Genomic DNA, 72089 nt, shown 5'->3' with positions numbered 1-72089 from the left:
TGAACAAGGGGCCTCACCTTCTCACTGGCCTGAGAATGACTTGATTTGGTGATTGGATCACAAACCAATTATTTATTAGAGGATCAGAGGAGCAAGATGTAATCTTGGGGGTAAAAGCTTTTGACCCAACCGTTATTACAAACAACCAGTGAAGGGTTGACTTACTGATTATGGTTAAATCAAGTGGATAAAAATATATCTACAATGAGAAGAGTGCAGCTATTAGGCTTTAGTTGAGTGACCCGACAGTTAAGAATGTTGATTAATTCAATTTAAAGAATTTAGTTAGTTAATCTCATATCGTTGGAGTTCATGATCTGTAGGTCCATTAGATCACCCTACTAGCTCACAAACAGACTAAACTTTAGAATAGCGTGGTAAGAGAATTTGAAACGTTCAAATTCGAATTAAGTGAATCAATAATTATATACGATATAATTAAATATTTAATTATTGAATTAAACGGAATTGGATAATTGGATAATATTTAAACATGATTTAAATACTAATTACATGAACAAAAATCCATGCTTGTGGAATTGGTGGTTTAATAATTTAATATTGGATATTAAATTGTTTTAATTAATTAAATTATTTAATTAATTATTAGAATTAATTTATTTAAAATTAATTTAGAATATTAATTTTTTAATTAATATTTTATGTAATTATTTAAAAAAAATTGAAATTTGATTTCAAATTAAATTGATTTGAATTTTATGTTAAAATTCATTTAAAATTAAAAATTAGAATAAGTGGGTTTTCCCTCTTCTTCCACTTTACCTTATACCATACAAATCCACTTCTTGAAAGTGGTTTTAGTGTCATTTCCTCGTGAAAGAAGGTTGCTTGAGAAGGAGATCGAAACTAATTGAACTTCAGCTGTTGTGACGGACATGCAATTTTAGAAAATTGAGGGAGAAGGGTTCTCTCTAGATCTTGACACTCAATCTGAAAATTCCAAAATTCCCTTTAATTGTATCTCATTTTGACCCACAATCCAATCTAAGATCCTAAAGAATAGTAGGGAAGATCAAGTGGTGGTCTACAAGCATTTGCAGTGAAGATTCAAGCTGAAACCGAAGGATTGAAGAGTTCTTCAAAGGTAATATCTTGAAACCCTATCTCTTTGTTCTGAACATGCTTGCTTGATTGCTAAAATTGATGGAATTAGAGTGCTTAAGGTCCAAATTGCTTCCGCTTGTTGATTGTTAACACCAAGACTTATAAACCTTGTTCTCTTGACCATGGACTACGAAGCCTGAAGGTTGTTCCATGTAAATCTCTTCTTCAAGTTCACCATTCAGGGTTGTAGTCTTTACATCCATCTGATGAACTAAAAGGTTATTTAGGACAGCTAGAGAAAACAACACATGGATTGAGGTGATCCTAGTCACATGGGAGAAAGTGTCAAAGAAATCTATATTTTCTCTTAGTCTGAAAACCTTAGCTACAAGTTTGGTTTTAACTTGGTCAATTGTTCCATCAAGTTTGAGTTTCTTCCTCAGGATCTATTTGCAACCTATTGCTTTGCAAATAGGGGGTAGGTTTACCAAATGTCAAGTCCTATTTGACTAAAGAGAGTCCATTTTATCATTTATAGCTTCATGCTATAGGTTGGCATCTACAGAGAACAAGGCTTCTTTTAGGTCTTTAGGATCTTTTTCCTACGTTATAGGTCTGGAAGTCATTTCCAAAGTCCTTGACAGTTCTAGTTCTTTTACTTTTCCTAAGCTCTGCGTCAGTTTCTTCATTAAGGGTCAGGCTTCTAATAGATGGTAGGCTACTAGAACTCTAGCTCATACTATTCCTAGATTTAAAAGAAAATCTATCCTTAAAGAAATTGGCATCATTTGACTCAATGATCACTTAAGGTCATAGAACCTATAGGCCTTACTATTTATGACATAACCTATAAAGACAGACTCATATGCTCTACTAGCAAGCTTTCTTTTTTTAGGGTCTGGTATTCTTACAAAGGCTAGACACCCCCAAGTTCTAAAGTATGACAGGCTAGGTTTCTTATTCTTAAGGACTTCGTAGGGTAAAGTTGGTTTTTAGATTTTAGTATTCTATTTATGATATAACACAAAATAAGGATAATTTGACCCCACCAATAAGATGTAGCTTCTAAATTAAGCAAAATAGCAACTACTAGTTCAGATAGAGTTATATTTTTTTCTTTTGCTTTTTCGTTCATTTCAGAAGAATAGGTGCAGTCTTTTCATGTATTATTCCATGTGAGTTATAGAATTCGTTAAAACTATATGAGTCGTACTCAGTTCCCCAATCACTAAGAAGTCTCTGAACCTTTCGATTAAAATGGTTTTCTACTTCAGTCACAAAAATTTTAAAGGCATCAAAAGCATCACTTTTATTTTTCAGCAAATATATGAACGTGAAATCCGAACAGTTATAATAAAAGTGATAAAAGTATATTTTACTATTCCTAGTCAAGACACCATCAAATTCACATAAGTCAGAATGAAGTAAATCTAGAGGCTCAAATTCCCTACGTATAGATTTATGCGAAGTCTTAGTTATTTTAGCCTGACTACAATGTTCACATTTATCAAATTCGTTCATAGATAACTTAGTAATCATTTTTAACCTAATCATGTTACTAATTAATCTTTTATTATCACGACAAAATCTAACATGTCAAACATTAAATGAACACAACATATAAACAGAAGATTTCATTTTATTCAAGTCTAGATTTAATTTGAACATGCCATCAATTGCATAATCCTTCCCTATGAATACATTATTCTTAGTGAGGGTATATAAATTTGTCCCTATTGTCTGAGTGAAGCTGGTCATGTCCAGGAGATAACCCGAGACCAGATTCTTTCTTATCTCCAGAGTGTGCAAGACTTCCTTCAAAGTGAGAGTCTTCCTAGAGGTAAATTTTAGCTCCACCTCACCGATTCCAAGAAATTTCGTTGAGTGGTGATCCCTAAATAATATGTTTTTATCCTTAGTTTTAGTATAAGATTTAAAGAGACTAAGGCCATGACAGATATGGCGTCTAGTGCCAGTGTCTATCAGCCACCCTACAGAGCCACCGGTCACATTTATTTATGTGATCATGGCTACCAACGACTCTTCTGTCATGTTCTTCTACTCTGCAGGATGACGCCTATTCCTACACTTGGCCATATGTTCAAGTTTGTCGCAGCTATAGCATAGAAATTGTACCGTTTCTCCTTAGGGTGGTTTCTATTTCTTCTGATTGTTCTGATTTTTGGATCCACGGTTCTGACCTTTCATCTTGGTTTTTTTTTGCTTTTGGTTAGGTTTCACAACAGCTGAGGTGGGCTTTCTCGATACAATGTTTACCTCCTCCCTCTGGTCCTGCTTCTGGGCTTCCTCTTCAATCCTCAGGCAGGTGATCAAACTCTCCAAGGAGAACTCCTTGGTATTATGCCTTAAGATATTCAAAGTCCTTCCATAACACAGGTAATTTGTCAACAATGATAGCAACTTAAAATTTCTCATTCAGGGGCATACCTTCGCTTATAATTTCGTGGACTATCTTTTGTAATTCATGAGAATGGACCTCCATAGACTTGTCATCCATCATTTGGAACTTCAAGTAATGGTTGATGACATACCTTTTTGAACCGACCTCCTCAGTGTCGTATTTTTTCTGCAGGGCATCACATGTTTCTTTTGCTGTCTTCATTGTATTATAATAATCATACAAATTGTCAATCAAACCATTTAAAATAATTTTTTTTGCATAAAAAATCTTTTTCTTCCCAAGCAGCTACATCTCTGATTTGTTTTTGGTCGGATCTTCCATTGGGATAGTTGCCTTCTCCGTAGTGAAGACGTTAGCAATTTTCTTGATGGTGTGAAGACATAATATCGTTTTGAGAAAGGGCCATCACAAAAGCGATAGATGAACAGACATCTTAAAATTGTTGGAACGGCAACCTCCATTGGAGAAAAAACAAGTACGATCAAACGACGTTAGACATCGGAATAGAACTTGCAAAAATAGAAAACTGTTACTGGCTTAGTCGCGGAGCTCACTCTCTTTAAGATGTTTTGCGGCTCTGCCCCTTGTGCAAGCAGTTCAACAATGGCCACACCATCCTCATGATAAAATAGTCCAAAAACACTGTCTCAAACGGAACTACACTGAAACCGGTAGGAAAACTCACATTATTCAAGACTGATATGCTCAGAAAATTGAACACGTAAAAAAATAGAAAAATGGAAGAGAAAAGGAGACTGTGAATTGTTTCTTGGTGTGTAAAACTGATGAAAGTGGGTGCATTTTATAGGCCTTGAAAGCCAATGGTAACGAAAAACGAGAGGGAGAAGAATACATGCAATCGTGGAACATGTGCGAGGACCATGCGTAAAAAGTGCACACGAGAAGATTGAAGAAAAATTTCCATTCTTATTTATTTTTAAATAATAAAAAATAATAAAAAAAATTATTATACCCACATTTATCTATCTCTTCACCTCCTTTAAAACATGGGTACCCTTTGGAGCCTAAACCCATAACTCAAGGTGAGGGTTTATAAAGGAGGTTCTACTTGTTAAACTTAGCAATGTGGTATTCTCAAAAGGTCTTTTTTTTCTCATTTAAAATTAAAATTTCACTAACAAATAGGAACAACAATGCCAAGAAAATAACAAGTTTGGGACAAAAATAACACCTAGGTATGTTTTGGGTCCAGGAGAGAGGGTTGGCTCAGGTCAAGACCCAAATCAATGTGCAAAATAGCTAATGGGACATGTCTTGCACATGTCCTGACCCAAAACATCACCTTAAAACCAAAATTGGTATAGGGGGAAGGTGTTCGCCCTCGGCTCAAGGTTGACCCTAACAAAATGCGAAATAGGGCACACCTCTCAACCTAGAGAGATGAGATATATCTTAAAACAATTTCAAAGCTTAATAGGGACAACCTAGGTTAACTACTTCTATAAATACATAATTATAACCACAGGAAAAGTAAGTCGATTGTCCACTTTGAAACCAGGGGTGTTTAGGGAATTAACCGTTGGATCAACACCATCACGTAGTGGAAGAAATAAGGATCCACAAGCATTCTAATTCATTAATTTTGGTTGAAAAGAAACATGCTAAAAATAGAGTTTAATGGGTTCCAAGAACATACCTTGGCCGAACCAACGAAATCTCCATTTCTAACTGCAAAATCCTCCGAATCCTTATATAGACCACCACAAGATCTTTCCTACTATCCTTTTAGTACTCTAGATTGAGTTGTGGGACTCAAAATAAGCTGAAATCAAAGGGAATATGGAGAAAGCTCACTGAACCAACCCATTGAAGAACACCTTCTTCAATCGATTTTTTCAGCAAAAATTCAGTCGGTTCTCTTTCTATTCTTCACTCCAATCTCTTCAATATATTGCAGACTATCATGCAAAGAGATGTGTTGCATGGGATGCAGCTCATGTTTGGAGTAAACCAAAGGAGAAAGTGAGTTCCTTGTAAGCTACTTGAAGATGAACTTTGAAAAACCCATTTTCAAGTTTTGTGTAATTTTCAATTTCCAAAATCCATTTTGATTTTAAAATCATATTTTATTTCTAAAATCAAAATTTATTAATTTTACAAATTAATTTTCTAATAAAATTAATAAATAATTATTTAAACAATTTAAATAATTTTAATTAATTTAATACCTAATATTAAATTAGTTTTTACATAAATTCATCTTCATATATTTAAATATATTTTCTCCAATTTCCGTTTGATTCTAATTTGAACATTTCAAACTAACTTATCACACTACTCTAGAGCTAATCCATTTCCGAGCTAGTAGGGTGACTTCATGGACCTACAGATCATGGGCTCCAACGATCCGAGATTAATCGGCTAAACTCATTAGACCGATCTAACCCCCATTTGTTAACTAATTGGTACTCCACTAAAGCCCATAGTTGAACTTCCTTCACTGTAGATATATTATGTCCACTCGATATAACCATGATTAGTAAGTTAACCCTTCACAGGTTGTTCGCAATAACAACTAACTTAAATCTCTACCCACGAAATTACCTCTTGTTCCTTAAGTCTCCACTGATCCCCTAATAAACAATTGTTTTGTGATCCAATCACAAACCGAGTCCCTCTCATGCCAAATGAGAGGACGGGATCCCTTGTTCAACCAGAATCATCACTTAAGGGAAAAACCTCTCTACTATCCCTAAAGCGGGTAGGAGTGAATTCCCTCTTGCACTCTATGTCCCCAGCTATCTATCCGGTCTTACCCCTGAAATGACAGTCATATTGAGCCGGCGCTGTTGAGCCAACCCTCACCTATGCAAATATAAGGGTAATCCCAGATAAATAGGAGTTCATAGTTAGCTCAGGATTAAGGTTAAGTTACCTAGGTCATCGCTTTGAAATATTCAGTCTTAAACAGTAAACAGCATTATAAAGTAAGAATAACTCATTTCTTGGTCTGATCTTGTACAAACTCTTTTGCACAAGGACACTCTCACTCCTCATGTCCAACATGAACGAATTAGGATCACTTCGTTTGTAGCACTTTACAACTCCTTGTAACAACTACAGAGTAGGCCGTATCCAATAGTGTTACCAGAATAAGGTACCCAACCTTATCCATGTACTATAGATCATTTTGACAATTTACTCGAACCTGATCCACCTTTATGTCTCCACATAAAGTTCAAGTACTCATCCAATAGTCAAGGAACTTTTAGGTTTATTGGATTTCTATTCAAGTAATAAATCTATTCAATAACACCTTTATTGAATTTTCAGAATAAGCTCCATTATTTACATACCACGAGTTTTGGAACATAAAACCCAACATTAACTTCAATTGAGTTGAGTTGAGTTTTTACCTCAACTTAGGGTTTGGCTAACCAACTTCACAAATCAATGTTAAATAATTCAACTCAACCAAATTCAATAATGTTTATCATTGAAGTTTCCATATTAATCAAGAAACTAAACTCAAGTTCCCTTCTTTTCTCTCCCTCCCTTCAATGTTTTCAGTGACTCAGCCTGTCAGCCATCGCCTACAACCAACTCTCGCGAAATTCTTTGACGACCATCCCTTAGTGGCCAATGTGGGGACTATTATCATCTTACTTCAACAATAAGCTCTAACAACAACCTCCAATGGCCAAACTTCAATAACCACCTCCGACAATCATCTTCATTCACCACCATCGACCTCCAACTTTGTGCAACTATCACCTTCGGTGACCAATTTTGACAATCACCTCCAGTGACTAATTTCATCCACCATCTACAAAGACTAACTCTATTGAGTAACTCAGCCGATCATATACTTAAAAAAACAAAAACAAAGGCGGGGAAAATGTTTTTAAATATAAAATTCAAATATATGTGTTGGGGTTGATGCCTTAAAATCTCGTGTCTTGTTGTTTGTAAACAGTTTGTACGAACGCTTGTGATGTATAATATATGATATTTTACTTCACTTCTTGATTTTGTTCAGTTGAATGTTTTATTTGCTTTACCACAAACCAATAAACTAAAATCCCTGGTTATCTTTATGTAACTTAAGCATGTATGTAGTGACATACAAGTGGATGATGTCTTAAGTAATAACCAAAATGATCTGTATTATATGGATATAGGAGGGAAATCTTATCCTGGTAACGCTACGGATGCGACTCGCTTTGTGGAATAGTTACAAATGATGTAACTTGTCACAGATGGTCTAATCCTGATCATTTGTGTAGGGGACATGCGAGCGGGGGTGTCCTATACAAAGAGTTTGTATAAGACCTGACCACGAAGTGTTAACGTCTCATTATATAACATCGTTCATGACAGAGACTTCACTTCACTAGGATGACCATAGGTAACATGACCTCAATTCTGAGTGAGTTGGAAACTTATGCCATTGAGGGTGGTCCTTTGATTTGCATGGGTGTGAGTGGCCAGTTCGCCGACTCAAACCTAGCACTTTGGGGATTCGTTTGATTTGGGAGCTGGGAACTCAGCTACACAAGATGAAATTCACTCCTTCCCCAAAGCAGGGGCAAGTAGATAGATAACTCCCTTAAGGGCTTATTCCAGGGCTTGAACGATGTGGCGCCACACACCTTCTCTTGACCCAAGAGGTGTTCACACATAGTTGGAACATAGTTAGACTATGTTGTATTGTTCATTAGAGGGATCAGTGGTACTTGAGGAGTGAGATGTAACTACAGAGGCAAAACGGTAAATTGGCCCAGTTATACTTACGAGCATCTGTGAAGGGTTATCGTACTCATGATTGGTTATATCTAATGGAAAAAGAGATATATCTATGGTAAGAAGAGTTCAACTGTCAGTCTTTAGTGGAATGCCTGGAAGTTAACGGATGGTGGATCTCGTGGCTAAAGAGTTTAGTCAGCTATTTACGTACCGTTGGAGCTTCGAGCCATAGGTCCATAAGGTCCCCTTGGTAGCTTGGATAAAGTTGAGAATCAGTTTTTGGGTTAGTTTGAAATGTTCAAATTGACAAGAGGGAGTTCGATTATATATGATACAATTTAACTAGTTAATTATATATGATATAATTGACTAAATATATGAGATACATTATTTTGGAGGAAATTGAATATAAATATGATTTATATCAAGTGGAGGAGAAAATACTATATTTGATATATGATATCAAACTATAGGTTGAGAATATAATATGATTATATTCATTATTTAATTATTTAGGCGGTTATGAGATAATTGGCCGAGTATTTCTCCGGATTTGTGCGAAAGTGGGAAGTTCGATTCAGTTCTTGTAACTGAAGAATAAAATGAAAATTGTTTTCATTTTGAAAGACACGAAAGATACACTCAAGAAAAACCACTCACGGTGTGAACCTATACGATTGCATAACGTTGAGAACCTATACGATAGTGCACATCTTCCTAAACAATCGCATACCCGCGTACTAAACGATTGCCTGCGATTTCTAAACGATCACTTAAGTTTACTACACGATCTCTTAGCGCACCGAGCGGAACTAAACGATCGCTTACCTTTTGATAGACGATCGTTTAGTGTTTACTACACGATAGTGTACCCCAACCTAAACGACAAGCACCAGACTATACAATGGTCATCCTTTTCTCCCACTTGTTTGGTTGTTCTACACAATCGCTTTTCCACCTCCCCTCTACCAATTCCATCAAAGCCCACCCTTTGGATTCTTACTCCAAGAATACCGAGGGTTTCGAGTGGTGGTGTCGTCCCCAGTTGTTGTTTGTTCGTGCGCTACTGATCGTGTACATGACCGTGGTGCTGCTAAGCGATTCCTTGTTGGACGAACATGAGAAGTTCGCTTTCGTTGGATCGAGTTCGATTGAAGACAGTCTTCAACTGGTACGTTCTCTCGGTATTTTGTATTTTATTGATTAAAGCATGCCAGTAATTAATGTCACAATGCATATCTATTTCTTAGAATGTATGTGTGGTAATTCTGTCACAACGAAATCGGAAAGATCCACTTCCGCTCATGGGTACTTTTGTATAAGAGTTCCTTCAATATGTTCATAGTGCTTAGTATTTGTCTACTTAAGACATAAATTCTAATTAATTTACTTTTGGATTCATCCAAAAGGCTTCATACCAAGAGAGATAGTTGTCATCAAGGATATATACCCATGATCATCCTTTCATCTACCTATTGTGGAACTTTTAGTCGCATTTCCAACACCAATATACATGCATAATAAACTCTCACCTATAATTTGGCATAAGATGCCATAATAAGCCCCAAATCCCTTGATGGCCTACTTTTTTTTGGTGCATATTACTGAAATGCACCTAAAATATGTGTTATTTTTCGTAGATTAGACTAGTTTTTTTATAAGATTTTATTAGATTTGATTTTTTTGTTAGTAATTTTCAAGGTTTTTGTTCAAGATCGAGATTTAAAGTTAATAAGAGTTAACAAGACCCAGTTTTGCCTAAGGAAGACAAAATTGAGCCAAACGTTGAAAAGAGAGAGGAAAGGAGCAAAAAAATCAAGAAATAGGGTAGTATCGCGATGTTTCATGGTGCTGTACCTCAGCGCTAGCCATAGAGAAGAGGCAATGAAGCAATGTAACACTACGTTAGAGCGTCATGGCGCTATGGTGAAAAATTCCCATTTTCCTAAATAAATTAGGGTTCCTGTTTTCCTATAAAAGGAAGGGTTCTCATATTTTCTAAGCACGAAATTCCAGAGCTAGAAAGTGATCTTTAGCTCCAAAAAAGAGTAGAGAGTGTGAAAGAAGTCTTGGAGAGTTCGTTCAAGATTCCAAGGTGCAAATCAAGGCGAGATTGACGATCTTCAAGACGGGGAATGATTTTAACAGTAGCTTTTCTCTTTTCTTCTCATCTTCTTTGTTATTTATGTTTAACAATTCATATGAGATTATGTCTTTGATAACTATGAGTGTCTAGATTCTTTAGTTCTTGGGTTTTGACAAAGTTTCTTATGGATTTAAAATAATGTTATAGAGTTTTTATGAATTTGATAGGTGATCGGTTATTATATTTTTCAATGTTATTGTGTTTAATTCCTTATTGGTTGGCCATCAATAAATCTTAGTTTAAATATTCAGGCAGACCGAACTTTATCTCGTATATGAGACGGAGCCAAGTAGACCAAACTATTGGGGTTCATGCCCTAAATCTCATAGGGTCCTATAGTTTATAAACCTTGTATGAACAAACTTGTATGTGATTAATAATTTTTTATATTTTATTCACTTTGTCTATGAAATATGTGATGTTTAGTTTTTTAGGTTAATTATCCCGATCCATCAATTTTTTATGAATGTACATGTGATGTATGTTTAATTATATGTCATAAAGTATGTCATGTAGTTTTAAATCCCTCCATAGGTTTTTCATTTTTTTCATGCATCATCTTTATATTATAAGAGTTATAATATAGTAGCTTGCATGATTAAATTACCTTAAAGCATGCTCATGCATCATATAATATATGTGTTATAATATATGCATGAATTTAAGCATATTCATGCTTCATCTTTATGTTATAAATGTTATAGTATAAGGGTGTATGAAAGCATGTATGCTTAAGTTCATTACAAGTTATATAAGAGTTATGTATAGTAATGAATGAACATTGCATGAAACATGACACTTAGATTAATTTATAAGAGTTATAAATACCTAGTCTAGCTTTTTAGTTGTTTCATTTTTTATAAGTGTTATAATTAATGAAATTAGAACTAAAATTAATAAGAAAGACATGCATGCACACTTAGACTTTAATCATTTTTTAAAAGAGTTTTAAAATTTCATTGAGATAGACCTAAGATCACGGTTCTAATGAGATTAGAAATCTAAGTTTAATCTTTTATTTCAGTTTAATAGGATTAAATTGACTTATAAAAGATTAAATATGTACCAAATCTATCTATAAGGGACCTTTTGTCTAAGGCGGGTTCTGGCTAGGCTGGGGTATTTAAGCTAACGAAAACGGAACACCCCTACCTGGGAACCTACCTGGAAAGGTGAATTAGATAGATTTGTTGCATGCATGCAAATTTGATGATAGTCTGTTAAAGTGTTTAATAAGACTTGAATCAAACTTGTTTAATTATCAAAAACAAGAGTTGTTTTTTAGCAAATTAAACTCACACTTAGTTAAAATCCGTAGCGAATTTACTAAGTTAATGAATCCCTAGGTAGAACATTCAGTGGGAGGTACTTGGGGTATATGATACTTCACCTAAACCTCTACACGTTTCTCCCTAAAAGTTCACACCGTGAGACCTATCCTTGGCCTCGTGGCACCCTGAAAATACCCCCCTAAAGGATGGTGTTTGGGTAGGTCAATACCAAGGTGAATGGAGAGAATGTTCATAGTAAGTGGGAACGGGACATGTGATAACATATCCCACGGTCTCTCTCATTAAGTTGGATAACGTTTTTGTGCATCGCCTTTAGGCACCCTGGGAGTGTTCCCCTAAAGGATGGTTGTATTTGCACAACTCTTTATCTGATCTTCTGAAAAGGATAAGGATGCTTTAGTCTCTTGTCCTAATCTACTTTTTTCCTACGGTGGGCGCATTAAGGCAGGACTCAAGGGCCTAAAATGAGGGGTTACACTTACGCGAAATTATTAAGGTTGTTAACAAATTCTGGACCGAATAATGGTGACCATTAGAGTCAGTGCAAGGAGTTATTTCTGTCTAATGGTTGAGAATGTCTCATCCCAGTGAAGGGGCACTTGATCACCCCAACAATGACTTTTATCCTGCCTTGCTGTGGCATCATTGTAAAATAGATGTCACTTAGAGTACAATAGAACTATTTTGCTCAAACCTAAAATTGGTCTTAAAAGTGGTAATGCTAGTGGACTCATTAAGTTTGTTCTTGTTTTCAGCAACTTTTAATTAATTACAACCGCTACTTTAACTCTTTTAGCCACCGACATACTGATTGGCGAAAACTACACTAGTTGAAAGAACACGATAAACATAATACTGATCATCGATGAACTCTGGTTCGTCCTTTATGGAGGAGTGTCCTCCCATTCCACCTCAGAACGCCGCTCGAAATTTTCGAGAGGCCTATGAGAAATGGACACGGGTGAACGAGAAGGCCCAAGCATACATCTCTGCCAGTTAATCGTCTTCCTCCTCTAAACTCACAAATTCCCTCCTAACCAAAATAGCCAGAGCCCACCACTTCTAGGTTCTCACCCTGAGAATACCAAGGATACCAAGTGGTAGTATCCTTCCCTTTGGTTTAAGTTTGGTTGTTGTTCGAAGAGTTTGTGATTGTTCGAGGGATTAATGTGAAGAAGTGTTCTTCAAAGGTATAATCTCTTGACTCTATTTCTTATTCAGAAGCATGTTGTCATTTTTGTTAAGTTGCATAATATGTATGTTGTAAATGTTTGTTTTCAATCAAAATGAAATTTTGACGATCCACTTCCGCTCGTGGATCTTGTAGATCAAGATCCTTCAATTGGTATCAAAGACAGGTTGTGTTCTGATTCCAAATTCCATTTCTGTATGGAAATCGTTTACAGTTTGGTGGGTTTTGAGTTTTGCATTACGTTTAACTATTAAATATGTAAGAGTATATCATCATGTAGTGGAAGCAACAAGGATCAATAAGCATTCTAATTCATCAATTTTGGTTATAAATGAAGCATGCTTATACAATAATAAGAGGATTTCAAGTAATACCTTGTAGAACCTCTTTAATCTCGAATTCATCTGCAAATATTCTCCAATTCTTCTTGTGAACCACCTCAAGATCTTCCCTAATATTCTTTTAGGGCTTTAGATTGAGTTAAGACTCAAAATAAGCTTGAATGAAGTAAATTTGGAGAAGAACACATTGTTGCATCCACTTGAAGAACACCTTCTTCAACTTGAATTTTTCAGCAAAAAATCAACTTGAATCTTCTCTATTTATTGGAAGACTATCATGCAATGGAGAAGGGTGCATGAGGTGCAGCTCATGCTTGGAGAATTGAAGCAAAACTTAAGTGTGTTTAGTGTGAGCTAGTTGAAGGTGTTAATAGAAAAATCCATACTTCCATTTTGTGTTTTTCAAACTTTTCCAATTTTACAAAATGATTTCAAAATTGAAAACATTATTAATTTTACAAAATTAATTTCACAAATTAATTTTCTAATAAAATTAATAATTAATAATTAATTTTCTAATAAAATTAATAATTAATTAATTAATTCTAATTAATTTAATATCAAATATTAAATTAATTTTAAACAAATTCCACCTTCTTGAATTTAATATTTAAATCATATTTAAATATTAATTAAATTCTCCAATCCCGTTTAATTCCAAAATTAAACATGTAATTATATTTTAATTACTAATTCCCTTAATTCTAATTTGAATGTTTCAAATTAACTTATCATGCTACTCTAAAGATAATCCATTTACGAGCTAGTAGGGGGACCTTGTGGACCTATAGATCATAGACTCCAACGATCCCAGATTAATTGGCTAAACTATTCACACCAAATTAACTAATGGGTCACTTCATTAAAGCCTATAGTTGCACTCCCCTCATTGTAGATATATTATGTTCACTCGATATAACCATGATTAGTAAGTTAACCCTTCACAGGTTGTTTTACCCCCGAGACTACCTCTTATTCCTTAAGTTCCACTGATTCTTTAATGAACAATTGGTTTGTGATCCGATCAACAAACAGAGTCCCTCTCGGGCCAATGAGAGGATGGGGCCCCTTGTTCAAGATCCGGAGTCAGCACTTAAGGGAACAACATCTCTACTATCCCTGAAAGCGAGTAGGATTGAATTCCATCTTGCACCCTATGTCCCCAGCTATCTACCCGATCTTACCCCTAAAATTGAGGTTTATTGAGCCGACACTGTTAGGCCAATCCTCAAGATTAAGATTAAGAGTACATCTTGATCATAGTTAGCTCAAGATTAAGATCAAGTTACCTAGGTCATCGCTTTGAAATAGTTAGTCTTAAACAATAAACAACGTTATAAAGTAAGAGTGACTAATTTCATAGTACGATCTTGTACAAACTCATTGCACAGGACAGGACGCCCCCACTCCTCATGTCATAACATGTACAAATTAGGATCACATCGTCTATAGCACTTTACAACTCTTTGTAACAACTATAGAGTGGGTCGCATCCGATAGTGTTACCAGAATAAGTCACCCAACCTTATTCATATACTATAGATCATTTTGACCATTTACTCGAATCTGGTCCACTTTTATGCCTCCACATCAAGTTCAAGTACTCATGTAATAGTCATGGATCTTTTAGTTTATTGGATTTATTTCTAAAACAAAATAAGCAATAAATTCAATAACAACTTATTGAATTTTCAGAATAAGTTTTATTGTTTACAAACCACAAGTTTTAGGACATAAAAACCCAATAAAATGTATGTGGATTGTTGTTGATGGATAATTTTGGAGTAGTAATCTCTGTTTTGGCTTTCCTTTTAAAGTTACAAAAGTTAATTTGTAAGGGCCTCTGTATTTTTGGATATAATTCTTGCAACCGAGTATGTAATCATTATTGTTTTTTGAGTCGTTCGTGAAGCAGCAAACGTTAGAGCTACAGTTCGTTTCGTTGGAGAAGATGAAACATTGGTCGCATTGTGTAACTTCAGCTAAACGATCGTTGATTTGGCTATATGTTCGTGTAGAATTTTCTGCACGATCGTGTAGCATGTGCTAAACGATCTCATAGTTAATGCTACACGATCGTGTTGCATTGGTTACATGATCGTGTAGACGCTCAAGGGGTAAACGATCGCACGGTATTTGATACTCGACGCAAGGCATGCATGCTAAACGATCGTGTAGACTATAATTAGTAGTTACACAATTGCATAGTATATGATACTCGGCATATGCTACTCGATCGTGTAGACTATCATGCTCATCGCATAGTCGTTAGCTACACGATCGCATGGTATGCACTACTCGATGCACGCTGCACGATCGCATGGACTTTCATACTCATCACATAGTCCAAAGCTACGTGATCGTTGCTACACGATCATTTACACTCGATGCTCGTTGCTCGACGATCAAGGGATTTGCTACACGATCAATGCAAGGCTTCAAGGTGAGCAGTTCAAGACCCAGTTCACCTGTTCCGAACTGGTTGACTCAAACTTTAGTAATAGATTAACCATTTTTTTTGGTATTTGAAATTTACTATCCCGATCCATCAACTTTATTTAAATATGCATGTGATGTATATTTATTATATATGCCATAATGTATGTCATATAGTTTTAAAACCCATCATAGGTTATGCATTTTTTTCATGCATTATTTTATATTATAAGTGTTATAATATATGAGTTTGCATGATTTAAATTTCATAAAGGATGTTCATGCATCATATAATATAAGAGTTATAATTTATGCATGCATCATTTATTATTATAAATGTTATAATATAAGGTTGAATGTATGTATGGAATATACGCTATAGTCTAGTGATAACAGGCAGAAATGCATGTTATTACAATACTAAGTTATTAAACAATGCAGGTTTGCATTGATAAAATATATAGGATTGCGTCCAAAAAGTATTAATTCATAACATTGTGGTCGCATGCGTTCATCGCATGAAAACAATTAACTTTTGTATTTTTGTGCAGAATATGCATTGACGCAAGGCATAAAATGCGATCATAAGAAATCAATGGTCGAGCGCAGCATCACCGCAAGGCTTTGCGATGATTTGTGCTCACAAATATCTGCTCAAGAAGCATTGTTGCATAGAGCCGGTGCAACTTGGTGGGCGCATCTGGGTGAAAAGCATAATAAATCACGATGGGACAGAAAGCTGATGATAGTCAATTCCAAATTAAGTTGACAAGCCACTAACGAACTACTATAGCAAGTACACTCAACTTTTCGGTGACAAATATTTGGCGCATCAAACAGAGAATTAATGTCATCCCATCTGTGCAATCATAAGAGAGAAAAAGCCTTTCACCCTGAAGCTTTATAAATACCAAAGGCAACCTTCAGAGAAGGCGTTCCTTCGTCTAGTTCGGACAATTAGAGTATTTTCCCTTAGAGAGAAGTAGCCTTGTTCATAGTTTTCCTTTTTACTTAGAAGGCAGAGTGAGAAGAGAAGAGACGCCAGAAGATCGCTCTAGTCAACTAGAGAGAGAACCCAGAGGTGTGGAAAAGCAAAGAGAGCGCCGACTCTCGCGAGAGCGAGACTATCTTTTGAACAGAGTAGAGAAGAACAGTGTAAAAGCCTCGGGGAGCAAGAGGTTGCTACTAGGCTCTTTATTCTCATTTCGCATTTTTATTTTGTATTTCAACTCTATATCTATAAAATGGAACTTGCTTATCTACATCTGCTCACTCTCTTAAAAGCACGATGAGTAACTAAATTTATCAAATGGGTTGAGAAGAACTAAGCTAACATGACCTAGGACTTCATTGCATGCGATTATCTTGTCTTATGCTGCATCCAACATCCTTTTAGAGCTACTCGAGAGAGAGTCTAAAGAAAAAACCTAAGACTTGAGAGAGCTAGGTTAGAATCTAGACTCGAGAGAGCGAGATTAGATCTGCATAAGCGAGAGATAGGGACTTAGAGATAAGCTCTATTTGCCAACATGCATCGCATGCATCCTAGAGATAGGTTATGATATTATGTGGTTGCCTTATTTGTGTGTGTGTCTTTTGTCATCGCATAAATAAGAATAGAGGCTTATGAGTAGGTCCTATAGACTTTATCGCATATATCGCATGCGTTCTAGAACTAGAAGTCGTAGCATTTGCGTTGAGAGATGATTTGCTATTGTATGTATGTTGCATGATCGCATAACATGAACGCAATCTTAGGAAGTGTTAGCTGAAACCTTCTCAACCTGTTCCCCTGCATATTCATCGCATCTTTCGTATTATCAACTCTTTTCATAACTCCACCGCATACATTTATTTTATACCGCAGACAACCCAAAAACAACACTTTGATTTATTGATTACCGCAAGGTCTTCTTAAAAATTATCACCGCATACCACTTTCCTTAGTCCCTGAGTTTGACCTTGGACTTGCCAGGAAACTCAGTAGGGTTTATACTTGGATTCTGCTAAGAAAACTTGTTGCAAAACACATTCCCATCACCGCAATTCATTCCATTATTTCATCACATAAAATAACGCGTCATCTAGTTCATTACTTAAGTATATAAAAGTTATATATTAATAATGAATGAATATCGCATGAAGCATGACACTATCTTAGGTTAATTTATAATGGTTATAAATAACTCCTGTATGTCTAGCTTACAATATTGTTTGATTTTAATTGTTTTATTTCTTATAGAATCAATAATAAAGAGTTGCATGCAAACCTTAGGTTTTAATCATTTTTTAAAGTGTTTTAAAAATTGATTGAGATAGACCTAAAATCAAGTTTCTAATAAGATTAGAAATCTAAGTATAATCTTTTAAATCAGTTTAATAGGATTAAATTGATTCTTAATAAATGATTAAATATGTAACAAATATATCTATAAGGGACCTTTCGTCTAAGGCTGGTTCTAGCTAGGTTGGGGTATTTAAGTCGATGGAAACATGCACCCCTACCTAGGAACCTACCTGGAAAGGTGAATTAGATAGATTTATTACATTGATGCAATTTTGATGAAAGTCTGTTAAAGAGTTTAATAAGACTTGAATCAAAGTTGTTTAATCATCAAAAGCAAATGTTGTTTTTGAGCAAATTAAACAAGTCACTTAGATAAAATCAGTAGCCAAATTTTCTAAGTTAATGAACCCTAGATAGAACATTCAGTGGGAGATAAATGGGGTATATGATACTTCACTTTAACCTCTACACATTTCTCCCTAAAAATTCACACCATGAGATCTATCCTCGGCCTCGAGGCACCATGGGTGTCCCCTTTTAGGTGGCATTTGGGTAGCTCAGTACCAAAGTGAATAGAGAGAGTGTTCATAGTAAGTGGGAGCGGGCGTGTGACACATATCCCTCGATCTCTCTCATTAGTTTGGATAAAGTTTTTGTACATTGCCTCGTGGCATCGTGGGTGTCCCCCTAAAGGATGGCAGTTTTGCACAACTCTTTATTTGATCTCTAAAAATGGATAGGGTTGCTTTAGTCTTTTGTCCTAATCAGTTTTTCCCTAAGGTTAGCCCATTAGGGCAGGACTCTAGTGTTAGGTTTTATGTCCTAAGACTCGTAGTTTGTAAAATTAAACATATTCTATTATCAATAAAAGATGTTATTCAACATTTCTTCATTAAACGTATTGAATCTATTAATTGCATCTATAGAGTCTAAATCCAATAAACTAAGATTTATGGCTATTATATGAATACTTGAACTTTATGTAGAGACATAGAGATGGATCAAATTTGAGTAAATAGCCAAAACAGTCTATAGTATATGATTAAAGTTGGGTACCTTATTCCGGTAACACTATTGGATGCAGCCTACTTTGTACCTGTTACAAGTTGTTATAAAGATACTACAAACAAAGTGATCCAGATTCATTCATGTATTGACATTAAGAGTGGGGGTGTCCTATGCAAAAAGTCGCTCTTACTTTATAACGTTGTTTACTATTTAAGACTGACTATTTCGCTTAGATGATCTAGGTAACTCGATCTTAATCCTGAGCTAACTATGAACTCCTGTTTATTCGGGGTTATCCTTAGATTTTCATGGGTGAGGGTTGGCTCAACAACGCCGGCTCAATAAGCCTCCCATTTCAAGGGTAAGACCGAATAGATAGCTGGAGACATAGGATGCAAGACAGAATTCACGCCTACCCGATTTAGAGATAGAAGAAAGGTTGTTCTTTTAAGTATTGTATCCAGGTCTTGAACAAGGGGCCCATCCTCTTACTGGCTTGAGAGGGATCCGGTTTAGTGATTGGATCATAAACCAATTGTTCATTAGATGATCAGTTGGAACTTAAGGTTGTTCTTTTAAGTACTGTATTTTACGTAAAATAGCACATTGACCCAGTCGATATTACGAACATCCTGTGAAGGGTCAACTTACTAGTTATAGTTAGATCATGTGGACACAAATATATCTACAGTGAAAAGAGTGCAACTATCAAGCTATAGTGGTGTGACTCGATAGTTAATGAATTCTGATTAATTCGATCTAAAGAGATTAGCTAATTAATCTTAATCGTTGAAGTTCATGATCTGTAGGTCTATATGATCCCGCTACTAGCTCGTAAAACATGAACACCTTGAATTATTAAATTGAGTAAATTTGGAATGATATCAATTTGAATTGTTCAAATTGAATTTCAATTTGAAAATGTTCAAATTTTAATTAGGGTTTTGAGTTTGAATTAGTTCAAAATCAAATTAGGGTTTGCATAATTATATTTGATATAATTAAAGTTTAATTAGTTGAAATTAAATGAAATTAGAGGGTGTATAATAATTAAATTTTGATTTAAATACCAACTACATGAATAAGATTCATGTTTAAAATTTAGTGTGTAATTAATTTGATATTTGATATTAAATTAATTAATTAATTAATTAATTATGTTTATTTAATTAAAAATCAAATTAACTTCCAATTTTAGTTTTTCAATTTTAGAAATTGAATATTGAAATATTAGAATTGATTAATTATGAATTAATAAATTTGAATTAATTAATTAAAGATTAATTAAAATAAAATGGAAATTAAATTTGATTTTAAAAATTGGTTTTGAAAGTGGGTTTTTCCCATTCTTACTTCCAAGCATGAGCTGTTGCACATGCATTTTCACACCAAATTTTCACTCGAATTGAAGTAGCTACTGGCCAATTCCATTACTGAATGTTGCTTGCATGTTGCTGAATAATAAAAACACCTCTATTATGCTGAGATGAAGGTAATGCAAGAAGATTAAGGAGCTAGAAAGTCAGTTTCTGCTTGAGTTTCTTCTTCCTCTTCAAACCAACAAATACACTTACCAAATGCACTCAAATCTGAGTTACATCACGCAAATTTGAGGCTGAGAATAGTAGAGAAGACCTCTTGGTGGTTCACAGACTGATTTGGAATTGAATTGGAGTGAAGAGCAGCTTGGATTTGAAGATTTCATCACAAAAAGCATGTAACTTGAAACCCACTTGAAAATGCATGCTTTAGAACTCAAATGAAATGTAAGTAGAGTGCTTATTGATTTTGTTTGCTTCTATTGCCTGCTTCTATTGCATGCTTGTGTATTCCTTCATCTAGGACCTAAAAAGATGGGTTACATTTACACAGAATTGTTAAGGATGTTAACAAATTATGGACGGAACAATGGTGACTATTAGATTCAGTCACAAGGAGTTGTTTCTGTTTAATGGTTGAGAATGTCACTTGATCACTTTACGGTGACTTTTGTCCTACCTCACTGAAACATCATTGCAAAATAAATATCACTTTTATCGTATATCATGTATCTTGTATCTTGTAGCATGTTAGTTTAGTTGTACTTTTTAATGCAGTTGTACTTTTTAATGCACTTTTATTTTATCAACGCAATTTACATTCTTGTATAAACACCAATTCTTTATTAATTGTAAAAAACCGGTCGCATGTATCACAAAAGTAATGCATTAACGAAAACAATCCCTATGTTCGACCTCGGATTATTCTGAGAAACTTGCGTTGGAATTATACTTGGTTTCAGCACAAGGAAACTTGTGACACGCATTACTTCGTAGCATATTTCAAAAAAATCATTAATAACGCATATATTTAGAAGTAGTGTGCATAAGCGACAACTCAGCATCACATCCCATTTTTGTGTACCAAGTTTATGGCATCATGAGCTTGTTGCATATTATCTATCATCACATAGTTTTCGCATAACAATTTTAAGCGTTGTCAATGATCTTCGGTTCATCCTTACAGAGGAGTGTCCTCCTATTCAGCCTCCTACTATTGCTCGAAATGTTTGAGATGCGTATGAGCGATGGACACGGACAAACGAGAAAGCCCAAGCGTACATCTTGGCCAGCCTTAACGAAGTTTTGGCCAAGAAGCATGAGCCCATGGTCACTGCATGCGACATCTGAAAAAACTCTTATTGAAGAGTACCTACGAGCAGAAGTGGATCTTTCCAATTCATTGTGATCGAATTTTCACATATACATTCAAACATACTAATATGCACTCATAACGCTAAACTACTGGCATACTCAAAGGAACATTAAATAAGAGATCGAGAGATCATACAAGTTGAAGTCTTATTCTTCACAACAAATCTCGCTTTCGTTGAAACAGTACGCTATCGTTCAACATCCAAATTGTCTACCTCGAACAATCTCCACACGCACAGAAGGAAACGGGGACAACACCACCACTATGAGTCCTCAGTATTATTGGAGTAAGAATCTAAAGGATGGGCTTTTTTGATTTGGTAGAGGGGAGAAGGAAGGGAGATCGTATACAACGATCAAGCAAGTGGGAGAAAGGCTCGTCTATCGTATAGACAAAATGCTTGATCATTTAGGTAAAGTATACGATCGTGTAGGAAAAGGTAGGCGATCGTCTAAACGATCGTGTAGAAAAATCTAAGTGGTCGTCTATATGATCGTTTAGTAAATATCGGGCGCTAAAAGATCACTTAGAAAAAGGTAAACGATCGTTTAGTAAATAGCGGGTGTAAGCATTAAGCGATCGCGCATCACTATCGTATAGGTAAGCGATCATTCAAGCACTATCGTATAGGCACAGGTTTTATTAAGCAATGACACACTTCAACACTATGTCCGCGCATCCAATGCTTAACACACTGTGAGCTATTTAAGTATCTCAGAGCGATTCTTCAACTTACTCATCCGTTATGAAAACAGAAAAGATGCCGACATATTATCCCTTAACCGTCCAATTAATAGACAATGAATATAATCACATCATATTCATAATCTATGGATTAAATCATATTTGTATCCAATTTTCTCTAAATTAATGTATCTCATACATAAAGTTCATTATATCATATATAATTAACTAGTTCAATTACATCATATATAATCGAACTCCCTCTTGTCAATTTGAACATTTCAAACTGACCCAAAAACTGATTCTCAACTTGTATCCAAGCAACCAAGGGGACTTTATGAACCTATGGCTCGAAGCTCCAACGGTATGTGAATAACTGACTAAACTCTTTAGCCACAATATCTATTGGATCGATATGGCAACCCTAGAGGAGGTGAATAGGGTCTAATTAAACCTTTTTTTTTCTAAATTAACCCAATTAAACTAACTAATACATTTTTTTATAAATAATAAGAAAAATTCAATTTATGCAACAAATAAGATGACAAAAAGTGTGATAATTTAATTATATCAAATTTTAGCAAATAAATAAGAACAAACTAAAATATACAATAAATTGCTTAAATTAATTGAAAAAATATAAAGGAAAGAGTTAGAGAAGAAGACGCCGTAATTTTTATAGTGGTTCGGTCAAACTCGATCTACTCCATTCCCCAAGCGCCTCTTGGGAATTTGAATAAAATCTTTCCGACTCTTTCCACGGATTAGAGCCCACGCATTACACCACCGCTCCTTTTACGGGTTCAAGAGAAAATCAGATCCTTTCCACGATTTAGGATCAAACCGTTACAAATGTTGGAATTTCTGAAGAACACAATACAACTCTCACTAGAGTGGATTTACAAGTTTAAGCACTCAACAAATTTATCCTCATAATACAATAACACTCTCTCAAGAAGAAGATGAAATAAAAAAAAATTGGGAGCTTAGAGAGAGCAACAATGGGAACTTTTGAGTTTTGGAGGATGATGAAATGTAAAATTTGTTCGTACAAAATTTGGAGAGAAAAATGGTTTATAAAGAGATGGAAAGAGAAAAAATTGAATTTAAATTGGACCATTAGATTTGTGTTAAAAAATGAAGAATGGTGATTAAAAAAAAGTAAAAGGAAATTTAGAGTAAGGAAATAAAAAACTAACGGTAAAAAAATTGAAAAGGAAAATATATATGTATATAGATATTTTTAAAAAGGCTGGGATGTAAACAAAAAAAATGCCACCCATAACATCTATGTAATTTCGAGTAAAATAAAAAAAAAAAAAATAGGTAGGAACAACTTTCCTTTTTTATATATATATTTTTAAAAAAGTTGGAGCATTTAATGCTTTCCTTTTTTTTTAATTTCAAAGAAACCATTTGACACTTTTTTTTAATAAAATAATATTTTAAATAACCAAAAGCCCCACGTGTCACTCTCCCAAAGCTTCACGTGTCGTCGTCGGATTGGTCATTGATGCTGACTCAGTCGCCACATCATCGCCACTGGTATTTTTCGATAAAACTCCTTTCGGTCATAACTTCTTCGTTTTAGCTTCGATTTAAGTGATTCAAGAGGTGTTAGAATCGTTGTTCCGAGCTCTACGCTATGAATATATTAAAACACTAAAATTTTTAGTAATTAAAAATTGAGTTTGTTATCATCAAAACATTGATTAATTAATTAATTAAAATTAATTAATTTTAGATTAAGGGCCAAAAAGCCAACAATCTTCCTCTTTTTGATGATAACAAACCATTCAAGAAAAATAGCTTGAAATACATATAAACCATATGTAGCATATAATAAAATTCAACATATCACCATAAAGATCATTCTTGAAATTTACTCAAAAAAATAAATTCTCCCCCTAATTAATGCAATCAAAATCATAACAAATTTATAGCATATTTTTCTTAAACTTCTCCCCCTTTGGAATCATAAAAAATAATAATTAAGAAAAAAATTAGAACTACATGAATGTTTCCCTTAAAAACATGAACATAAATTTAGCACAACTCCCCCTAAGAATATTAACACATGCTTTCCATATCTCCCCCTATATACCTTCTAAAACATTTAACAAGTAAAGTTATAAAATCAAGAGGCATCACAATGAATAATACCGAGCTCAAGCCTATTTTTACAAAAGTTTTCTTCATTCAAAGGCTTGGTAAAAATATCTGCTAATTGATTATTAAAGCCTACAAATTCAAGAGTAATATTATCATTTTGCACATGCTCTCTAATAAAGTGATGCCTAATATCAATATGCTTAGTCCTAGAATGATGTATAAGATTTTTAGTCAAATTAATAGCACTAGTATTATCACAAAATATAGGCATATTATCAAACTTTAATCCAAAATCACAAAAAGTTTGTTTCATCCTAAGAATTTGAGCACAACAACTAGCAACTGCAATATATTCCGCTTCGGTAGTGGATAAGGCAATCGAATTTTGCTTTTTACTAAACCAAGAAACTAAGGAACTACCAAGAAATTGATAAGTCCCACTAGTACTCTTACGGTCAAGTAAACTACCCACAAAATCAACATCGGAATATCCTACCAAATTAAATTCAACATTTCTAGGATACCATAAGCCTAAATCAATAGTACCAAGCAAATATTTAAAAATTCTTTTAACGGCATGTAAATGTGATTCCTTAGGACAAGATTGAAATCTAGCACAAAAATATACACTAAACATAATATCGGTTCTACTAGCGGTTAAATAAAGTAAAGATCTAATCATACCTCTATAAGTTTTTATATCCACACACTTACCTTTTTCATCCTCGTCAAACTTAGTGGATGTGCTCATAGGAGTTTTTGCAATTTTACCTTCATTGAATTTGAACCTTTTGAGCAAATTCTTTGTGTATTTTTCTTTGACTTATGAAAATACCATCCTTGAGTTGTTTGATTTGGAGTCCAAGGAAGAAGCTAAGTTTTCCCATCATACTCATCTCAAATTCACTATGCATACACTTAGAAAATTCTTCACACAAAGATGGATTAGTAGAACCAAAAATAATATCATCCACATATATTTGTACTAAAAGCATATCATTTTCTTTAGTCTTAATAAAAAGAGTAGTATCAATTTTACCCATTTTAAATCCATTCTCAAGCAAGAAATTACTAAGTCTATCATACCAAGCTCTTGGAGCTTGTTTTAAACCATAAAGAGCCTTTTTCAACTTATAGACATGATTAGGAAAATCAAAACTTTCAAACCCCGGAGGTTGTTCTACATAAACTTCCTCCATGATATAACCATTTAAAAATGCACTTTTCACATCCATTTGATACAAAATGAAATTCTTATAAGAAGCAAAAGCAAGCAACATTTTAATAGCTTTTAATCTAGCAACGGGTGCAAAAGTTTCTTCATAATCTATTCCTTCCTCTTGACAATAACCTTGAGCTACAAGTCTAGCTTTATTTCTAATGATATTTCCATTTTCATCCATTTTATTTCTAAAGACCCATTTAGTTCTAATTATAGAAGCATGAGAGGGCCTAGGGACTAACTCCAAACTTTATTCCTTTCAAATTGATTTAATTCTTCTTGCATAGCTAAAATCCAAAATTCATCATTTTCGGCATCTTTAAAACTTTTTGGTTCAATTTGAGAAACAAAAGTACGATTATTAAACATATTAAGAGAGGAATGAGTTTTCACACCTTGTTCGGGATCACCTAAGAATTAATTCTTTGGGATGGGAAGGAGCATACCTCCACTCTTTAGGCATGGATGAAGAATCAACTTCGTTCTTTTCGATTAAGCTCACCTCTTGCTTACTTGAAACAATTTCTTTGCCTTTGTCACTAACAAGTAAATCTCCAAAATTTCCTTCTAAAACATCACTATAAATAGGCTCATTAGAAATAATATTGCAAGATTCATCAAATACTACATGCATAGATTCCTCAATTACTAAAGTTCTTTTATTGAAAACTCTATAAGCTTTACTAGTAGAGGAATAGCCAAGGAAAATACCAACATCCGTCTTAGAATCAAAATTTTCAAGTTTTTCTTTGTTATTCAAAATAAAACATTTGCAACCAAAAACTTTGAAATACCCAATATTTGGAATTTTGTTGTGCCAAAGTTTATAAGGAGTTTTATCCAAAGAAGGTCTAATTAAAACTCTATTTAAAACATAACAAGCGGTGTTAACGGCTTCCGCCCAAAAGTATGTAGGTAAACCATACTCATGCAACATTAATCTAGCAAATTCTTGCAAAGTACGATTTTTCCTTTCAACTACACCGTTTTGTTGAGGAGTTCTTGGAGCGGAGAAATTATGAGAAAAACCATTTTCTTCACAAAAAGTTTCAAAAGCATTGCTATCAAATTCTCCTCCATGATCACTCCTAATTTTAGAAATCAAAAAACCTTTTTCATTTTGAACTCTTTTTGCAAAACTAGAAAAACTTTTCAAAGCATCATCCTTATGTTTTAGCATCAAAACCCAAGTAAATCTTGAAAAATCATCAACTATCACTAAGGCATAATAGTTCCCTCCAAAACTAGCAATTCTAGAAGGGCCAAATAAGTCCATGTGTAATAGTTGAAGGGGTCTAGTTGTAAAGATTACATTTTTAGATTTGAAAGAGGACTTTGTTTGCTTACTCATTTGACAAGCTTCACAAACTTTGTCTTTTTCAAATTTAAATTTGGGAAGATCTCTAACCAAAGAATTCATGGAAATATTTGAAATTAAGTGCATGCTAGCATGTCCTAGTCTTCTATGCCATAACCAAGAATCATTATGCAAAGCCGATAAACATTTATCATTAATAGGACAATCATTCAAATCAATAATATAAACATTTTCATCTCTATTTCCAACAAATATAACTTTTCTATCACTAGCATTTTCAATGATGCAATTCTTTTTATCAAACACAACTTTAAAGCCTTTATCACACAATTGACTAATACTAAGTAAATCATGCTTCAAACCATCAACCAAAAGTATATTTTCAATTAAAATAGAAGATTCATTACCTATACTACTTTTACCAATTATTTTATCTTTCTTGTTGTCACTAAAAGTTACAAGACCTCCATCCTTTTTGGAGAGAGAGACAAACTTGGATGGGTCTCCCGTCATGTGCCTCGAGCAACCACTATCCAAGTACCACTTGTTTTTCTTAGAGGCTTTCAAACAAACCTACAAACACAAATGTTCAAGTTTGATTCTTTGGTACCCACACTTGTTTGGGTCCTAGATGGTTAGCATTGACAAACTTGGGAATCCATTTCATTTTTGCATAGACATTAAAGGCATTGGATTTAGACCAGTAACAAGAATAAGTTGTATGCCCAAACTTGCCACATGAGAAACAAACAATATTATGCAAAGATTTATCTCTTACAACAAATTTATGCACTCTACTTTTCTTGGAGAAATTATTCCTTGGAGCATTGTGAAACTTTGCCCTTTGAGAAAAATTTCTTCTTGGAGAAGTAGTATGAACATATTTCAATTTAAAACACTTAGGTCTAATATGGCCTTCAACACCACAATAATGACATATAGGCACAAAGTTAGATTTAACATGCTTAGACACAACCTTAGGCATATTAAGCTTAGGCATATTATGAGATGCTTTAAGAAAGATAGTTTTAGAACTTGAATGCGTAGAACATTCATCAATATAGCCTAAACCTCTTTTATCACCAAAAGGCTTGCCTACTTCAATTATCTTGTCTAATCTTTGAGCACCTATTGTCAACTTTTTAGTAGATTCTTTAGCCTTATCAAGTTCTTGAAAAGTACTAAATTCCTTTTCTTTGAGTAATTTAATCAAATTATTTTTTTCACAACTATCATGCTCAAAAAATTTAACTTTGTCAAGCAAGGCATTTTTCTCATCACAATCGAAAGCATGCTTGTCACAAGAGATATTCATTTCATCAATATGCATAGCATCATGCTCATTCTCTTTTAAGCAAGCAATTTCTTCAAGTAAAGACTTATTTTTACTAGATAAAACATTGTATTTCTTTTTAAGCACACCATACTTAGAACTAAGTTTTTCTAAATTATTTTGCATATTTTCAAAAGCTTCAAACAATTCATTATAAGAAAGTGGTTCTACAGTTACCTCATCATTTTGTTCATCCTCTTTGTCACTATGAGCCATGAAGCAAAAATTGGCCACTTCTTCATTATCACTCCCACTTTCGCTTTCATCGCTATCATCCCAAGTAGCTTTCATTGCTTTCTTCTTGGATTTCTTGGATGATTTGAGAAAAGGACAATCGGTTCTAATATGACCCGGCTTCTTGCATTCATAGCATATTACCTCATCCTTTTTGCTCTTTTCACCTTTTGACTCTTTTTGGTTGGAGAAATGCTTCTTGAATTGCTTCTTTCTCTTGATGAAGTTCTTATACTTACATGAAAGATAGGTAACATCATCTTCATCAAGATCATCTTCATCTTGGGAGTCAACTTCTAAAGAGATGGTCTTTAAAGCTATACTCTTTTCTTTCTTTTTCTTTTCATCCTCCATGTTTTTCTTGATCTTTATCTCATGCGTCAACAACAAGCCCATGAGTTCATCAATGGAAAGAGATTTGAGATCCTTTGCCTTTTGAATGGCGGTGACTTTAGGCTCCCATTGTTTAGGGAAAGACCACAATAGCTTCTTTATCTTCTCAAGATTTGAGTACTTTTTCCCAAGTCCTTCTAAAGCATTGACAATGTTAGTAAATCTAATAAATATATCGGAAATAACTTCATTTTCATCAATTTTAAACATTTCATATTGATGAACTAACATGTCAATCTTTGTTTCTTTTACTTGACTAGTTCTTTGTAATTTCTAATTTATTCCATATTTCTTTAGCGGTTTTGCAAATAGACACTCTATTATACTCAACTTCATTCAAAGCACAAAATAAGCAATTAATAGCTTTGGCATTTAAAGAGCATGCTTTCTTTTCATTTATTGACCATTCTTCCTTAGGTTTTATAGTGCTAACACCATCAACATCTTTTGTTGGAATTTTAAAACCTTCCTCAACAATATCCCATAAATCATAATCAATAGAAAGCAAGAAAAACCTCATTCTATTTTTCCAATAACTATAATTAGTATCATTAAATAAAGGAGGCTTTGTAATAGATTGACTATCGGTAAAAAGGATAAAATCTAAAATTGCCATAGCTCAAAAACAATTAAGTTTATCAAGAAATAAATATTTCAAGAAGAGCAACTGGCTCTGATACCAATTGTTGGATCGATATGGCAACCCTAGAGGGGGTGAATAGGGTTTAATTAAACTTTTTTTTCTAAATTAACCCAATTAAACTAATTAATACACTTTTTATAAATAATAAGAAAAATTCAATTTATGCAACAAATAAGATGACAAAAAGTGTGATAATTTAATTCTATCAAATTTTAGCAAATAAATAAGAACAAACTTAAAACATAAAATAAATTGCTTAAATTAATTGCAAAAATAAAAAGGAAAGAGTTAGAGAAGAAGACACCGTAATTTTTATAGTGGTTCGGTCAAACTCGACCTACTCCATTCCCCAAACGCCTCTTGGGAATTTGAATAAAATCTTTCCGACTCTTTCCACGGATTAGAGCCCAACCGTTACACCACCACTCCTTTTGCGGGTTCAAGGCAAACCCGATCCTTTCCACGGTTTAGGATTAAACTATTATAAATGTTAGAATTTTTGAAGAACACAATATAACTCTCACTAGAGTGGATTTACAAGTTTAAGCACTCAACAAAATCCTCACAATATAATAACACTCTCTCCAGAATAAGATGAAATTAAAAAAATGGAGCTTAGAGAGGGTAACAATGGGGACTTTTGAGTTTTGGAGGATTATGAAATGTAAAATTTGTTCGTACAAAATTTGGAGAGGAAAATGGTTTATAAAGAGATGGGAAGGGAAAAAAATTTGAATTTAAATTGGACCATTAGATTTGTGTTAAAAAAAATGAAGGGTGGAGATTAAAAGAAAGTAAAAGGAAATTTAGAATAAGGAAATAAAAAACTCAAACGGTAAAAAAATTGAAAAGGAAAGAATATATAATATATATATATATATATATATATATTTTAAAAAAAGGCTGGAGCATTTAATGCTTTCCTTTATATATATATATATTTTTTTTTAAAAAGCTGGAGCATTTAAAGCTTTCCTTTTTTTTTTAAATTTCAAAGAAACTGTTTGACACATTTTTTTTTAATAAAATAATATTTTAAATAACCAAAAGCCCCACGTGTTACTCTCCCAAAGCTCCACGTGTCGTCACCGGATTGGTCATTGATGCTGACTCAGTCGCCACGTCATCGCCACCGGTATTTTTCGATAAAAATCGCTTCGGTCATAACTTCTTCGTTTTAGCTCCAATTTGAGTGATTCAAGAGGTGTTCCGAGATCTACGCTATGGACATATTAAAACACTAAAATTTTCAATAATTAAAAATTGAGTTTGTTATCATCAAAATATTGATTAATTAATTAATTAAAATTAATTAATTTGAGATTAAGGACCAAAAAGCCAACAATATCCACCATCTATTAACTGTCAGACATTGCACTAAAGACTGATAGTTGAACTCTTCTTACCATAGATATATTTCTATGTCCATTAGATATAACCAATCATCAGTACGATGACCTTTCGCAGATGCTCGTAAGTACAGCTGGCCAGTTTACTGTTTTGCCCCAGTAGTTACATCTCACTCTTTAAGTACCACTGATCTCTCTAATGAACAATACAACATAGTCCTACTATGTGTAAACACCTCTCGGGCCATGAGAAGGTGTGTGGCGCCACATTGTTCAAGCCCCGGGATCAGCCCTTGCAATCTATCTACTTACCCTTGCTTTGCAGAAGAAGAGAACTCCATCTTGTGAAGTTAAGTTCCTAGCTCCAAAATCAAACGAATCCTCAAAGTGGTAGGTTTAAGTCGGCGCTCTGGCCACTCGCACCCATGCAAATCAAAAGACCGCCCTCAATGGCAGAAGTTCCCAACTCACTCAAGATTGAGGTCATGTTACCTATGGTCATCCTAGTGAAGTGAAGTCTCTGTCATGAACGGAGTTATATGACAAGACGTTAACACTTCAAGGTCAGGTCTTATACGAATTCTTTGTATAGGACACCCACGGTTGCATGTCCCCTAAACGAATGATCAGGAAAAGGTTTTCCTCCTATATCCATATACTATAGACCATTTGGGTTGTCACTTAAGACATGATCCACTTGTATGTCACTACATACATGCTTAAGTTACATAAAGACAACCAGGGATATTAAGTTTATTTGTTTGTGGTAAAATAAAATCATCTAAATGTGCAAAGTTAAGAAGTGAAGTAAATATTATATATATTATATATCACAAATGTTCGTACAAAATTGTTTACAAATTACAGGACACGAGACTTTAGGGCACAAACCCTAACAATCACCCACATGTCCTAAAGCGAAGTGGGGAGTACAAAAACAAGTACAAAACAATAAACTAGGGCATAAAAAACCAAGTACAATAAATTCTCCCACTTGGCCTAATCCATCCGCGGGCGGTCTCGTAGACCCATGCTCAGAAGATGACCCTCAAACATTGTAGCCACGAGAGCCTTCGTAAACGGATCAGTAACGTTTTTCTCCAAGGTGATCTTCGTGTCGATCACGTCTCCTCGATGCACTATCTCGCGGATCAGATGATACTTCCGCTCTATGTACTATCTCGTGCCTGTGACTTCTGGAACAACTTCCAGCTCTGTCAAGAATTTCCTGAGCCAAACGGCCTCTTTAGCAGCTTCACAAGCCACTACGTACTCGGCCTCCATCGTGGAGTCGGCGATGCACCCCTGCTTAGTGCTCCGTCACACTACAACTCCTCTGTTAAGAGTAAAAACTGACCCTGAAGTGGATTTTTTAGAGTCCTTATCAGCCTGAAAGTCAGAATCCGTGTATCCAGTAAGGATCAAATCCCTAGACCCATACACGAATATATAGTCCCTCGTTCTCCGAAGATACTTGAGGATATTCTTAACTGCAGTTCAGTGACCCTGGTCTGGGTTAGACTGATACCTACTAACTATTCCTACAGCATAGCAGATGTCTGGCCTAGTGCAGAGCATCTCATACATCAAACTGTCAATGACAGATGTATATGGGACCTATCTCATCTCCTCAACCTCTTGAAGCATCTTAGGACACATCTCCTTAGACAAAGTGACTCCATGTCTGAATGGTAGTAGACCCCTTTTGGAGTCCTGCATCGAGTACTTGAGCAAGATTTTATCAATATACGATGCCTGAGATAGCGCTAGCACTTTGTTCTTACGATCCTGAAAGATATGTATACCAAGAACAAACCGAGCCTCTCCTAAATCTTTCATTTGGAATTGGGTCGTTGGCCCGTTCTTAACTGCAGTCAGTAGACCTACATCATTCCCAATGAGTAGTATATTGTCTACATACAACATTAAGAAAGCTACTGAATTGTTGACTATCTTCTTATAAACACAAGGTTCATCAACGTTTTGGTCAAAGCCATACAATTTGATCGCAGCATCAAATCGAATATTCCAAGATCGAGACGCCTACTTTAGCCCATAAATGGACCGATTTAGTTTGCAAACTTTTTGCTCTTGACCTTGGGCAATGAATCCTTCGGGTTGCACCATGTAAATGGTCTCCTCAAGATTGCCATTCAGAAAAACTGTCTTGACGTCCATTTGCCAGATCTCATAATTATAATAAGCGGCAATGGACAAGAGGATGCAGATCGACTTTAACATGGCAACAGGTGAGAAAGTATCCTCATAGTCGACTCCCTCCACCTGGGTATAACCCTTTGCCACAAGTCGAGCCTTAAAGTTTTGCATCTTCCCATCAGCACCCCATTTGCGCTTGTAGATCCATTTACAATCTATAGGTCTTATCCCATCAGGTTAATCTACAAAATCCCATACCAAGTTGAAGTACATCGACTCCATCTCGAGATTCATGATTTTGACCCATTCATCCCTGTCAACATCCTCCATTGCCTTTTGATAAGTCAACGGATCCTTAACGTCACCATTTGCCACCATAGCTAGGATTTCCGTGAAACCCAGATAGCGATCAGGCAGGTTCGTAACTCTACCACTGTGTCGAGGTTCCCTCAACTCTTGAGGTGGAACCGACTTACCAGATGAACCACCATCAACAACTCTGGTTAATGAAGCAGATCTTTTAACAACTCTTTTTGAAGTTTCAGTAGTTTCTTTGGAAAGCTCACGTAACACGACTTTACTACATGGACTGTGCTCCTTGATATGATCCTCCTCCAGGAAAGTAGCGTTCATGGAAACAAACACATTGTTTTTAGACGGATCATAAAAGTAACCCCCTCATGTACCTTTAGGGTAGCCTACAAATAGGCACAACCTCGATCGTGATTCCAACTTCTTGGAATTTGCCTCAAGTACATGTGCTGGCAACCCCATATGCGGAAGTGACATAAACTAGTTTTACGCCCGTTCCACAACTCCAGAGGTGTTCTCACAACATTCTTAGAAGGAACACATTTGAGAATGTATACCGCAGTCTCCATTGCGAAACCTCAAAACGAGTCCGGTAAGGAAGCGTAACTCATCATCGAACAAACCATGTCCAACAAGGTTCTATTTATCCTCTCCGCTACACCATTCTGCTAAGGTGTACCCGGCGCTGAGAGTTAGGAAACGATTCCATGTTCTAATAAATAGCCCTGGAACTCATAATCCAAAAACTCTCCACCTCGATCTGATGAAAGTGTTTTAATTCGTCTAACCAAAGCATTCTCAATTTCAGCCTTAATAATTTGAACTTTTCAAAAGATTTAGACTTTCGTCGTATCAAATAAACATACCTATATCTCGAGTAATCATCAATAAAACTGATAAAGTACTCATAGCCTCCTCGAGCTCGCACATTCATAGGACCGAAAAGGTCAAAATGTACTAATTCTAGAGGCTCTTTGGCTCGATAACCTTTTCTAGTAAAAGGTCTTTTAGTCATCTTACTCTCAAGGCAAGATCCACACATTGGTAAAGAATTTTCTTCTAACTCGTTTAGAAGGCCATTCTTCACCAATCTCTCAATCCTATTGAGATTGATGTGCCCTAATCGAAGGTGCCAATGTTGGGCATTTTGTTTTGGAGAAACTCATTGGCATTTAGATTGAGTTACGATAGATTTAAACATCTCTATGTTATGGAGGGAACTTAAGGCTAACGATCTTAGCACATACAAGTTATTTTCCAGTTTAGCTGTACAACTTTCAACACCATCCTTATGAATAAACATTTTATTCAATTTAAAAGAAAAAGTGTAATTGCATTGTAACAGACACTTTACAGAAATAAGGTTCCTTTTTAGTTCAGGAACTACAAAGACATCTTTTAATACAAGAAACCTATTCTGTAAAGTTAATTGGATGCCTCCCACTACCACAGCTGAGACAACATGTCCGATGCCTACTCACAACATCATCTCTCCAGCCTCCAGCTGTCACCAGGATCTAATCCCCTGAAAAGAAGGACAAACATGATTAATGGCACCTGAATCAATTATCAAGGCAGAATCATCATTCTCCACTAAACAAGTTTCTAGCAAAAGTAAATCAGATTTACTTTTGTCTACCTTGACCTTAGCTTTGGCTGCCTTCCTTTCCTTCAGAGCCTCGTGCTTGAGTTGTCCAAACGGTTGTCCGAACATTTCCTGCAGGGACTCCATGATCTCACGTGCTGAGACCACGGGCTCATGGTTCTTGGCTAACACGTCACTAAGACTGGCCAAGATATAGGCTCGAGCCTTCTCATTTTCCCGTGTCCAACGCTGTTACGCCGCCCAAACATTTCGAGTAGTGTCTTGAGGTGGAATAGAAGGATAGTCCTCCATAAGAACAAACTTTAGATCCTTGATGAGGAGTATCGTCATGAGCATATGTTTCCAACTCGAATAGTTTTCGCCATTCAGTTTTTCGATGCTAAGTAAATTGATAGTGGTTGTAGCAATTTAAAACCGTTGTTGAAAAACAAATAAACTTCTATAAGACTTTGCAAAAACCACATTTTTAACCAATTAGTTTTAGCAAAATAGTTTCCAAGTACCCTAGGTGATAAGACTTCCTATTTTGCAATGATGCCCCAGCGAGGCAGGACAAACGTCACCGCTAGGGTGATCAAATGTCCCTTCATTAGGATGAGACATTTTCAACTATTAGGCAGAACCAACTCTTGGAACTGAACCTAACAGCCACCTTTTGTTCGGTCCATAATTGTTAACCCTTAACAATTTCACGTAAGTGTAACCCTCGTTTTCGGCCCCAGAGTCCCACCATAATGCCCTCACCGTAGGGAAAAAGAAGATTAGGACAAGAGACTAAGAAACCTTATCCTCTTACAGGAGATCAAATAAAGAAACGCGTAAAACAACCATCCTATAGGGGGACACTCCCAGGGTGCCTCGAGGCGATGCACAGAAACTTTGTTAAATCCAACGAGAGAGACTGTGGGAAATGTTGTCGCACTTCCCGCTCCCACTTACTATGAACATTCTCTTCATCCACCTTGATATTAACCTACCTAAACATCATCCTTTGGAGGAACACTCCCAGAGTGTCACGAGGCCGAGGATAGATCTCACAGTGTGGACTATGAGGGAGAAACGTGAGAGGTTTAAATGAAGCATTAAATGCTCAAGTACCTCCAACTGAATGTTCTACCTAGGGGTTTATTAACCTAGACAATCTGACTACTGATTATAATCTAAGTCATTTATTAAATTTGCACAAAAACAACTTTTATCTTTGAAATAAAACAAGTTCAAGTAGTCACATTAAACTCTTTAATGGACTGACTTAAACTTGCATGCATGCATCAAATCTATCTAATTCACCTTTCCATGTAGGTTCCCAGGTAGGGGTGTTCCGTTGCCGTCAACTTAAATACCCCAGCCTAGACAGAACCCGCCTTAGACAAAAGGTCCCTTATAGATAGATTTGCTACACTTTAAATTTTTATTAATTATTTTAGTTCTAATTTCATTTTATAACCATTATAAAATAAACAACTAAAACACACATGCCACATAACGAAGTATTTATAACGCTTATAAATATTATGCTAAACAAATAATGTATACATAAATATAACCTTTATATTATATGATGCATGAGCATGCACTGATGTAATTTAAATCATCCTTCACTAAATCATAATACTTATAATAAAAAGAATATGCATGACCAATGCATACTAAGGTGGGATTTATCTATATGTGCATACCAGATGACATAAAAGAAATATACATCGCATGTCTAAAAACATAGATTAATGGACTGGGATGAACCAACACAAAACTGGAATGAAAAAACTATCTATTACATTATTCCACCGAGCAAACCAGTTTACAAGAGAACCGGGTCTTGAACAGCCAAGCGAAGCTCCCATCGTTTAGTAAACGCCTCCAGGTAAACAATCGTGTAGCGCATACTAGACAATAGCACGAAAGCTAAACGATCGCATAGATAACAATGAGGCTGCGAAGCCTGATCGTCTAGACGATCGCTTAGCACGTGAAAGGTAAACAATTTACCATGCATTTACTCCGCGATCGTATAGTCAAAAACTAAGCGATGAGGCTTGATAAGCTATACGATCATCTAGTGCGTGCGCACATTAAATGACACCCGAGTATCCGATACTCGGCGATCGTCTACCTCATCGTCTACACGACACAACCAATGCTTGATCGTCTTTTTCCTCAAAGAACAGCAACCCTTGCTTCGAACTTCATCACGAACGACTTAAGACTCAAACTAACTTTGAAATTATAGACACAATAGTAATTAATTGTGCCCAAAAATGCAGGGGCCTTTACAATTAACTTGAGAATTCAACAAACTGAGATTACATCACAGAAAATGCCATTAATCCACACATCCACAAATGAATTAACAATTAAATGACATGTTGTACCCACCGAGAATGTAAATGCAATTATTTTGCAGCAATGAATTGGAATATCAGAAACCTGACTCTGATACTAATTGGAGGAACTCTTATTCATGAGTACCTATGAGTGGAAGTGGATCTTTCCAATTCATTGTGACAGAATTTCCACATATACATTCAAACATACTAATATGCATTCATAACGCTAAATTACTGGCATGCTCAAAGGAACAATAAATAACAGATCGAGGGATCATACTAGTTGAAGACTTATTCTTCACAGCAAATCTCGCTTTCGCTAAAACGGTAAGCTATCGTTCAACAAATCTCAATCGTCTACCTCGAACGGTCTCCACACGAACAGAAGAAAACAAGGACGACACTACCACTCAGAGCCCTCAGTATTCTCGGAGTGAGAATCTAAAGGGTAGAGGGGATGAGGAAGGGAGATCGTATACAAAGATCAAGGAAGTGGGAGAAAGGCTCGTCTATCGTATAGACAAAATGCTTGATCGTTTAGATGAAGCATACAATCGTGTAGAAAAAGGTAGACGATCGTATGAATGATCGTGTAGAAAAAACTAAGCGATCGTCTATACAATCGTTAGTAAATATCTGGTGCTAAACGTTCGCTTAGGAAAAGGTAAACGATCGTTTAGTAAATAGCATGCGTGGGTGTAAGCATTAAGTGATCGCTCGGCACTATCATATAGGTAAGCGATCATTCAAGCACTATCGTAAAGTCACAAGTTTTACTAAGCGATGACACACTTCAACACTATGTCCGCACATCCAATGCTTAACACACCGTGAGCTATTTCAGTGTCTCAAAGTGATTCTTCAACTTACTCATCCGTTATGCAAATAGAAGAGAAGTCGGCCTATTATCCCTTAACCGTCCAATTAATAGACAATGGATATAATCACATCATATTCATAAACTATGGATTAATATCATATATTAATCATAGTATTTTTCCTCCATTAGATATAAATCATATTTATATCCAATTTCCTCCAAAATAATGTATCTCATACATAAAGTTAATTATATCATATATAATTAACTAGTTCAATTATATCATATATAATTGAACTCCCTCTTGTCAATTTGAACATTTCAAACTAACCCAAAAACTGATTTTCAACTTGTATCCAAGCTACCAAGGGGACCTTATAGACCTATGGCTCGAAGCTCCAACGGTACGTGAATAATTAACTAAACTTTTTAGCCACGATATCCACCATCTGTTAACTACCAGGCATTCCACGATACCCAAAAACTATGGATTGGTGTCTTAATTATCCCGGAGTCTCGTTGTTTTGTAAAGATACACATTGTTCAATGAATAAAATAAGTGTTATTTAATTATGGAATTTACTCATATCCAATAAACCGAGCTCCTTGGTTATCTTATGTGAACTTAAGCATGTATATGTAATACACAAGTGGATCATGCCTTAAGTGATAACCTAAATCGGGTCTTTAGTATAAGGATTAAGGTGGGATACCTGATCTTGGTGACACTACAGATATGGCCTGCGTTGTAGAGGTTTGCAAGTGTTGTAAACTACTACAGATGGTAGATCCTGACCATTTGTGTAGAGACGTGGAGCGGGGGTGTCCTATACAAAGAGTTTGTATAAGACCTGGACCACGAGATGATTATACTCAGTATATAACGTCGTTGATAGAGAATTACATCTCACCTAAATGACCATAGGTGACATGGCCTCAATCCTGAGTGTTTTGGGAATTCCTGCCTTTGAAGGCAGTCCTTTGATTAGTATGGGTGAGAGTGGCTAGATTGCTAACTCAACATGTCTGTCTTTTTGGGGTCTTGTCTGATCTGGGAGCTGGGAACTCAATCCACAAATGAAATTCACTTCTTTCCCGAAGTAGGGATAAGTAGAGAGATTGCTCCATTAAGGGTTGATTCCGGAGCTTGAACATAGTGGCCACAGCTTCTCTTTGGAAGAGAAGACTCAGTCATAGTAGGACTATGACTTATGTTCATTAGAGAGATTAGTGGTACTTAAGGAGACAGATGTAACTATAGGGGCATAACGGTTATTGACCCAACTGTACTTACGAGCGATCTGTGAAGGGTTGTTGCATTGCTCATTGGTTAAGATGGACACATTAATATATCTGTAGTAAGGAGAGTTCAGTTGTCGGTCTTTAGTGGAGTGTCTGGTAGTTAACGGATGGTAGATCTCGTGACTAAAGAGTTTAGTCAGTTATTCACGTACCGTTGGAGCTTCGGAGCTACAGGTCCATGAGGTCCCCTTGGTAGCTTGGATTCTATTGAGGATCAGTTCTTGGTGTTGATTTGAAATGTTCAAATTGACAAGAGGTATTTTGATTATATATGATATAATCGATATGATGTATGAGATACATCTAGTGGAGGATTGATGTAAATGAGATTTACATTAAGTACCATGGAATAGAAAAAGAACTATGGTTTATATGTTTCATGAGATGAAATATTAAAACTATAGATTATAAATATAGTATGATAAGTTGGTTATCATTCATATTTATAATAATATTAATTATTGAATAATTAATACTTTTTCTTTTAAATAACCAAAGTAGTGGGTGGTTATTGGATCATGGTAACCGTGAGTTTAAAACAAAATTGGTTTCCTATTTTGAAAAGAGGTTTTTTACAAAAGTTTGAAAAGGATTTTTGAGTTTTCTTTCCGCACAAAGAAACTCACGAAAGTCGTCAAGTAAATACGGATTTACTAAACGACAGTTGGGTGAGCTAAACGATCGTGCAGGTGCAAGCTAAACGATCGCATAGCTTTGCTAGACGATCACTGGCCGAAGATAAACGATCGTGTAGAGTCTGTATGCGACAGACGGAGCTAAACGATAGACTAAACAATCGCATAGCTTTTGCTAGACAATTGCATAGCTTTATCTAAACGATTGGGCATCGACCTATACGATAGGTCTCAGCCATCTCCAACTTTCCCAGTCGTGTACGCGATCATTCTTTCCTCCTTCGTCTACCTCACACCAAGTCCGAACTGAGCCCAACCTATGGATTCTCACACCGAGAATTCCAAGGTCGCCTTGTTGGTGGTGTCAGACTCAACTCGACACCGTCGAGGTTTTCTAAGGGTTGTTCGTGGTGCTGTGGAGGTTGTTTTTGTTGTGGAGGAGTTTGTGACTGAGAAGATCGTTGAGGACGAGAGCCAAGTGTTCGTGCTGTGTTCATGCGGTGTTGCGGTCGTGTAGATCGGGCATTCGATGTTGCTAATTGTTCGAGCATTCGTGCACAATGGAGCATGGAGACGCTTCTGCCATTTTTTGTACAGTTTTCCCTTTGTGATTTTGAGACTTTCATACTGTTATTTCTGTATGATTTGCATAACTGTTTATGTTTGAAGTCGACTGTAAATGTTATGTTAATTCATGATTGTAATTTGGAATAGTCTTGTTCCGCTGCTCATGGAAATCCCGATTCCGATTTCCTTCAAACTCTTCTTGCCAAAGCTATATTTCTATGTCCATTGGATATAACCAATGACCCTTCACAAATGGTCGTAAGTACAGCTGGCCAATTTACCGTTTTGCCCCTATAGTTACATCTTACTCCTTAAGTACCACTGATCCCTCTAATGAACATAGAACATAGTCCTACTATGTGTGAACACCTCTCGGGCCATGAGAAGGTGTGTGGTGCCACATTGTTCAAGCCCCAGGATCAGCCCTTAAGAGAGCAATCTATCTACTTACCCCTGCTTCGAGGAAGGAGTGAACTCCATCTTGTGAAGCTGAGTTCCCAGCTCCCAAATCAGACGAATCCTCAAAATGGTAGGTTTGAGTCAGTGTTGTGGCCACTCGCACCCATGCAAATCAAAGGACCACCCTCAATGGCAGGAGTTTTCAACTCACTCAGGATTGAAGTCATGTTACCTATGGTCATCCTAGTGAAGTCTCTATCATGAATGCAGTTATATGACAAGACGTTAACACTTTGAGGTCAGGTGTTATACAAACTCTTTGTATAGGATGACCCCGCTCTCATGACCCCTACACAAATGATCAGGATCATACCATCTGTGACAAGTCACAACACTTGTAACTACTCTACAAAGCGGGTCGCGTACGTAGTGTTACCAGGATAAGGTTTCCCTCCTATATTTATATACTACAAACCATTTTAGTTGTCACTTAAGACATGATCCACTTGTATGTCACTACATACATACTTAGGTTACATAAAGACAACCAGGGATATTAAGTTTATTGGTTTGTGGTAAAATAAAAACATCTAAATGTGCAAAGTCAAGAAGTGAAGTAAATATCATATATATTATACATCATAACCATTCTTACAAAATTGTTTAAAAACTACAGAATACGAGACTTTAGGGCACAAACCCTAACAAGATCATGGAGTCCCTGCAGAGGATGTTCGGACAACCATCCGCGTAGCTCAGGCACGCTTTTAGGTACATCTTCAACTCATGGATGAAAGAAGGGACATCTGTTCGGGAACATGTTCTCAATATGATGATCCACTTCAACGTGGCTGAGATGAACGGGTCTAGCATCGATGAGGTCAGCCAGGTTAGCATTATTCTGGAATCCTTGCCATATAGCTTCCTTCATTTCGTTAGCAATGTTGTGCTAAACATGGTTGATTACAACCTTACAACTCTATTCAACGAGTTGCATACTTTTCAATCCTTGTTGAAAAGCAAGGAGAAGAATGGTGAAGCAAATGTTGCTTCATCATCTAAAAAGTTCCACAAAGGTTCAACCTCTGAAACTAAGTCTGCACCTTCTTCCTCCGACACCAAAAAGTGGAAGAAGGAGAAGGGTGGTAAGGGAAAGGCGCCTGTTAACCCACAACCTGCTGCTCTAAGGGGTAGGCAACCATTGAGGGTTGACAAGGGAAAGTGTTTCCATTGCAACGAGGACGGGCACTGTAAGAGGAACTATCCTAGATATTTGGCAGAGAAAAAGAAAGCCAAATAAGGTAAATGTGATTTGCTAGTTTTAGAAACTTGTTTAGAGGAGAATGTTGATTCTGCCTAAATTATTGACTTTGGGGCCACTAACCATGTTTGTTTTTCACTTCAGGGAATTAGTTCCTGGCGGCAGCTTGGTGCTAGTGAAATGATGATGCGAGTTGGAACGAGCATGTCGTCTCAGCAGTGGCAGTGGATGTCTCCAGTTAACTTTATAGAATAAATTTCTCATTTTGAATGATGTATTTGTAGTTCCTGATTTAAAAAGGAACTTAGTTTCTATAAAGTGTTTGCTTGAATGTAAAGATCAACTCTTTTTCTCTTATAATAAAATGTTTATTACTAAGAATGGTGTTGATATTTGTTCTGTTCAACTGGAAAGTAATTTGTATGTGCTAAGGCCGTTAGCAACAAATGATCTCCATAACATAGAGATATTTAAAACTGTCGTAACTCAAAATAAACGCCTTAAAATTTCTCCTAAGGAACATGCCCAACTTTGGCATTTAAGATTAGGACACATTAATCTCAATATGCTTGAGAGGTTGGTGAAGAATTGACTTTTAAGCGAGTTAGAAAAAAATTCTTTACATGTGTATGAGTCGTGCCTTGAAGGCAAAATGACTAAAAGGCTTTTACTTGAAAAGGTCATAGGGCCAAAGAACCCCTAGAGCTAGTGCAATCAGACCTTTGTGGTCCAATGAATGTATGAGCCAGGGGAGGTTATGAATATTTCATCACCTTTACTAATGATTATTCAAGGAATGGGTATGGTTATTTAATGCAACATAAGTATGAATCCTTTGAAAATTTCAAAGAGTTCAAGGATGAAGTTGAAAATTCATTAAATAGAACGATTAAAATACTTCAATCTAATCGAGATGGAGAGTTTTTTAATTCTGATTTCCAGAAATATATGATAGAACATGAAATCGTTTTCCAACTCTCAGCACCTGGTACACCTCAGCAGAATGGTGTATCAGAAAAGAGAAATCAAACCCTGTTAGACATGGTTCGGTCTATGATGAGTTGCGCTTCCTTACCTAACTCGTTTTGGGGTTATGTAGTGGAGACTGCAAGTTATATCCTAAACTGTGTTGCCAGAACACCTTTGGAGTTATAGAATGGTCGTAAAGCTAGTTTACGTCATTTCAGGATCTGGGGTTGCCCAGCAGATGTGCTTGAGGCTAATCCTAAGAAATTGGAACTACGTTCGAGGTTATGCCTATTTGTAGGCTACCCCAAGGGAACGAGAGGAGGTTATTTTTATGATCCTAAAGAAAACAAAGTGTTTGTATCGACAAATGCTACTTTTCTTGAGGAGGAACTTATAAGGGAGCACAGACCTAGAAGCAAAATCTTGTTGAATGAGCTTTCCAAAGAAACTATTGAATCTTCAACAAGAGTTGTTGAAGAGCCTATCACCTCAACAAGAGTTGTTGAAGTAGGTTCATCTAGTAAGTCAAATCCACCTCAAGTGTTGAGGGAACCTCAATGTAGTAGGAGGGTTGCAAACCCACCTATTCGCTATATGGGTTTAACTGAAATCCTAGCTATAGTAGCTAATGGCGAGGTTAAGGATCCATTGTCTTACAACAAGGCAATGGAGAATGTTGACAGAGATGAATGGATCAAAGCCATGGATCTCGAAATGGAGTCTATGTACTTTAATTTAGTTTGGGATCTTGTAGATCAACCTGATGGGGTTAAACCTATAGGTTGTAAATGGATCTACAAGAGGAAACGGAGTGCTGATGAGAAGCTACAAACCTTCAAGGCTAGACTGGTGACAAAGGGTTATACCTAGGTAGAGAGTCAACTATGAGGAGACTTTCTTGCCTATTGCCATGATGAAGTCTATCCGGATCCTTCTATTCATTGTCTCATATTATGACTATGAGATATAAGAAATGGATGTCAAGACTACTTTTCTGAATGGCAATCTTGAGGAGACCATTTATATGGTGCACCCTGAGGGATTCATAGTCCAAGGTCAAGAGCAAAAGGTTTGCAAGCTGAATTGGTGGATTGAAACAGGCATCTCAATCTTGGAACATAAGGTTTGATACTACGATCAAATCTTATGACTTTGATCAAAACGTTGGTATGAATTGTGTCTACAAGAAGATCATCAATAGCTCAGTAGTTTTCATAGTGTTGTATGTAGATGATATCTTACTCATTGGGAATGATGTAGGCTTACTGACTACAGTTAAGAACTGGCTAGGGACCAAATTCCAAATGAAAGATTTGGGAGAGGCTCCGTTTTTTATTGGTATCCAGATCTTTTGGGATCCAAAGTACAAAATGCTAGCACTATCACAGGCATCGTATATTGACAAGATGTTGATCAAATATTCGATACAGAACTCCAAGAGGGGCATATTGCCTTCCAAACACGGAGTTACTTTGTTTAAGAAAGAGTGTTCTAAGACACCTCAAGAGGTTGAGGAAATGAGACGGGTCCCCTATGCATCTGTTGTGGGCAGTTTAATATATGCGATGTTATGTACTAGACTTGACATCTGCTATGCAGTGGGGATAGTTAGTAGATATCAGTCTAATCCAGGACATGATCATTGGACAGTCGTCAAGAACATCCTCAAGTATCTATAGAGAACGAGGGACCACATGCTTATATATGGTTCTAAGGATTTGATCCTTAAAGGATACACGGACTCTGATTTTTAGACTGATAGGGATTCTCAGAAATCCACTTTAGGATCGGTGTTCATTCTTAATGGAGGAGCTGTAGTATGGTGAAGCACCAAGTAGGGGTACATCGTAGACTCGCCCCTAGAGGCTGAGTATGTAGCAGTTGTGAAGCTACTAAGGAGGCCATTTGGCTCAGGAAATTCCTGACTGATCTAGAAATTGTTCCAGACGTGTCAAAGCCCATCACACTTTATTATGATAATAGTGTGTTTTGGCTAATTCCCGTGAGTCTAGGAGTCATAAGCACAACAAGCACATAGAGTAGAAGTATCATCTCATCAGATAGATTGTGCATCGAGAGGACGTGATTGTCACGAAGATAGCTTCGGAGCACAACGTTGCTGATCTGTTTACGAAAGCCCTCACGGCTACAATGTTTGAGTGCCACCTGTATAGTATGGGTTTATTGGACAGACCACGGCTGGCCTAGGGCAAGGGGGAGATCTTGTACTAGGCGTGTTATGCCCTAGTTTATTGTTTTGTGTACTTGTATTTTCTTATCTTGTACACCCCACTAGCTTTAAGACAAGTGGGAGATTGTTGGGGTTGATGCCCTAAATCTCGTAGGGTCCTATAGTTTGTAAACCTTGTATGAACAAACTTGTATGTGATTAATAATATTTGATAATTTATTTAGTTTGTCTATTAAATATGTGATATTTTAGTTGTATTAACCACAAACCAATAAACTAACATCCAAGGTTAGCGTTGTAAATTAAACATGTATGTGGAGACATACAGGTGAATCATGTTTGAGTGATAACCTAAGTGGCCTGTAGTATATGGATAAGGCTGGATACCTTATCCTGGTGATACTACGAGTATAGCTCGCTTTGTAGGTGTTACAAATATTGTAAAGTGCTACAAATGATCTGATCCTGATCATTCATGTATCAAACATGCGAGCGGAGATATTCTATACAAAAGAGTTTGAATAAGACTGGACCACGAAATGCTTAGTCTCATTATATAACATCGTTCATAATAGAGACTTTCATTTCACTGGGATGATCATAGGTAACATGACCTTAATCCTTAGTGAGTTGTGAACTTCTGCCTATGAGGGTGGTCCTTTGATTTATATGGGTGATAGTGGCTAGATCGCCGATTCAATAAGTCTACCATTTTGGGAATTCGTCTTATTGGGGAGTTGGGAACTCAGCTACACAAGATGGAATTCACTCCTTCCCTGAAGCTGGGGTAAGTAGATAAATTACTCCCTTAAGGGTTGATTCGGGGTCTTGAATAATGTGGCGCCACACCCTCTCCTGGCCCGAGAGGGGTTTAGTCATAGTGGGATGATAACTGGTAGAAATACAAGTTATTATAGCTCAAATTAGTAAAACAATGAGAGAAAACGATGGTAAAATAGGACACATCATGTCTGAAAGTGCCAAACTAAAAGGAATTGCGATCGCTAATGCTCATCGCATAAAAACAGTTAATTTGCCTATTTTGTGCAGGTACAATGCGATGGCACATATGAAATTGCGATCCAAGGGTACAATGCAACAGTGCGCTTGAAGTTGCAATCGCAAGTCATGCGATAGTGAGAAGTTTCTTAAAAAGTGATCACATAAAGACCTCGCATCAAGGCGACAACATAATAAATCATGATGGGACGTAAAGCTGATAACGATCGATTTCGAATTCAGTTGACAAGCCGTTAAAAACCATGTTGTTGCAAGTACATTGAACTTTCTGTGACTTTTAAATGGCGCAACATAGTAGGGAAATTAATGTTGCCCATCATTGCAATCATTAGTAAGAAAAGCTGCTTCGCCTTGAAATCTATAAATACTGAATGCTACCAGAGAGAGAGATATATACGCAATACATATACACAGAGATGGAGAGAACAGAGGAGGCGAGGCAAAGCCAAGAGAAATCATTCTCGAACAGATTGAGAGACTGCCGGAAAACAATACAAAGGAGAGAAGGCCAACCCTTGCGAGAGCAAGAATCTGCAACTAGAACAGAGTTGAAGTGATAAAGAGCAGTGTAAAAGGCCACAGGAAGCAAAACATTGCTACCTGGCTCGTTATTTCTCAAATCCAGTTGTTATTTTGTACTCAATACTTTATTTGCAGAAAATGAAAACTTCATTTCGATTTATGTTCAATTTTTCCACACCGTGCATGAGTAGCTAAATTTCTGAATGGGTTGAGAAGTACTTAGCTAGCATGACTTAAGATATGTATTTTATGCGATCATCTTGTCTTATGTATGCATCATTCATCATTTGGATGTACTTAAGAGAGTAGTCTGAAGACAGAATCTAGGCTTGAGAGACTCAGATTAGATCACGTAAGCAAGAGTAGAAACTTAGAAATAAGTTCTATCTATTGTTTCTCATACACATCGCATGCGTCCTAGAATTAGGAAATGTGGCATTTTGCATTGGGAAATGTAATACTAATATTTGTGTATGGCATGATCGCATAACTTGTACAAAATCTTAGGAAATGTTAGCTAAATCCCTTCTTAACCCCTTCATAGCATACTTGTTATAAATCTATGCTTTCATTACTCCACGTTCGACTCCATCGCATAGGAAAGTCTAAATCAAAACACCATCTACTTCTTTATCACTACCGCAATAGAATCAGAGAGTCGTCGCAGATCTATTTGTAGTCCCTGTGTTCGACCCTGGACTTACCAGGAACCTAAGAAGGCTTATACTTAGGCTTTGTTAGGAAAACCTGTATGATCATCGCATGATAAATCAACGCATCATGAAACTATGAATATTGTTTATTAAAGGAATCAGTGGTATTTAAGGAGTTAGAGGTAACTACAGGGGCAAAACGATAATTTTGGCCCAACTGTACTTACAAGCAATTTGTGAAGGGTCATCGTACTGTTGATTGGTTATATCTAACGGACACATAGATATATCTGTAGTGCTAAGAGTGCAGTTGTCGGTCTTTAGTGGAGTGCCCGACAGTTAACAGATGGTGGATAATGTAATTAAAAAATTTAATTAATTATTCATGTACCGTTGGAGCTTCAAGCTACAGGTTCATAAGGTCCCCTTGGTAGCTCAAAATGATTTAGTTGAGAATCAGTTTTTGGGTTAATTTGAATTATTCAAATTAATAAGAGAGAATTTAATTATATATGATATAATTAAATTAATTCAATTATATATGATATAATTGATATAATGTATTGTCACATTATTGTTTAATTGGAGGAATAAATATTTGAATGTGATTCAAATATATTATCTATGAATGAGATTCATAGTTGTTAAATTTTGAAAGAACTCTAAAACTAGAGGACCTTTGAGTAGAAGCGGATCGTTCCAAACTCCATTGTGAAAGAACTCAAACATTTACAATCATACAGAAATGATTATGCATTAAAGATAAATTAGAGCATGCTTCAAAGTAAATACAAAGGATGAGAGAAACAATACCTTTGAAGAACCCTTTCTTCAAGTATTTCCCTCGATTTGTCACGAACGCAACGAACAGCATGAATGCAACAAACAATTGGAACTTCCTCGATCACCAGCGAATAAAACTCGATCCTCAAACAAAACAGGACATCACAATAAGATTACCTTGGTATTCTCGGTGTGAGAATCCAGGAGTTGTAGGCTCTGTATGTTGAGTTGGCAATCTGGCCACTCTCACCCATACTAATCAAAGGACTGTCCTCAAAGGCAGGAGTTCCTAAAACACTCAGGATTGAAGTCATGTCACCTATAGTCGTTTAGGTGAGATGTAAGTCTCAAGTATCAACAGCGTTATATAAAGAGACGAATCATCTCGTGGTCCGGTCTTATACAAACTCTTTGTATAGGATACCCCCACTCGCATGTCTCCACATGAATGGTCAGGATCTACCATCTATAGTAGTTCACAACACTTGCAACCATCTACAAAGCGAATCATATCCGTAGTGTCACAAGGATCAGGTATCCCTCCTTAATCCTTATACTACAGACCTTGTTTTAGGTTATCAGTTAAGGCATGATCCACTTGTATATCTCATAGACATGCTTAAGTTTACATACAATAACCATGAAGCTTTGTTTATTAGATATGAGTAAATGCTAAATAAAATAACTCTTGTTTTATTCATAACAATGTGTATAGTTTACAAACTACGAGACTCCAGGAGAATTAGGACACTAATCCCAACAATATTATAAATCACAAAGTGTTTAATCATACAAGTGTTTGCAAACTACAGGACCCTACGAGATTTAAGGCATCAACCCCAACAAATTAAATATAAATATGATTTATATTAAATGTCATAAAATAGAGAAAAAGAACTATAGTTTATATTGTATATGATGCAATATTAAAACTACAGATTATAAATATAATATGATAAGTTAGTTATCATATTTATTGATATTATTAATTTTTTGGATAATAAATCCTTTTTTTCTCTCTAGCCACCTTAGTGGGAGGTAGGTTAGTTTTTTATGGCAAATGGAATAAAAAAAAATAGTATTTTATTATTCCATAACAAGCTACACAACTCGAGAGAAAATCTACACAATTTCAACAGAGCCTATACAATAGACTTTGTTCACTACACGATTGAAGAATTCTTAATGTGATAGTGTGTTCATCTTCAATCGTTTTCCTCCTCTAAACTCACAAACTCCCTCCTAACCAAAAAATAGCCAGAGCCCACCACTCCTGGGTTCTCACCCTGAGAATACCGAGGATACCAAGTGGTAGTGTCCTTTCCTTTTGGTTCAAGTTTGGTTGTTGTTCGAGGAGTTCGTGACTGTTCAAAGAGTTTTTGATTGTTCGAGGGATTAACGTGAAGAAGTGTTCTTCAAAGTTATAATCTCTTAACTCTATTTTTTGTCCAAAAGCATGCTGAAATTTTTGTTAAGTTGCATAATTTGTATGGTTACTGTAAATATTTGTTTTCAATCAAAATAGAATTTGGACGATCCGCTTCTGCTCATGGATCTTGTAAATTTAGTTCCTTCACAAACTTGATCTTGTATATAAGACGGAGCCAGGCGGATCAGACTTGATCTCGCATATGAGGTAGAGTCAAGCAAACCATATGTGATCTTGTAGATGGGGCGAAGCTAGGCTGATCGGAATTGATCTCACATATAAGGCGGAGTAAGGTGAACCAGACTTGATCTCACATATGAGGCACAGCTAGGCGAATCAAAGTTATCTCGTATATATGAGGCAGTGCCAGGAAAACCATACATAATCTTGTAGATGAAGGGGAGCCAGGCTGAACGGAATTGTAAACCTCGAACCCTATTTTCTCCATTTAATTATTATGTTAATTAAAAATAAGTAAAAGCTAATATTATATTTGTAGGGAAGCTTGAAGATGGTTAATAATAAGGAATAGTTCTAAACATTGAGAAACAAGGCTCTCGAGTAGCAAGGTATTAATGACACTTAGTAAGGAAATTTTGGTTAAGTGTGGAAGCTAGATGTGCCATGCTTGAAAGCCCATGCGTTCAAGGGCATTGAAGTGTGTGGCAGCCTTGTATCTTGAGGTTAGTTAAGCGCATGATCGGCATAAGGTATGGAATGAGTGGCTAAGTGTAGGTCGAGTTGTTGCCATGCGTTAGCATGGGCAATGCGCCAACCAAAGCTCATGTAAGGTTAAAGGGGTAAGGATGCACGTGACATGGAAAGGGCGCCTAGGCGATGGGGCTATAATGTGCGTTGGCTAGGTGAGGTTGCATGCATTGGCCAGATGAGTTGTGTGGGCAAGCAGGACCATGCGATGGTCACCAGCCCAAGTGATGCACGCAAGAGACACCAAGGAATACACTGACTAATTGGTGTGTGTGTTGGAGGTGCCATACCCGAATAAGCGTTGAAGAATAGGGCCTTGCATTGATAAGATTAAAAGAAAGGCATGTAGATTTTCGTATAAAAAGGAAGCCTCAATTAAGGAGCTCGGTTTGAGTAGTTCACTCATGCAAAAGAGGTCAGTGGTGAAGATTGAAGGCTTTAAGCCAAACCAAGAGAAATTTAGAGCCCAAATTTTAAGGTATGTAAGTTAAGATATTTTTAAATAAGTTTGTAGAAGGAATTTTTCCAAGAAAAGGCCTGAAAAATTAGTTATTCGAGCTCCAAGTTTAATTTGGAGTTTTGGTTAAACAAGCATGTGGCTGCAACCGTTGAGCGAGCAAAGCAGCTTAACCCAAGCAGGCTGTAGGTGATGGAATAAACATGCATAAAGCGGAAGATAACAAAATCATTAAGCACTCTAATTACACTTAATTTGAGAATAAAGCATGTTAATAAAAAAACTTCAAACAGAAAAGGGTTTCAACAAGTATACCTTTGAAGAATTCCACTTAATCCTTGCAAGTTCCACCAAATTGACCTTCAATTTCTTGAGTAAACCACCAAGAGAATCTTTTTTACTATTCTCAGCCTTGGATTTAAGTGGTGGAACTCTGAACTGGAAGGGATTGAGGTGGAATTGGAAAGGTTTAAGAACAAAACTGATTTTTGTATAAATTTCTCTAAATTTCATATTGCTTTCCACGTCAATTTCAGAAATAGAATCTTTTATCAATCTTAAATATGCAAGCACACATATTCGACAATTTGACACTTTAAATTATACTTAAGAAGTGGGCTAGGTGTTGAAATATGGAAAAATCCATCTAAATCCCATTTTGGGATAAATCCACTAAATTTATCAAGTAGCTCAAATTTAAATTAATTAATTACATTTAATTTAAAAGTAAATTAAATATAACTTACATTCAATTTCAAAAATTGAATTTCCTTTTTAAATTTGAAATTAATTTTAATTCAATTAATTAAATAAATATTAATTTAATTTCAAATATTAAATTATTTAAATATTTTGAACGCTTCAATTACGTTTAATTTTCAATAAAATTAAACGTTAATTATATCGAATATAATTATCCAAATCCTAAATTGAGATTTCACCCTAATTTCGAATTTGAACACTTCAAATTTGCTCAATATTTCAATCCAAGATTTAATCTTTTACGAGCTAGTAGAGGGACCTTATAAACCTATAGATCATGAGCTCCAACGATTTGAGATTAATCGGTTAAACTCTTTAATCCGAATTAATCAATATTGGTTAACCACCGAGACACACCACTATAGCTCGATGGTTGCACTCTCCTCACTGTAGATATATTTCTGTCTACTTGACTTAACCATAATCAGTAAGTTGACCCTTCACTGATTGTTTGTAATAATGGCTGGAGCTAATGTTGGTTTTCCCCCGAAATTACATCTTGCTCCTTAAGTCCCACTGATCCTTTAATGAATAATAGGTTTGTGATCCAATCACTAAATAGAGTCCCTGTCGGGCCAATGAAAGGATGGGGCTCCTTGTTCAAGACCTAGAATCAGTACTTAAGAGAACAACCTCTCTACTATCCCGAGAGACGGGTAAGAGTGACTTCCATTTTGCACCCTATGTACTTAGCTATCTACCTAGTTTTACCCCTGAAATGGGAGGTTTATTAAGCTAACTCTCACCTATGCAAATCTAAAGATAATCCTGAATAAACAGTAGTTCATAGTTAGCTCAGGATTAAGGTCGAGTTACCTAGATCATCGATTTGAAACAATCAGTCTTAAAAAGTAAACAACGTTATAAAGTAAGAGTGACTTATTTCTTGGTCCTGCTCTTATACAAACTCTTTGCATAGGATGCCTCCACTCGCATGTCTCCCATGAACGATTCAGGATCACATCGTTTGTACTAGATACAAAGTGGGTCGTATCCAATCGTGTTACCAGAATAAGGTACCCAACCTTATTCACATACTATAGACCATTTTGGTTGTTTACTTGAACTCGATCCATCTTTATGTCTCCACGTCCAAGTATTCATGTAATAGCCATGGATCTTAGTTTATTGGATTTTTTCATTACAAGTGCAATTAACAGACTCAACAACAAATTTTATTGAACAAATATCAATAACATCTTTATTGATAATAGAATATGTTTGACATTACAAACTGTGAGTTTTAGGACATACAACTCAATAGTAGGCATGTGGGAAGGGCAGGTTGAGCGTCGCGTTGAGCTGGGCATAAGGATGCACTGGTATGCATTAGAACGTGCGGGCGTGTGCTGAAGCCATGAGTGCAAGGGGGGCGCTGTGTGGGCGATAGGTTGTGCGGCAAGTTGCGAGTGAGGCTGTGCAAGTAGGCGCACGAGGCGCTGAGCACAAGGTTGCGAAGGGTGTGCATTGGCGCGCAGCTGATTGAACACATGAGGCATGCGTTGGCGCATGAGCTGATGATTGTTGGCCGCATAGGCTAGTGCCATCACTCAAGGATTTTCTAAGTGTTGAACGCATAAGGGAGGTATGCATTGAGCTAGAATGTGAAGTTTTACGTTTAATGTTAAGCTAGTTTATGTGAGATAGTCTCACAAGTGAAGGAACTCATTTTACAAAGAACCTATGAGCGGAAGCGGATCGTCCAAATCTCATTTCGATTGAAAACAAATGTTTGCAGTAAAACAGTACAGAGTATGCATCATAACATAAATTACAGCATGCTTTCGAAACTAGAAAAAGAGTTCAAATGATTATACCTTTGAAGAACTCTTCTTCACGTAAATTCCTCGAACTCCTTGAACAGCAACGAACTCTCCTCGAAGAAACAACAACCAAAACACTCGAACCAAAAATGAAGGACACTACCACTTGGTGACCTTGATATTCTCGAGGTGAGAACCCAGGAGTGGTGGGCTCTGGCTATTTTGGTTAAGAGGAAGTTTAGGGATTGGAGGAGGAAGACGATTGAGGAAAAACACTATCACATAGCAAATCCTACATTTGTGTAGACTTTTGAGTATATCGTATGTGCTCTCAATCTATCATATAGATTCTGATGCAAATCGTGTGTCTAAGAATGGAATAATAAAATCATATTTTTATTTATTCCATTTACCATTAAAAAAAATCAACTAACCTCCCACTAAGGTGGTTAGAGAGAAAAAAAGAGAATTAATTATCAAATAATTAATAATATAAATAAATATGATAACCAACTTGTCATATTATATTTATAACATATAATTTTAATATTGCATCATATACAATATAAACTATAGTTCTTTTTCTCTTTTTTATGGCATTTAATAAATCATATTTATATTAAATTTAACAATTATGAATCTTATTTATAGAAAAGACATTTGAATCACATTCAAATATTTATTCCTCCAATTAAACTATAATGTATCAAATACATTATGTCAATTATATCATATATAATTAAATCAATTTGATTGTATCATATAATTAAATTCTCTCTTATTAATTTGAACAATTCAAATTAACCCAAAAACTGATTTTCAACTAAATTCTTTTGAGCTATCAAGGGTACCTTATGGACCTATAGCTTGAAGCTCCAACCGTACATAAATAATTAATTAACCTCTTTAATTACATTATCCACCATCCATTAACTGTCAGACACTCCACTAAAGACCGATAGTTGCACTCTTCGCACTGCAAATATATTTTCGTGTTTATTAGATATAACCAATCAACAATATGATGACCTTTCACAAATTGCTCGTAAGTGAAGCTGGACCAAATTACTGTTTTGCCACTGTAGTTACATCTAACTCCACGAGCTTCTGTAGGCTTAGGAATTCATTAGGATCTTTAGGGGCTGTTCTCCTCAAATTGCGAATTTTTGTTCATTTTCTCAGTTAATAACTCATAATCAAATCTCGGTAATGAAATATTCATTCCTATTATGTCAATTTCCAAACAATATTATTGTTTGGATGAAAACAGGGGAATTTCGAATTCCGATCCAAAGTACCACTGGTTCCTCTAATGAACAATAGATCATAGTTCCACTATAACTAAAATATTCTCGGGCTAGGAGAGGGTGTGGCACCACATTGTTCAAGACCCAAAATCAACCCTTAAGAGAGCAATTTATCTATTTACCCTTGCTTTGGGGAAGGAGTGAATTCCATCTTGTGTAGCTGAGTTTCCAACTCCCCAGTCAGACGAATCCCCAAAATTGTAGGCTTGTTGAGTCGGCAATCTGGCCACTCTCACCCATACAAATCAAAAGATCGCCCTCATAGGCAGGAGTGCATAACTCACTTAGTATTCAGGTCATGTTACCTATGGTCATCCTAGTGAAATGAAAGTTTCTATAATGAACAGTGTTATATAATGAGATTAAGCATTTCGTGGTCCAATCCTATACAAATTCCTTTGTATAGAATATCCCCACTCGCATGTCTAATACATGAATGATTAGGATCATATCATTTGTAGTACTTTACAACATTTGTAACACCTACAAAGTGGGTCATACTCGTAGTGTCACCAAGATAAGGTATCTAGCCTTATCCATATACTACAAACCATTTAGGTTATCATTTAAACATGATTCACCTGTATATCTCCACATACATGTTTAAGTTACAACGATAACCTTGGATGTTAGTTTATTGATTGTGATTAATGCAATTAAAATATCATATATTTCATAGACAAAGTGAATAAAATATCAAACATTATAAATCACATAAACGTTTGTTCATACAAGGTTTACAAACTATAAGACCCTACGAGAATTAGGGCATCAACCCTAACAACAAGGAGGCCATGAGCATTGGCTAAACATGTTGTTCATGTCCACAGGATTAGCACCAATAGAAAAAGCTTATCAACCCTAGGAGGAACGCCCAAGGCTGTGAGTGACAAAGATTAAGTGCTTTCCAAATGTTTTAAGTAAACTCATGTTTTACTTAAAGTTCAAACTCATGCTAGCTTATTTTTAAAGAATGTTACCAGGCAAACTTGCTCTTTTAACGCATGCCTATCTTTAAGAATTTTATTAAAGCATGTTTGAGTATTTATGCTCTTAATGCTCATGAAGAATGCATTAGAAATCATGTTTATATATTAAAGATGTTAAGCTTATGTTTCATGATATTATGCTTTTAAGGGTACATGTTTTTAATGAATAAGTTTTATATTGATTAAGTTAAGCTTGATACTGAAAGACTTGAGAAGGTATTTGAGCAGTAGTACCTAAGGTATGACGGTACTTAGTTGTTACCACGTGTACGTAGGTAGAGTTGACATTGATTGTGTTGAGAATACTCTACACCAACTAAGGTTTATCGTTGAAGGATTGCGCAAAAGGATTCTCTCTCAACCAAGGATCATGTTAAGCTATGCTTTAAGCTTTGTTATGTTTTAAAAGTTTTAAGTATGAGTTTGCTTGGCAGATTCTAGTTTTAAGCATGATGCTTATGATTTATTAGTCACTCATTTGGCTAGTAGCTCACTCGTTTTTTTTTTTTTTAAATGTTTTCCTCCTCTCCCGGTAGTGGTCATCTCCCCTGAGGTTAACTGTACTGCTGCTCTACCACTCAAAAGACTCCAATTTAAAGAGAATTTTTAGGTGTTTACTTGTTAATGTTGTATGCAAGTGTTGTTCATGTTAGGGACTAGGGCTAAGTGTTGGGACCCACTGAACTCTGTATATGTTAATGATGTAAATACATTGTGTGCTTAACCCTAGTTGTGTTATCTGAGTTTAAGTATTTTAAACTGTTATTTATGTATTCCAGGGATTTCTAAGCAGGTTAAGGATGTAGGTTAGACAGTAAATATCACAAAAAGGTTGGTAACTGTTGTCGTCACATTCTTTTCTAGATTAAAAGGGTAATCTTGGAGGAGGTGTGACAAGTTGGTATTAGAGCATAAAGTTTTGGGAAAGAGAGAGAGTTCATGCATTAGTTCAGGTCCATATTGTGAGTCCCTAACATATGTACTTTATAATTAGGTAAGGATGCCAAGAATGAGTGGTAGGCGGAGCAAGCAGAGGACAGAGGGGGGCCCTAACCCTACCGTTAGAAATCCTGAGGTACGAGGGGATCCAAATAAGAGGAAAGGTAGAGTGTTCAGGAAACGACTTCAAAGGGTGAGTCAAGTACTCCACAGGTAAGAGCAGATCCTCAGTTAGAGGAAATGGTGCTTGATAGGATCGTCCAGAGGTTGGCGGCAAGTGTAGGGTCCATACAGGCAGACCCAGAAAAGAAGTATGGCATCGAAAGGCTCAAAGCCTTAGGTGCGACGACGTTCGAAGGTGCCACAGATTCGGCAGATGCTGAGGTCTGGCTAGATTTGATTGAGAAGTGCTTTAACGTGATGAAATGCCTTGACGACCGTAAGGTCGGTTAATGATGTTCCTATTGCTGAAAGAAGTCTAGAAATGGTGGAAGATCGTAGACGCCAGAAGGAATCAATCAGAGGTTATGACCTGGTCAAAGTTCATGAAAGCTTTTAAAGATAAGTATTATCCTAGCTCTTTCAGAGAAACTAAAAGAGATGAGTTTCTCATACTAGTTTAGGGATCGATGATTGTCACTAAATATGAGCAAAAATTTACGGAGCTGTCTCAATATGCTCTTCCAATCATAACAAAAGAAAAAGATAGATATAGGAGGTTCGAGAATGGTTTGAGGATGGAAATCTGTACAGTCACTTCTACAGCTAACTGGGTGGATTTCACTCAGTTAGTGGAGACAAATATTAGAGTTGAGAGAAGCCTAGCAGATGTTGATCAGGTGCAGAAAGGAAAAGAAAAACACCAGAGAGCTCCAGTGGAATCAAGAGGTAAGAGTTTCAGGCCTCATTTCTCTGGACAGTCAACTATGAATGGATAGAGAGCTGTGAGCCTACAAGGTTCGAGCAGGACTAACAAGACCTGCATTTGGTTCAGTTAGTCAATCGGGATTTAGACGTGCTAGCGAGTCAGTAGCTAGTACAGGTGAAGAACCCTTATATGTGAATTGTGGCAAGCATCATCTAGAGACATGTTACATTGGGAGAAACGTCTATTTTCAGTGTGGACAGACAGACCATTTTAAAAGGGAATGTCGACAGTTAGTTCGTGAACTCAAGTAAAGCGAAAGGCGACTTCTCAAAAAGTGGATCAGTCAAAGTCAACTGGAGCCAAAGGCGAGGGTTCCGGTGGAGCTAAACAGAAAGGAGTTGTAGGATGACCTCAGCAACAGGGTGGAGTGTTTGCAATGACCCACCAGGAGGCAGAGGAGGCACCATATGTTGTGACTGGTAAAGTAAATCTATTTAACCAGTCTACTTCTGTATTACTAGATCCTGGTGCTACATGATTTATATCTAACATGTTTACATCACATATAGATAGGATGGTTGAAAGCATGCCTGAGAACTTCTTTATTTCTACACCTGTTGGAGATGTTTTAGTGGTGCATAAGTATTGTAGGAACTATGAGGTAGTCTTTGACAACTAGAGTTTAGATCTAATTCCATTTGAAAATGTATGACTGTAACACCTAGCACTCAATCTTTAGGGTCTTCTCCACTTGTAGTGTTCTATGTTGTCCAACATTTAGCCAAATTCTCTCCTTTAAATACCCTATATGCCCACCAATCTCACTCTATGCGTCCAACCCTAATTTGCTCTCTTGGTTGTGCATAGTTCAACACATGGTTTACTCAACACTTAACCAATTCTTACTTATGCTTTCACTTTGTCTCTCATCTCAAAGCATGAGTCCTCATCTCAAAGCATGAGTCCTCATGCTTAATTACTAGAGTTAAATATCTTTTTATACATATGTTTACTCAAAGTTGTTTGAATTGATGGTGTGATTATTTGTTCATATCCTTTTATATATGTGTTTACTCAAAATTGTTTGAGTTGATTGTATGATTTTCTATTTTTATGCTTATCTTTGGAAAAAACATAGATGCAATTAATAACCAAGTTGTTATTGACATCTCATTTTGAATTGAAATATTTAGGAAAAATCAATGTGATACTTGGTATTAAGATAAGAAAAATTGAAAATGATTTTCCTTTCTAACAATCATACTACATTGAAAAACTATTAAAGATATTTGACTATTTTGAGGATGCTCATGTAAGAACACCTTACGATGTGTCACAGGGCTAGCATCAAAGTATAATTGTTTACCTTCCCCGTGCGTGCTACCTTGTCGCGTCCAACCATGCCCATCCATGTCCCAATGCCCACCAACACCCACCCCGACACCATGCACCCACCTACACACGTTGGTTGTGCGCTTGCATACCATCAGTCATGCCACCCTGTGATCACCGAACATAGTTCACCCCCCATATGCTCAATCTGAATATGCAAAGATAATACTTTATAGAAAGTGATATGTTTTTATGAACTACATTAGACTTGATATCACATGTGTTGTGAGTGGATTGAGTAGATATACACATAATCCTGATAGTGTTACTTTTTTATAAAGGTATCTCAAAGGTAAAATAGACTATTGTATCATTGAATTATTAAGATTAACAACACAATTTGAATTTATATTATGAATTTTTTTTTTCTTTTTAACGTGCTATAAAATTATTTTAAGAAGTTTTTGGAGAATAAATTATCCAAAGAATCATGATATTAAATCTAATTAAAACCAATATATGTGGTATCATAAGTAAAAAATAGTTTTAAAAATTAATAATAAATTCGATTTGGTTTAAATTATTTTAAGTAAACATATGAACCAGAACCCAACCCAAATAAGTTGATAACCCAAACCATATAAATTGGGTTGGTTTGATCAGATTTTTTACACATCCCCAATTGTGATACAAATTGGATAAGACAAAGTAAGCTCCACTAGCAGATGTGATCTTACTAGGTGTATGTGGGGGGTAATACATCATTGTGGGGGCATCAGTACTAATTTCTTTGCACTGTGATTCATAGGTTATAAACAATTGTTGGAATAAGAAATTATCTCCTTGAAGTTTTTGACATCTAAGAGAAACTTGGTAGATTCTCTAACCAAATTATCTCCTTAGAGATTTTGACATCTAGGAGAAACTTGGTAGAATCTCTAACCAAATGCCTAACAAATAGGATAATTCAAAAATCTTTAGTGTGCATAGAATTCAAACACATAAATGTAAAGGTATGGGTCACACTTTATGAAAGAGAAGGATAGCTTTGCATCAAAGAATCAAGTAAACGGTGTTATGGAGGTCTCAGAATGTTTAAAAGGAAACTCAATTCAAATCATTAGATCAATATGCTTAAGTTTATTATCCCATTATTGTTTAAACAATTACCTTAAAAAAATTACTATACCAATTATTCGTGAAGGATGGTTGAGAATAACTCTAGACTAAGATCCATAGCAAAAGCTAAATGAAAAATGAGGGGGATTTGTCTGACATTAAGTATAAATATTGCGACATGCAAGAAGAGTTCCAAATTGTGGTTACCTTGGAAGTTGGATCTTTGCCCCACACGCAAACACCACCAAACTGCGGAAACAACACCAGACGTGCAGTTTCAGATAAGTGAGTGGAGCAACCTTTTATTAACCCTCCACCATTTAAATTTTAATGTTTTTATCTAAACGTTTCCATTAAATTCAAATCCATAATTATTGGATCTAATTAAATACTTTTGCCCGTTTTTCTTTATGCTTGTTTGATTCATTCGGTCTTGTCTGTCATCACTTGCTTCTCCATCTTTCCTCGAATTAGGAGATTGTGTTAACCATTGGGAACTACCAGCATAAGTGGAGCTTTCAACGACACACCGATATACATTCGATTCTAACAAATTTTCTTTTTTGATGTCTGTCAAATCCGAAAGTGTCAACAGATTTGTCCAAATTAAAAACATCTCTATAAACTCCCACTGAACTTTGCAAAACGCGGCAAGACTTGAAATTTGCGGCCAAGACATTGCTTTCCAATGAAGAAAATATTTTTTAGTGGATCTAAATTCAATTGCCATAGGTTTGAAATTCAACGTCTTATAAAAATTATCAAAAACTCTTCGTGATCGGAATATTCGCAATGATCTTATACAGCACAGCAGCACTTAAATTTTATTTCGAACGGTTAAATTTATTGGCGAATTTATTGTCTTGGAATAATTCTTCCCCCAAATACAATTTACTAAAATTTTTACTATTTTATTCTTTGTTACTATTTCCTTCTTAAAGTAAAATAATGTACACTCATCTATAATAATCTTTATCACAAGTCCCATTAACGAAATACCACAATTGCTGACCTAAGACCTAACAACGAAGATTTTAACACAATTTGTAAATGTGATCCTCATTCCCAAATTTTTAGCTTATAATTCAGGTGTAAAAGTAGTTAGCATCATCATCTATCACTAATAATAGTTTGTAAACATTTTCAACGATTTTTCTACTTAAAACAACTACCTTTATTTTTCTGGGCTTTACATCCGTTTGAATACTTCTCTTTACTAATGATCCCATTTTACTGCAACTCACTCCTCTCACTATGTTTCCAAATCAACACTTATCTCATAATTTTTGTCCCACAGATTCATCAAATCTAAAATTAATACAATCAAAACGACAGATAATGACCGTCTCTTGTAGACTTTGGGTGGAAAGTCCCAACTGATAGTTCTTTAACAACGCCAAGCAACACTCAATTGAGTGTCGTTATTATACAATCCGAACTCAGACTAAACTTGGTTCAACCATTCGCGTTCTCTTAAACACCAGATCTAATTGAAAGGTTGCTGCTAGTCTCGAGAACTCGGAATTGACAAACCGGCTTCAACAGATATATCTAATTAGAAGATTACGAACACAAATCAAATGATTTGTTAACACCAAATATTCTGAAGTATACAGTGATTGTCTCACCTCCATATACTTCAGTCAATAAAACGTTCGAGAAAGCAATTGGTTTATACAAGTTTGTTGAAAACTTACACGCACCAACTTTATAAAAATCCCAATTTGTACAATTTATCAAAGACCCAACCATCAAGAACGAGAACGACCATACGCTCGATTCAACAAAATGGTAGATGTCAAATGGATAATTTCTAGATTTCAGTTCAACCAAGGAGATAACAAATATTAAAGCATCGGTTGAGCTTCTACTAAATTATCCTAAATAAAACCATGGTAATAAAAAAGTAAAATGGGTCATCAGATAGGAGCGAAAGACTAAAAACGATGTATAATCACAATACATTCAGTTGAACTATGCTTACAATCATCATATGGCCCACGATCGTTAATTCTTTCGAATCCAAAACGAAAGCATCATAACCAAAAAAAACACATAACAAAACAAAACAAAACAAAACATCAGAAACCCAAAGCCTCAGAAGGAAGGCAGTAGAGGTAATTGTAATCACGAATGATCATACAGTACGAATACCAAATTCCTCATCATAGACAAGAGTAAAAAATCAAATCATCAACAAATCATTTTATCTAATCACCTCACAGTACAATTAAGAAGGAAAAGGAATAACGCAAATGGCCTCATAGAGAAGATTAGAGATGTCAACAGGCATGAATTCAGACATATGCTTGTCAATAAAAAATATTTAATCATCGGCCGTCAGAAACGGGGAAAAGACTACAAAAAAATCTACGTATAGAAGACCAAATCCGTTCGTGAAAAGCTATAGAATGAAAAGAAAAATCATAATAAAGGGACTCAGAATATGGGTGGTGATATATCAGGATGGTCGTCAAGGCCATTTCACACAGCCAGTTACGACGAACGAGACCTTTAGATACAATCGTCACCGTCCCCTTCTTCCATTGAAAAGATTTTGAAGAAAAAGAAGAAAAAACTGAAAGAATCAGACTGTGGAAACCATAGCTTTTGATCAATGAATAGACCGACTAACCTGAATGGCGCTTGCGAGTATGGAGTTGAAAGGATGAAGATCGCTTTATAAAGAAGTGGGGAAGGAGCCTCGCGGCTAGGGTTTTTTTCCGATTAGGGTTTTCCTTGATTTGAGTGAGTTTTACTAACCTACGCGAGGATGCATTTTAACAATATACGCCACCAGGTCAGTTAGAGGAAACCTGTAATCTTGATTAGCCGCTGGATGAAGTTCAACGCCACCAGGTCATTTTAACAATATACGCCACCAGGTCAGTTAGCGGCTAGGGTTTTTTGATGTTTTGTTTATTAGAAAAAAAAAAAAAAAAAAAAATCATACCTTCCTTAACATCACTCTCCAAATCTATAACAATTTTGATCTTCAAACTTTAATGTGTTACAATTTAGTTTATAAATTTTTTAAAGTATATTAATTTGGCTTATGAACTTTAATAATTAATCTTTTATTCCCTAACCTATACCTATGGTGAAAATTATTTTTGAGATGGGATAACATTTCTTACACATATGAATAAACTACTACTAATTTTTTCTCAAATTTTTTATATAAATTTTAAATATTAAATTGTTATTCAATAATAATTATTACTTATTTTTTATGAAATTTATCACGGTAAGATATTGAATTGCTATAACTTTGAAATTATATGAATTAAATGGCTAAAAATTTGAGAGTATAGTGATTAAATAGTTACAAACTAATGATAGAAGTGTGTGTATATCAGGACAAATATCAAAAAGGCAAAAGCCCAACCAATTACAAGAAGACATCATTAGACAAGATTGGTATGAAGAATTGAACCATGCAAGATAAGGAGTATGAAGAATTGAAAATCCTCAATCCTACAAAACTTTGCAAGCAACACATTGTGCAAAACTATTCTGGTTGCGACGAATATGAGAATAAACAACAACTCCCAATGCTTTGCCACATTTTGCAGCCTCCGCAGTGAAAAAAGAAACTTCACAAATATCGACAGCAACCTCATTCAGCAGATTGATTACTTCCAAGCAATAAGACTCTACTAGAGTATTCAATATACTAATGAAGAAAGATTCTCAAGCCTATAGCATATCGTCATCATTTCAATAAGTTTCACCCTTTAATGTGGAGGACATACTTGAGGCTCGCCAATCGAACCCAATCTAAGTTGTCTTGAAGCACCTAACCTAATCCACCTGAATTGAAGTTCGGGTTCTAAGCAACATTGTGTTCCACTTTCGAAAAGAAGTTGCAAGGGGATGTCATCTAATCAGCGACAGAGTGTGGTCAAGACATGTCACCTTCTTGCCTTTACTATTAGATCTTGCACCAGCATGATGAGCCTAAAAAATATGTTTGCCAATGAAATCATTAATGGACTCCACATTAACCTGTTGCTTCTGAAACACCATCTTATTCTTAGCTTCTCAAATCTACCACATAATGATCACAACCTTAACTAGATCCATAGTAGCCACATGATCAAAAACTCAACACCAATTGTCATGATAGCTTCATTGAGACCTGTGATCCCAAAGCACATTAACATTAGATTAGATAAATCTAGACAAGATGTATTTAGAAATAGGGTACTTCCACATAATATGTGTTGAGATCTCTACATGTTTCTTGCAGAATAGACACAAAAGAGCATAATGAACTCCCTTTTTGGCAAGGTTACATTTGGTAGGAAAAATGTTCTGAAAATTCTCCAACAAATGATCTCCACCTTGGGGGGTTTAGTATTCCACAAAGATTGTCACGAAGACTTCCCAACAGACGTGATAGTTGTATTCAAATTTGTAATATTTAAACCCAAAAAATAAGCGCTTTTAACAGTAAAAACTCTCTACTTATCAATGTCCTAAATGATCTCATCATCATGGTGCCCTCTTGTCATTGAATATGAAGGACAGAGTCCATCGACATTAATGAAACTAGATCGAATCAATTCCCCATCCCAACCTCAATTATTGAAAAAGAGATACACAACATTTCTCCTCTATAAATCTAGAGGTACTCATAGAGTTATTATGTTCCTCTCTCTCGAAAGCCAAGGGTCATTGGAAATTTGTTAACATGGTCATTTCCACCTTCCATCGATACCCTTTCTCAAACAAAGATCTTCCCTACAAAATGCTTCTCCAAGCGTAGGATGAGTTATATTCTAAACTACATTTAGAAATTTTTTTCGTTTTGAAATACTTACCTCAGAGCACCTTAAGTAAGTTGTTGGGTCACCAAAATGATCCGCCAGCTTTACTTAGTCAACATAGCTTGATTGAAGATATAAAGGTTGCAAAAATGAGCCCACCATCCTCCTTACTAATAAACATTCGAGACCAACTCCACCAATGTATTTTGGCTTTATTGCGAGCAAACCCCATTAGAACCTTGCAAATATTTGGCAGATCTCCACACAAAGGCCTTTAAGCTAGAAGCAACTCATCATATAAATCATGATTTTTGAGCCACCGTTTTAATCAACACTTCTTTGCCGCTAGTAAAGAAGAATTTCTCATTTCATCCTTGACGACTTTCCAAACACGCTCCTTAATATTTCTAAATCTTCACTCTTGTTTTTTAAGATTTGGAAGGGGAGACTCAAATATTGCCTTAGGGATATAGTGAATTGAATCCCAAGACCATTCTATATGGATTGGATAGCATCTAGACTAGTATTTTTGCTGACCATAAACATAGATTTATGAAAATTGATTATTTGATCTAAGGCTTTCTCATATGGCTTCAACACTATCTTAATCATTCTTCAACCATTTTCCATCATTGGAAAAAAAAAATACTTTCATCTACAAAGAAAAGATGAGAAATAGATGGAAATGAGGATTGATACGTAAATATGAAAACTCCGTTTGTTGGGGTTGATGCCCAAAATCCCAAGGTCTTGTAGTTCTAAATTGTTTTTGAACAAACGTATTATTTTTTAATAAAATAAGTGCTATTTCATTTGACAATTGGTTGCATTAACCCAAAACCAATAAAATCCAAGGTTATTTGATGAAGCTTAAACATGCATGTAGAGATATACAGGTGGATCCTCTTTAAGTAATAACCTGAACGGTCTGTAGTAGATGAGTAAGGTTGGGTACATAATCCTTGTGACATTATGGATACGACCCGCTTTGTAATTGTTACAATTGTTGTAAAGTACTACAAATGATGTGATCATGATCATTCATGTGGAAACATTTGAACAGGGGTATCCTATACAAAGAATTTGTATAATACCAGACCATGAAATGAATAGTCTCTCTTTATAACACTGTTACTAAAAAAGACTTACATTTCAATAGGATGGCCATAAGTGACTTGATATTAATCCTACGTGAGTTGTGAACTCCTGCCTATGAGGGCGGTCCTTTGATCTGCATGGATGAGAGTGGCCAAATTCTCTTACTCAATATGCCTACCATTTTGGGGATTCGTCCGGGTGCAGAGCTAGGAATACAACTATATAAGCATGAACTCCCTTCTTTCTTATTGTTGGAGTAAGTAGATAAATTGTTCCCTTGAAGGCTGATTCTAGGTCTTAAATAATGTGGTGCCACACCCTCTCCTGGCCCGAGAGGGGTTCAGTTATATTAGACTATGACTAATTGTTTAGTAGAGGATCAATAGTACTTAATGTAACGACCCGACCCTCTAGGACTTAAGTTAGGCCATTACTAAATACATGCATGCATGGAACTTAAAACGACACTCTTTTATGGTGAAATAAATGCTAAATAAATAAGGTAAGTGCAAAAGGCTTTCATTAAATTCAAATATTAAAAACAACAATAGGGTACCCATAAATCATAAATGACAATAAATAAGTCTAAAAACGATTTTTAATAGTAAGTTTCAAACATCGAAACTGAAAGTTAAGAAAAACTGAAAAGAAATCTAAATCTCATGAGCGGAAGCATAAAACTAGTCCCAGTGGCTCGATCACGAAATATGCTTGTCCATCCCCGGTACATATCTACCCTTACCTGAAACAACAACATGAGAAAGAATGAGTATAAAATACTCAGTAAGTAACCCCATTACTGGGGTCAAGTTAGGCATCTATGTCCTCTAGATGCCTACCTTTGGTGGAACATATAAAATGTCCTAGTCTTCATGGGACACATACATACATGAAAAACTGAGTTCAATCCTACTGTAGCTAAATATGCCCACTAACTCTGATGAATCCCGAAGGAAACACAATCTGGTGAATCCCGAAGGAAACACAAACTGGTGAATCTCGAAGGAAACACAATATCTGGAAACACAAACTGGTGAATCCTGAAGGAGACACAAACAGGTGAATCCCAAAGGAAGCACAAACTGGTGAATCCCAAAGGAAACACAATATCTGGTGAATCCCGAAGGAACCACAAACTGGTGAATCCCAAAGGAAACACAAACTGGTGAATCCTGAAGGAAACATAATATCTGGTGAATCCCGAAGGAAACACAAACTGGTGAATCCTAAAGGAAACACAATATCTAGTGAATCCCGAAGGAAACACAAACTGGTGAATCCCGAAGGAAACACAATATTTGGTGGGCATTCTATCTAATCAGTAAAAACACTATCATAGTCTCAACATCACAATTATTACAATATGGTTTTATAACATACATATGCACCACAACATCATGGCTATACAACATGCATATATGCTTTTATATCCTCATATCAAATATACCCTCGGTGAATCAAGTATCACCTCTTACTAGCATGCAAGTCTCTACGTGCACAAATAAATCTTTCGGATTCTCATACAAGAACATATATCGGTCATACTATACTATCCATCTATCATGTTATCATTCTGTCATAATATTCCTCTATCATGCTGGCATATATTTAGTGTCTGGCCCGTGAGCAATTCCAATAGTAAGATTACTTACTTTGATATTAGGTTGAACCAAAAAGCAATTGAATCTTTGTGAAATTCTTGAATCCTTAATCGAGCCAAATATTTGAGCAACTAACCCCTTCTAATCTCCACAATCTTTGAATTAAATCCTAGTACATAAACCATAATAAAATTTAACCTTTAGGTTCACACCTAAGCATTTAATCACGCCAAAATCAGGAAAAAAATTTAATAACTTAATTCGTATAAATTACATTCGAACTGAACAAGTCATAAAGCCCCAAATCTTACCAAACTTCTTGCTGAAATCATCTTAACTCTGCTTGACAACACGCTAACAACCTTTTAAACTCCTTCAAACTTTCAAATTCAACCTCCAAAATCACGATTGAAATGCTAATTAAACACGTTATTTATTGGGTATTCAAGATTCTCAACAAAACCATGAAAATCATTTAGATATAATCCCAAAACTATGAACCTCACGACGGCATTCGACAGAGGACAACGACTAAAAGAGAGGACCAACGGCGAGCAGATCCGGCGATGTGAAGGTCGGAGCGGCGCGGTTGCAACTTGATGGAGGAAAGAATGTGGACATCGGCGGTGCGACAGTCGAAGTTCGTCTAAACCAGAGAGAAAGTGAGGTAGTGGGGGTTTGAAAATTCCATATTTCTTTTCTTTTTAATTCTCCACCACACAAATACATTAATAGTATATATATATATATATATACAATATTATTTCCTTTCCTTTTCTTAAATTCCAAAACCCTATATATATATATATATATATTTTCCTTAATAAATATGTCATGTCAAACTCAAATCTTTCCCCTCTTCTCCAATTAATTAAATAAATATAAAAATAAATTCACCAACTTTAAATCACTTCTTTCCAAAAATTCTAAATCTCAAAATTAAATTCTAACTTTCCAAATTAACTTGAAACTAAATTTACAAATCTTTTTAAGTACTTGATTTAATTACTTCCAAATAAATCAATTATCTTTTCCTAATTTTTTACTTAAATTTTAGATCCAAGTTCCAAAATTAAAGAGGGTAAAATCTTAGAACCTTTCCTCTTTTCCCTTTTAAATTTCACAAAAACTCAAAATTTCTTATACAAATAATTCAATTATCCCTTCTAATTAATTTAAATCTCATAATCAAAGAATCCACATTAACCAATAAAACTTCTTCAATTGTAACAATTTGTTTCCAAATTCTAAAGATTAGGAAACTAAAACTTAGCAATTTGAGATAATTAACTTAAGTTTTTCTAAAAAAATCGAGATGTTACACTTAAGGTATTAGATATAACTACAGGGGTAAAACGATAATTTGGACTCAACTGTACTTTCGAGTAATTTGTGAAAGGTCAACGCATGGTTGATTGGTTATATTCAATAGACACATAAATATATCTACAGTGCAAAGAGTGCAACTGTCGGTCTTTAGTGGGGTGATCGATAGTTAATAAAAAGGGATTAATTTAATTAAGGAGTTTAATTAATTGATCTCGTATCGTTGGAGCTTCAATCTATAGATCCATAAGGTCCCCTTATTAGCTCAAAAAGAACTAATAAGAATCAAATTAATGTTGGTTTATGAATCATTCAAATTAATTCAATGGAATTAATTGTATATGATACATTTAATATAATGTATATGATACATATCATATGATTTAATATTGATATATATTAAATTAGTTAATATATATTAATAAATTCAAATTTTTGAATTTTGAAAATAACTCCAATGGGAAGTTAATTTCAATTAAGGGAGGGAGTTATTTATAACTCCTAAACTCCCTCTCATATATGTGATATTGATCATATTCTACAGAGAGATCTCTCATAACTCAATCATCTTCTCCTCTGCCAAAAACTTTTCTCTAGAAAAACCTCTCTCCCTTTACACCAAAATTAAATCCACAGGAGCCCAAAACTCTATGTGATTCTCTCCTCAAGAATAACAAGGAAGACAGTATGGTGGTGTCCTCATTGTGGTGTTCGAGTTCCTACCTTGTTGCTATGTACATGTTACTGTAAAAGGGAGAACCAGAGGAGATCGATTCGTGATATTTCACCTAAGAGGAAATGTGAAGGTTTTTTATTCTCCAAGGGTTAGTTTCGTTTTTCCTTTCCTCTCTACTTTTGTAGTAGTAACATGCTTATTATTTTCATTTATCATGTTTCCTCCCGCCTCTATAATTTCAAGTTATGTAAACCAAATTTTGAGACATGAGGCATTTGATTGCTTCCTATGTGGGAATTCCAATCCCTTCATGTTTGACATTCCTTCTTTTGGACAATGGCTGAAAGCCCTTCGAAACAGTAGGAATGAGATATGACGACAACATATCTCTTTGGAGCAAACCTTTGGAAGGCTCAAACTGCTTCTAATTATTCTCATTGAATAGAACTAAAAAAGTAACTATCTCCACAAATTTCATAACCAATTGAATCCAGTGGTTGCAAAAACCTAATTTTCTCATCACTTGTCAAAGGTAATTCCACTCAACCTGATCATATGCTTTGCTCATATCAAGTTTCAAGGCAACCACCTAATCTTATTTTTTTATTATTTAAAGAGTGTATGCATTCAAACCCAATAATAACATTATTAGTAATGAGATGCCCCACGATGAAAGCATATTAAGAGTAGGGTTGACAATAGGGCGAGGAGGGATTAGGATACATTCTTCATCCCCGTCCTCGTGGGGATTTATGATCCCCATCCCGACCTCATTCTCTGTTTTAGAGAGTCAGGGTTGAGGTCGAGGAATCCTCGTCTGGGGATCGGGTCCTCGAGGAAAAAAATTCCACTTTTGTTTTTTAATTACTTTTTATTTAAAATAAATTAGAATTCAATATTTATATTGAAATTGTAAATATTTTAGGTAACAAGTTAGTATTATAAATTATTATGGTTCTATTTAAATTAATAATAATAAATATTTTAGATTTTTAATAACTATAGATTTATTAAAAACTTAAAGTTAATTATTATAAAATGATTTTTTTTTTTAAAAAAAAAACAAAGAAACAGTAGTTGGAGCTACTGTTTAAAATATACATATACATATACATACATATACACATATATAAATAAATAAATACATATACATATATATAAAGGTATTTAGAGGGGTCGAGGTCAGGGTCGGGGATGGGGCAAGGATATCTTCCTCGTCCCCGGTTCAAGGACTCGATTTGTGTCTTCAATTTGACCCTATCCTCAGACAAACCAAGGATTACCTGCCCCAATTGAAGTGGGTACATGAGGGGACCTGACCCCACGGGGATTTTTGCCAACCCTAATTGAGAGGGAGAAATGATAAGGTCCATGTTCGCCTCACGATGTGTATTAAGAAGTGATTCTGAATGAAGATGAAAGATAATGACTTAGGTGAATGGTGATGCTTGACAAATTACTTCTCTATGTGAGAAGAGATGATGCGTTGAGGGGTTGTGGTTTACATACTATGCATACAAGTTTTCCTGAATCAAACCCGAGTATAAATCTGATTCAGGCTTCCTGGTAAGTCCAGGGTCGAACATAGGGATTTTTTATAGTCCAATGCAATCCTCGTGTTGTCTCAATTGTAGAAGGGTTATATATTAACGAGAGAAGATTATTTTTAATAACCTCAATGCACGCATGCAAGAAAACATAAGAGTTCAAGGGAAAAAAGAGGATCTGTGGGTGAACGATGTTGAGTGTTTTAGGGGTTATGCGTCGATCCCAAGCTAGATGAACAAGCATGTGAATGATGCTTGTTTACATACCAAGTGTGTGTATGTGTTAGGTCTCTGTCCTGTAAGCTATTTTGCTCATCATTTCTCAATGCGAATGTTTCATGTATTCCTATCTCTAGGGTGCATGCGCTGGAGACAAAGAATGGTAAATGCAATTGCAAGTAGTTTTATCTCCAAACCTTCCATGCGTTTGACTCAAAGCTCTACCATTAACCTACTATTTCGAATAGTTTAACTAAGAAATAACTTTAATCAAGTGATTAAGATGATTAAAGCATGGAATTCAAGCATGCAGTGACTTAGAAGAATGGTTATCATACACAAATTTGAATGTAAACAGATGAATCAAGAGTGGATCGATCAAATATAAGATTGAATTTAAAGATAGCAAATATGTTTACAACATTCTCAATTTAATCAAATGATTGATAAATGGAGGTGATAAGTAAAAGAAGAGAAGGACGTTAAGTCACATAGTTCAATCTCTTGTCTCTGTGGCTTGTTCTAAGTGTTTATGGCAACCAACTTGATGAAGATTAGCAGAAGGATTCTCTCTCGAGCTTATTCTCAAACACTCTTCTTGATCAATGATGACAATGGACCTTTTCCTCCTAGCTTCTTGCAACGACAAAGTTCTTGGCTATCTGGATTCTCTAAAATTTCTAATGTGTCTAAACCCTTTTATCTTGGCAACCAACCTCTTATTTGTAGGCGTTTTCCTCATCAACTTGTGATAAGACTCATACTAAATCCCATG

The 72089-nt window shown here is 35.7% G+C and overlaps 1 protein-coding gene and 3 non-coding genes across 5 annotated transcripts; all 4 read right to left on the bottom strand.

Annotated features, from left to right (window-relative positions):
• Positions 1 to 27289: 27289 nt before the first annotated feature.
• Positions 27290 to 62846, bottom strand: LOC150037787 (uncharacterized). Of its 2 annotated transcripts, XM_090310559.1 has the most exons (3): positions 60283 to 62826; positions 58991 to 59164; positions 27290 to 29023 (listed from the first exon to the last, which is right to left on the bottom strand). In XM_090310559.1, the coding sequence occupies exons 2-3, from the start codon at positions 59109 to 59111 to the stop codon at positions 27516 to 27518; spliced, it is 1629 nt and encodes a 542-aa protein (XP_090166685.1). In that variant the 5' UTR covers positions 59112 to 59164; positions 60283 to 62826; the 3' UTR covers positions 27290 to 27515. The 2 variants fall into 2 exon arrangements, with proteins under 2 accessions (XP_090166685.1, XP_090166684.1); XM_090310558.1 differs by having other exon boundaries at positions 58991 to 62846.
• Positions 61987 to 62077, bottom strand: LOC120072386 (small nucleolar RNA snR60/Z15/Z230/Z193/J17). The gene has a single exon (XR_005480448.1). It is a non-coding gene; the product is annotated as a small nucleolar RNA snR60/Z15/Z230/Z193/J17 (small nucleolar RNA).
• Positions 62169 to 62249, bottom strand: LOC120072391 (small nucleolar RNA U83). The gene has a single exon (XR_005480452.1). It is a non-coding gene; the product is annotated as a small nucleolar RNA U83 (small nucleolar RNA).
• LOC120072387 (small nucleolar RNA Z43) lies at positions 62511 to 62611 on the bottom strand. The gene has a single exon (XR_005480449.1). It is a non-coding gene; the product is annotated as a small nucleolar RNA Z43 (small nucleolar RNA).
• Positions 62847 to 72089: the final 9243 nt, after the last annotated feature.

Source organism: Benincasa hispida, chromosome 2, assembly GCF_027475165.1.
Source record: "Benincasa hispida cultivar pf3 chromosome 2, pf3_genome.v1.1, whole genome shotgun sequence".
Classification (NCBI taxonomy): Eukaryota; Viridiplantae; Streptophyta; class Magnoliopsida; order Cucurbitales; family Cucurbitaceae; genus Benincasa; species Benincasa hispida.
This window is presented reverse-complemented; position numbering and strand designations above follow the sequence as displayed.

Bases quoted from the DNA above. Each gene is read 5' to 3' on its own strand.
- LOC150037787 (XM_090310558.1), bottom strand. From the start codon at position 59,111: ATGGTATGCAAGCGCACAACCAACGTGTGTAGGTGGGTGCATGGTGTC. The intron at 29,024-58,990 runs GTAAACAATTAT...TCAATGCTTTAG, and splicing joins AGGTAGCACGCACGGGGAAG to AAGGACTTGGGAAAAAGTAC.